The 68,968-nt window shown below is 34.6% G+C and overlaps 9 protein-coding genes across 17 annotated transcripts in view; 5 read left to right on the forward strand and 4 right to left on the reverse strand.

Annotated features, from left to right (window-relative positions):
• The first annotated feature begins 1,863 nt into the window (after window positions 1-1,863).
• LOC132163114 (receptor-like serine/threonine-protein kinase SD1-8) lies at window positions 1,864-5,079 on the forward strand. Its single transcript, XM_059573311.1, has 7 exons — window positions 1,864-3,175; window positions 3,285-3,386; window positions 3,482-3,693; window positions 3,800-4,010; window positions 4,094-4,331; window positions 4,430-4,577; window positions 4,685-5,079. Exons 1-7 carry the CDS (start codon window positions 1,870-1,872, stop codon window positions 4,991-4,993), a joined length of 2,526 nt encoding a protein of 841 aa, XP_059429294.1. The 5' UTR covers window positions 1,864-1,869; the 3' UTR covers window positions 4,994-5,079.
• Window positions 5,080-7,296: 2,217 nt separating this feature from the next.
• On the forward strand, window positions 7,297-11,392 carry LOC132184145 (bifunctional phosphatase IMPL2, chloroplastic). Its single transcript, XM_059597662.1, has 9 exons — window positions 7,297-7,752; window positions 8,637-8,715; window positions 8,865-8,959; window positions 9,053-9,102; window positions 9,513-9,637; window positions 9,843-9,909; window positions 10,341-10,430; window positions 10,814-10,925; window positions 11,061-11,392. The coding sequence occupies exons 1-9, from the start codon at window positions 7,422-7,424 to the stop codon at window positions 11,129-11,131; spliced, it is 1,020 nt and encodes a 339-aa protein (XP_059453645.1). The 5' UTR covers window positions 7,297-7,421; the 3' UTR covers window positions 11,132-11,392.
• Window positions 11,393-13,357: 1,965 nt separating this feature from the next.
• LOC132190183 (protein CASPARIAN STRIP INTEGRITY FACTOR 1-like) lies at window positions 13,358-15,156 on the reverse strand. 4 transcript variants are annotated; one of them, XM_059605104.1, is made up of 3 exons: window positions 14,901-15,156; window positions 14,505-14,560; window positions 13,358-13,748 (listed from the first exon to the last, which is right to left on the reverse strand). In XM_059605104.1, exons 1-3 carry the CDS (start codon window positions 14,980-14,982, stop codon window positions 13,620-13,622), a joined length of 267 nt encoding a protein of 88 aa, XP_059461087.1. In that variant the 5' UTR covers window positions 14,983-15,156; the 3' UTR covers window positions 13,358-13,619. The 4 variants fall into 4 exon arrangements, with proteins under 4 accessions (XP_059461087.1, XP_059461080.1, XP_059461101.1 ...); XM_059605097.1 differs by having other exon boundaries at window positions 13,358-13,772; XM_059605118.1 differs by lacking the exon at window positions 14,901-15,156 and adding an exon at window positions 14,670-14,731.
• Window positions 15,157-19,239: 4,083 nt separating this feature from the next.
• On the reverse strand, window positions 19,240-26,257 carry LOC132190175 (chaperone protein dnaJ 10). Its single transcript, XM_059605086.1, has 9 exons — window positions 25,942-26,257; window positions 25,082-25,141; window positions 23,570-23,652; window positions 22,849-23,014; window positions 22,639-22,768; window positions 20,857-21,015; window positions 20,398-20,570; window positions 19,684-19,764; window positions 19,240-19,577 (listed from the first exon to the last, which is right to left on the reverse strand). Exons 1-9 carry the CDS (start codon window positions 26,026-26,028, stop codon window positions 19,497-19,499), a joined length of 1,020 nt encoding a protein of 339 aa, XP_059461069.1. The 5' UTR covers window positions 26,029-26,257; the 3' UTR covers window positions 19,240-19,496.
• Window positions 26,258-37,943: 11,686 nt separating this feature from the next.
• On the reverse strand, window positions 37,944-39,381 carry LOC132183296 (bZIP transcription factor 11). The gene has a single exon (XM_059596701.1). It carries the CDS (start codon window positions 38,650-38,652, stop codon window positions 38,188-38,190), a length of 465 nt encoding a protein of 154 aa, XP_059452684.1. The 5' UTR covers window positions 38,653-39,381; the 3' UTR covers window positions 37,944-38,187.
• A 7,479-nt stretch (window positions 39,382-46,860) lies between these two features.
• LOC132166893 (uncharacterized) lies at window positions 46,861-54,636 on the forward strand. 5 transcript variants are annotated; one of them, XM_059577749.1, is made up of 16 exons: window positions 47,446-47,637; window positions 48,605-48,773; window positions 48,850-49,268; window positions 49,356-49,539; window positions 49,636-49,997; window positions 50,091-50,175; window positions 50,254-50,417; window positions 50,503-50,572; window positions 50,659-50,993; window positions 51,097-51,505; window positions 51,619-51,719; window positions 51,859-51,902; window positions 52,507-52,708; window positions 53,115-53,259; window positions 53,520-53,656; window positions 54,144-54,636. In XM_059577749.1, the coding sequence occupies exons 2-16, from the start codon at window positions 48,728-48,730 to the stop codon at window positions 54,294-54,296; spliced, it is 2,856 nt and encodes a 951-aa protein (XP_059433732.1). In that variant the 5' UTR covers window positions 47,446-47,637; window positions 48,605-48,727; the 3' UTR covers window positions 54,297-54,636. The 5 variants fall into 5 exon arrangements, with proteins under 5 accessions (XP_059433729.1, XP_059433732.1, XP_059433728.1 ...); XM_059577746.1 differs by lacking the exon at window positions 47,446-47,637 and adding an exon at window positions 46,861-47,144 and having other exon boundaries at window positions 50,091-50,417; XM_059577745.1 differs by having other exon boundaries at window positions 50,091-50,417.
• Window positions 54,637-56,589: 1,953 nt separating this feature from the next.
• Window positions 56,590-63,031, forward strand: LOC132166894 (phosphatidylinositol/phosphatidylcholine transfer protein SFH8-like). 2 transcript variants are annotated; one of them, XM_059577750.1, is made up of 14 exons: window positions 56,590-56,988; window positions 58,029-58,332; window positions 58,821-58,920; window positions 58,998-59,264; window positions 59,375-59,452; window positions 59,579-59,680; window positions 59,805-59,854; window positions 59,957-60,056; window positions 60,175-60,273; window positions 60,379-60,495; window positions 60,934-61,066; window positions 61,463-61,866; window positions 62,613-62,687; window positions 62,783-63,031. In XM_059577750.1, exons 1-14 carry the CDS (start codon window positions 56,955-56,957, stop codon window positions 62,801-62,803), a joined length of 1,884 nt encoding a protein of 627 aa, XP_059433733.1. In that variant the 5' UTR covers window positions 56,590-56,954; the 3' UTR covers window positions 62,804-63,031. The 2 variants fall into 2 exon arrangements, with proteins under 2 accessions (XP_059433733.1, XP_059433734.1); XM_059577751.1 differs by having other exon boundaries at window positions 60,382-60,495.
• Window positions 63,032-66,274: 3,243 nt separating this feature from the next.
• LOC132170691 (uncharacterized mitochondrial protein AtMg00860-like) lies at window positions 66,275-66,985 on the reverse strand. Its single transcript, XM_059581772.1, has one exon. It carries the CDS (start codon window positions 66,983-66,985, stop codon window positions 66,275-66,277), a length of 711 nt encoding a protein of 236 aa, XP_059437755.1.
• A 593-nt stretch (window positions 66,986-67,578) lies between these two features.
• The window catches only part of LOC132166895 (phosphatidylinositol/phosphatidylcholine transfer protein SFH8-like), a 1,557-nt gene continuing 167 nt past the window's right edge, over window positions 67,579-68,968 (forward strand). Inside the window, exons 1-3 of the mRNA XM_059577752.1 lie at window positions 67,579-67,928; window positions 68,669-68,743; window positions 68,843-68,968. The exon at window positions 68,843-68,968 is cut by the window's right edge and continues 167 nt beyond it. Of these exons, the coding sequence (XP_059433735.1) occupies window positions 67,584-67,928; window positions 68,669-68,743; window positions 68,843-68,863 (441 nt within the window). The 5' untranslated portion in view covers window positions 67,579-67,583 and the 3' untranslated portion in view covers window positions 68,864-68,968. The remainder of the gene's footprint in view (window positions 67,929-68,668; window positions 68,744-68,842) is intronic.

Genomic DNA, 68,968 nt, shown 5'->3' on the forward strand with positions numbered 1-68,968 from the left:
GATAATTGGTCTGTGCTTTGGGAAACCCCTTATACAGTACGTACTGAGGTGAGGGATTTTCCTACCCATCTTCCCCAATGACCCGCATTAGAAAGACTTGACTCCTTGACTCTGATGATGAATAAAACCAACACGAAAAAAGATCTCTGATCACCCATCTACGTACGTAATTGCCTCTGTAATTCTCGTGTGAACATTGAATAAAGGTGAAGAAGATTAGACCATATGATATAGTAGTGGTGATAATTGTATAACTCGTCTTTCTCATATATAATAAAACAAATCCTCTGGTTCACTAATGGATCTCAATAAATGGCCGGTCATAGAAATAGAACGTGAATTCACAAATAGCATGATATTTCTTCCGTAGTAAGGTCCACTCTCAACACGGCCGCGTGGTCCACTCATGCATGACTATCGCCGCCCCCACTTGATCCTCACCTCCAATGGCTATGGGTGGTTACCCTCTTACCAAGTAAGAGTAATAGTGACAAATTTTGACAATTTGGAGAGAGTAATTAATGCAACGTATATTCATCTCCTATCTCACTCTTATACGACTCGACTGACGTGACACCGTCGATTCACTCTTGAAATTTAAGAACCGAAGAACACGGACACATCAAAGTAGCAATATGAAAATGAAATAAGAAATAAATATTTAAAATTGAGAATAACTTCAATCATGTTATAGCCTAAACTGGGTGTTTTGCACCATCCAATAAGAAGCGAATATCTCAATTTGAAACACACCAAAAATAATATAATCATTCACACGAAATAATTTATCTTATTTTGACAAAACTACCGAAGCCAACGTCTTAGTTGGTTTTAGAGACACTAGTGTCAAGGGCTCGGAGGTGGGTGAGAGGCATTAGGTTAAAATGAATATTATAGAATTGATTTGGATTAAAAATACTGTGTTTTCATTTTTATTATATTTGATGTTTTTATCTAATGCGTCAATTTTTTATTGAATGAGGTAAAAAAGAATTTTACACTACACATCTTAATAGAAAGGACACTCTTTAAAATTATTGGTTCTAATAATATTGACTCAAATTAAAGAAGACATTAATTCAACCTTATATTTGAAAGTATTCTGGATTAGTCTCTCATCCTCTCTTCCATTCATTTGTAACCTTATCCTTAAAATAAAGACATTAATGTGTAGACAAACACATGCACTAACATGTTCTGTGGAATATAGTCGCCACCATTTTGGTCCCCCAATGGAAGAAAAAACAGATCTTATCAAACTACAATTTCAAAACTAGCCCAATATGTTATTTTTCATAATTAGTAAACTTGCCCAATATTTGTTGATAATAGCAGAATTTATCTTAACATCAATTTCAAAACTAGTGAGTCGACATTCCTAAGCAATTGGAAACTACGTCTCATGAAGCGGATGTCACGTCTTTATGTCATATGCTAAAAGACAGGTAATAAACTTTTGTCAGCGCCGCGCTCAGATAAAAGCATTCATATGGTGACCAAAGTTTAACAAGTAGATAAAATACAATTTTTTTTTTTTTTTTTTTTGAGATGTAGATACTTTAAATTAAAAATAAAAAATAAAAGAAAAGAAACATAGTGGTAGAACAAAAAGAGATAACTAAAAAGAAATGGAAGATCTAAACTATAAAGCGTTGGTTTATGTTCGCTATTTGAAAATGTCTAATTTTTTTAGAGTTTATTTAGATTGAGTTTTTTTAGGGGTTGGAGTAGAATATATATATTTTAAAGGTTTTTGAAAGTGAACTTTGTGGCAAGAAAAGTCTTGGTTTTCTTGGTCACGCCCTTTTATGTCTTCTTCTATAATTACCAACTGAGGTACTGAAAGTTAGATAGGATCGGATGGGTAGCATGACGAGTAAGAAACCATGGCTCTTACTTGCTCTGCTTCTAATCATGTCTTATTACAGAGCTTGCTTCTCCATAGCTGCTGATACCCTTTCACCAGGTCACTCTCTTTCTCATTCAAAGAGAGAGACCATAGTATCTAAAGGTGGCACTTTTGAGTTGGGTTTCTTCAAACCAGGCACTTCATCAAAAATCTACCTGGGCATATGGTATAAAAGGTTTCATGAGGAAATTGTTTGGGTAGCAAATAGAGAAAACCCTTTGTCTTACCCATCTTCCTCAACACTTTACCTCTCAGAAAATGGCAATCTACTCCTTTTTGAAGGTTCCTCCAAGATCCCAGTTTGGTCAACAAATTTGACATTTCCCGGCTCAAATATAACTGAAGCAGTCCTTGGTGATGATGGAAATTTTGTTTTGAGAGGTAGATCGAACACGTCTTGTATATTTTGGGAGAGTTTCGACCATCCAACCGATACATGGCTGCCAGGTGCAAAGCTTGGGATCGATAAGGTTACTGGAAAACCACAGCAGCTCATTTCATGGAAAAATTCACAAGATCCCTCACCTGGTGTGTTCTCGCATGGGTTAGACCCAAATGGAAGCAATCAATTTTTCTCACAGTGGAACAGATCCCAAGTCTATTGGGGTTCTGGACTTTTAAATGTAACATCTCTCAGCTCGGCTTCTAAAACGAGCCTTATCTTCAACTACACTTTTGTGTCAAGTGAGAGATATTTTATTTTCTATCTTCTTAAACCTTCTACCCTTGCTAGATTACGACTTGACCAAACAGGACAGATTAGGACGCTGGTGTGGCTGTCTGGCGTTTCCATTTGGAGTATATATTGGTCTGGACCAACGAACCTATCTGATGTCTACGCTTTGTGTGGTGCATTTGGCGTGCTACAATACCCTGACAATTTCTCAAACCCTTGTGAGTGTCTAAAAGGTTTCAAACCATTTTCGATGGAAGACACCAGACTAAATGATTGGTCAGGCGGCTGTGTGAGGAAATCTCCTTTGCAATGTCAGAATAATACGCATGCTAATAGCAAAAAAGATTGGTTCATGAAGATACCAAACATGCGATTGCCTGTTTATTCGAAAGCATATTTGGCCTTGAATGCTAGCAGATGTGAATTGGCTTGCACGGAAAATTGTTTTTGCACAGCTTACGCTTATAATATGAGTGGGTGTATGATATGGGAAGGAGATCTCTTGAACTTACGTCAACTCTCACATGGTGGCAAGATTGGACAAGATATTTATCTCAGACTTGCTGCTGCTGAGTATCAAAATACCATAGGTGAAATGAAATCTACACTAATTTATGCCATCTTTCTCTTTGAACTAATATTTCATTAATTCTCTGTTATGATGGTTGAGCTAATGGTGATTCTTGTCATCATAATCAGGCAAAAAATGCAGGGTATGGGTAGTTGTGTTGGTTCCAGCAACAGGGCTTCTCTTATGCCTCTTCATTTGTTTTTCATGCAAAGGAAAACTCAAACACATAGGTAACTACGATGTCAACTCAATTGTTTTTCTTAGACCAATCACTCGATTCCAAGGCATAGTAACCAACTCTTATCTTAATTTCTATATCAAATAGGAAAGAAGGCTTCAAGCAGTAATCTACTATTATTTGATTTCGATACTGAACTCCATGCAATCAATGATGGAATGAACACCAACAATAATCTGAATAAACGAGAGCAAGATACTGAGTTACCACTATTCAGTTATAAGAGTGTATCAGCTGCAACCAATAATTTCTTAGCTGTGAATAAGCTTGGAGAAGGAGGCTATGGACCTGTTTACAAGGTACGTTACATTTTCCTGATGAATTTGATTTGAACACTATTAAGAAAACCGATATTAATGGTACACCTTCATGAAAGTTTAAAGAGTTTATGGTTCTCCTTCACAGGGGAAATTACTCAAAGGAAAGGAAATTGCAGTGAAGATGCTATCAAAAATATCTGGACAGGGAATTGAAGAGTTCAGAAATGAGACAATACTAATTGCAAAACTCCAGCACAGAAATCTTGTCAGACTCTTAGGTTGTTGTATCGAGCGAGAAGAAAAGATATTAATATATGAGTACATGCCCAATAAAAGTTTGGACTTCTACCTTTTCGGTGAGTGCATGTTTATCTTTCCTCTCATATGTTTCTAGGTTCTTAAGTACTAACTAATTTCCTTGATTGTACTATTTAAATAGATCCAACCAAGAAACTGATGTTAGGTTGGGAGACACGCATACGCATTATTGAAGGGATTGCTCAAGGGCTTCTTTATCTTCATCAATATTCAAGGTTACGAATTATACATAGAGATCTAAAACCAAGTAACATTCTCTTAGATAGTGAAATGAATCCAAAAATATCAGATTTTGGCATAGCTCGAATAGTTGGAGGCAATGAAACACAGGCAAACACAAACCGAATTGTTGGAACTTAGTAAGTATGCAACTCATTTTACATCTAATATTTTCAATTGCCAGTTAAATTCTTCTAGCAGGCTACTAACGAGTAGGGTACTAAATTTTGGAATCCAGTGGATACATGTCTCCCGAATATGCTATACAAGGTTTATACTCGATAAAGTCCGATGTTTTTAGTTTTGGAGTATTACTACTGGAGATTATAAGTGGCAAAAAGAATATTGGTTTCTATAACCATAGTTCACTTAGTCTTCTTATATATGTGAGTAGCCTTTATATCCTCTCAATTTCTTTATGTTTTTCGTTAGTCTTTAAATTGAAATGCTCTTAGTTTTCAGTAAAACTTACATTTATATGAAATGATACTAGGCTTGGGAGTTGTGGAGAGATGATCGAAGTTTGGAGTTGATCGATCCAACAATAGAGTATCCTTCTTCTAGTTCTATTATGTTGAGATTCATTAACATCGGCCTTCTTTGTGTCCAAGAAAGCCCAACTGATCGACCTACCATGCTTGATGTAGTCTTAATGATTAGCAATGAGCATGCACTTCTACCTACCCCTAAGCAACCATCGTTTACCTCATTCCAAAATATGATGGACACAAATTCAACATTTGACAATGTAGAAAATTACTCAAAGAATAGCGTAACTATTTCAACAATGGAAGCCCGATGACTGATTCCTATACCAAATAAAATAAATGTTGTAGAACCAACCTTTTTGTATAATTTGTATGCATATTGATATACTACATACTTGTCTCTAAATGTTGTCTTAGTTCACTCATATTTTAGTTTTGTTAAATATCTATCACCATAACATTCTTTAAAAAAAAAAAAAAAAAAAAAAAAACCAATAGTATAACCAAATCATCGTGTGTTGTGTGCAACCAATCTTTTTAGGTGGGATTGGCTAGGGCTTGCTGTGGTTTTATTCTAAGGTGTGTGTTGCTAATTTTTGTTAAAATACTTGAGTGTGTTCCTATAGATTCCCATTAACGCATCCAAATGGTATCTTTTGGCCTTTTGACCAATTTTGTAAGAGGAATTTCTTGTGTCTCTATTGGTTTCTGGTTTTTCTTTTTTTCTTTTTGGATGAATATATATACTTGTGTGGGTGCATGTACATGTATCCACTGTCTGACATGGAGTGCAATGAAAACACTGCTTTCTTGAGAAAGCACTATCAAACCATGGGATATTTCTTCCTATCAAGAGGAATATCTAATAAAGGCAAAATATCAGAGCAAATGCTACCAAAAAACCTGGTTAAAACGTTTTATTTAGGTAAATTATGGGTGCAAAAATAAGCATTCTTATGAACTTTGGTGGCTGATTTCAATGATGCCTGAAATGGAGACCTTCCAATATGAAATTGGGTTGCAACTGTTCTCATTCTTGCATAGATTCCACCCTCTCCATGCTGTGGATGGCCAATTGGCCATGGCATTTCAAAAGGCATTAATGATACCATAAATCAGCCTAAGGCTCAGGCACAACAAGAAGCCTACATCTAATAAGAAATTTTTCTACCCTAAAAGTTATTTTTATTATATTTCTTCAATAAATATACTAACTTAAACATCATAGGCTCTCCCAATAGTCGTCAACCAACGCCACTCCGGTGATCTACTATTTGGTTCCACACTCCAAAAATTTGCTTTTACAGCTAGCTGTCACCACTCTAGAGGTGTTTTTCTTGTTTTGTGAGTGACCTATTGTCCAATCAAACCGTCCAAAAATCTAGTTTTACATGTTTATACTAAATGATCTTTATACAACAAAGGTGTAAAAGGAAATGGATCCAATCTGAGATTGTGATTGTGTGGTCCTAATGTGCAAGAACTAATTGACATTAATGTACTTGTCATGGTTCTCATGTTTGCATGCAGAAGGTTTCTCTATCTAATGCTACTTTTGCTTCACGGCCTTGGCTTTGGGAAAGTTAGAATAGCCTTTATGAAACAGTTGGAGACAATTGCGAAATGCACCCAAATCCTTCTACAATATCTTCCCCTTTGTTGTTAGCGTTTGAGACAATGTTTTGTGGCTCCAATATGGACAATTAATGTGACATTATCATCATTTGTGTTACATGCAATATGGACAATTAATGTGAAAGAGCAACTGTCTGAGCATTTATTTAGTCTGTCTGGACATATGCATGCCCTGTCCCGTTGTGCTCGGACCTCGTTGCACCACGAGGCGCTGTCAGCCTAAACAAAATATCAATGTCTAAGTTTAAGTAAAGCTAACATGATAACAATCTCTATAATCTCTGCCCGTCCGAATGGATCCTCCGGTGTCCCACATGGATTTGAGCCATACTGGGTCTAAGTCTTCAAAGATAACCCGTATCAAGTCCTTCGCCACCACCAGCTGGCTGTCCGAATTCATCATCGGCTAAGCTAACTAAACCGCGCAATTTATTTATAATAGAGGGGAAAAACTCAAAAACTCTTTTGATAAACTAGTAAACAAAAATTTGTATTTAACCTATTATATATTGAACACTATGTTCCTAAAGTATTTTTTTTAAGGGAAAAATGTAAATTCAGTCCTTGTGGTTTACCTGATTTGCAATTAACTCATTACGGTATTAAAATGAACTCAAATGTTCCTGAGGTATACAAAAAAAATAATTTAGTCCCTACAGTCAAATTTCGTTCACTGACTTAACAGATTCTAATAGCGTAAAACATTAGAACTAATATAATTGTGATACTTATCCTATTTAAATCAATGTCATACTTAGGGAATTTGTTAAATTAGTAAACGGAATTTGATTATAGAGACTAAATTATATTTTTGGCATACCCCATGGACCTTTGAGTTCATTTTGATACCATAGGAAGTTAATTGTAAATCAGATAAACCAAATGGACTAATTTTGCATTTTTTCTTTTTTTTAAAAAAAAAAAATAATAATAATAATAATAATTCCTTGTTTAAATAGCCTATGTTCCTAAAGTAAAGCAAAAGTTTGTGCGGAAAACAACAGAATTAAGAAGCTCACCTCCGTCACTCTTCGGCCTCCACTGTCTCCCACTACTCTCTCTCGTCGCGTATTTAAACCCTTTGGCTCCCTCTCAGTCTCTGCAGGGATGATCACACAAGCGCACATTCTCTCCCAAAACCCTTCCTTCCTCTTCTTCTCTCCCAACCCTTTGATTCGCGCTCACACCGCCTCTCCCGCCTCGTTCCTTACTTTCAACAAACTCCCGAACCGTCGCTTCCCACTCTCTCTCTCGCTCTCTCGCCGACACGCAATGGCCTCCAACTCCGAGCTCTCCAACGGCGTCATCGCCGACGCCGTTAAAGATTCCGAACTCGATCGCTTTGCCGAGGTCGCCAACACGGTCGCCGATGCCGCCGGAGAAGTCATTCGGAAGTACTTCCGGAAGAAGTTCGATATTGTCGACAAGGAGGATCTGAGTAAGCCCCTATGACTATGCCCTTCATATCTCAGAGTGGGAAATTGGTTTGATTTTCGATCGGACTCTAGGAACCATACCATGTGCTTCAATTGACAAAATCGAGGAAAAGAAGAAGTTTTTTTTTTTTTTTTTTTTCCTTTGAGGTTTTCTTATCAGATATCAAGAAATCGCATCAACTAATCCAAATGGTAGGTGGGTTGTGTTCAATGTTCTTGAAAAATCTAGAAAATTGTTAAGAATTTAGAAATAATTATAATAAAAAACTTAAATTTCTGTAGCTTATGCTGTTCTGATGGTAAAAAATTTAAATAACTCATAGGAGATGTAAACATGATTTATTATGCATTGATTAAGCTAAATTAATAGCTCACATCACGTGTAGTGGCAATATGTACCAGCAAGTGTTAGATAAGGATGATTTGATAAGAAATATGAGGTTTAATGTGGTTCAACTAATCCTCTTTGTGATCAGCAGTTCAATTATCCTGTAAACCCTTATTGGGTTTCCGAGAATACAGAGGAAAGTGAAATATGATAAAATCAAATTTTTAAATTTTCATGCTTTATGCCATTTATTTCCTGAAACTGTGGTACTCGCATTCTACTAGGCTTAGTTTTTTTTTTTATAAGTAATAAAAAGCTCAAGGCACTCCCAAGTACACAGGAAGGCCATAATTTTAGTAGGCTTAGTTGAAGAGAGACTATTGCTTAGTTTGGTCCCGGAAGGCCATAATTTTAAAGAATTGCAAATTGAAGTTCTCTTCGTTCTCTGCTTTTGTAAACACCCAGGCTAAGAATAATAGTGTGTGGCATATTTAGACTTAGTTGTCACATTAGGTCTTGTCTTATTGTTCCAGTCATATTTACTTGATTCGCTTGCAGGTCCTGTAACAATTGCAGACCAATCAGCAGAGGAATCTATGGTTTCAATTATACTAGAGAATTTTCCTTCTCATGCAATGTAAGTTATGACCCTGGGCCCTTTCATTTACAGCTCTTCCGATTTTTTTTTTTTTTTTTTTTTTTTTTTAATTTTTTTATGTGAGATGCTGATTTTTTTCCCTATATCTTACTGCCAAGTTATCAAAATATTTGAAATTGAAATTGCAGTTACGGAGAGGAGAATGGGTGGAGGTGCAAAGAGAAGTTTGCGGACTATGTTTGGGTTTTAGATCCAATAGATGGGACAAAGAGTTTCATTACTGGTATTTTTCTTTATATCTTTGAAATATTATCACCATTGAGGTTAAGCTTTTCCAAGTATACACAAATAATTCTAAACTTGTATTTTACTCCAGGAAAACCCTTGTTTGGTACCCTCATTGCACTGCTATACAGGGGTAAACCAGTAAGAATTCCTCAGCTGCTTTCTTAGTTCATTATTTTGGAGTTGCATTATTTGGGTTTAATAGAAAAGGTCGGATTGTTTTATTTTTTACATTTGATAGGTAAAATGCTATTTTTAGAAAATTTTAAAAAGTAAGGGAGGGAAAGGAAAGTAGTCCTTGTCACTTCAGTATATATTGCTTTTGGTTGACAAGGTTTTCTCTCTAATTAAGCATGCAACATAAACGTATAATCTCTGGGGCATGTGAGTTGTATTACCTGTCAAATATTCTTGTACTAGATTTTGTTCATTTAATTTGTCACGTTGTCTCATGAGTGGAAATGTGCAAATTGAGTTTAGATAACTGCATGGTTAGTTCATCTTGTGAAATTAGTCATAAACTTCTAAAAATTATAAGCATGTTTTTTCAGATTCTTGGCATAATCAATCAGCCTATTCTAAGAGAAAGATGGATTGGGATAAGTGGAAGGAGAACAACACTAAATGGACAAGAATTGTCTACGCGCTCTTGTGCAAAACTGTCACAAGCCTACTTGTATGATTACTATATTTCTTCTGAAGCAGAAAAAAAAAGTTAGCAGAAAAAAAAGTTTGCAGGAAATAGAGCATGTGATGTTTTTTCCTTGCATCTGCATTTTTTTTGGGAGGACATTGAAAATGTCCGTGCATAAGTTTTGTAAGTAGTGGATCCATAACCCGTTTTCTTTTCGCGTTTCTTCTCTTTCATTTTCTCTGCTTAGGTACACTACAAGCCCTCATCTATTCAGTGGAGATGCAGTAGAAGCATTTGCTCGTGTTAGAAACAAGGTCTGCATTTATCTGCTTAAAATTGATTTTGAAAAGGCGGTTGCTTGCGGTATTAAGAATATTTCCCAGTAATATGTGATACTGCTGTGATGTGCTTATGATGTCATAAATCTGTAAGAAAATCATGATAATATGGTTAGTTTGACTGTTTTTGGTAGTGTTTTTGTTTACTCATTTTTCCCCTCTTTACTTCATTTTATGTTTGCTCTACACCAGCCTTTCTGACAAAATTTTGGGCCAATTTTAAGTTCTGTTGCCGGATGCCTTGCAGTGTACAATTGTTGATATTTTGAGCAAAAATGAGACTTTTGGCCAAATTTAATGGTTTCCTACTAAACAATTAGATTTGACATCTCTTATACTGCAAAACAAAATAAAATATAGATTTATTGATAGCCAATTCTCTTTTCCAACTTTTCTATGATCTGCAGGTAAAAGTGCCATTATATGGCTGTGACTGCTATGCTTATGCTCTTTTGGCTTCTGGTTTTGTGGATCTTGTTGTTGAGTCTGGTCTAAAGGTAAGCTGCGGACATTTTCATTTCACATTGTTGATATATGACTAGGGCACCCTGGACGTGTGGCTATGTGTATATCTCTGTCCTAATTGTGGACAAGTGTTACTAGGTATTCAAAATGAGGCAAGGAGTGAACATGGTATGACTAGCACCTTTGAAGTAGATAGTTGTGTCCAGGTTTTTCCAAGAAAACAAATAGGCTGGAAAAGAAATTCTGATAATTTTTGGTGGTTACTAGGGAAACTACCAAATACTCATATTTTCTGTAATATTGACACCAGAGTTTCTCCTTTTCTGTTATCTTTTTGGTTTGTTAATGATCTTATGCAGAAAATATAGTTATTATGCTCTCATCTAAACAGCATTGTAACTTTTCTTTTTCTCAGCCATACGATTTCCTTTCACTAATACCTGTAATAGAAGGTGCTGGGGGTGTTATAACTGATTGGAAAGGAAACCAGCTTCACTGGGAGGCTTCTCCGGACTCGAGTGCAACAAGTACGCTTATCATCTGCAATGCTTTCTTTTTCTAAAAATTCATTTCATTCTGGTTTTGCAGTTGTTTTACATGGTCAAATCCAATTGATGAATTTAGTTGTAAAATGCCCCGATGCTTATCGCCTTATTTTCCAGGTTATAACGTAGTGGCGGCTGGGGACAAACAGGTTCACCAACAAGCTGTAGATTCATTACAATGGCCGTGAACATTTGCACTGAACTGTAAAATGTAAAAGACTATTCCCTAAAGGATGTAGATGGGCCATTAGAATTCAAAAAATTGACTGCAAAAAAATCAGTTAAGAGGATGTGAAGTTTGTGCATATTGGAATGCAATTGCAGGGCAATTTTCATCTGTAACATATATCTACCTTTCACTTTTTATCTTTTGTCACAAAAACTAGTGGACAAGATTGGAACCCCTTAGGAATGCTTTTTATGGAATTGAAATGCTTCATGTCAACTAAGTTGAAAGAATTCTTTCTAAGCTAGTTTAGAGCTGTCATCAAGCATAAGGCTGATCAAGCCGTCTACAAAGTCCATGGTGTTATTAATGGTATGAAATGAGCAAACATTAAGCAAAGGATAAAGATTTTCTCCGAATTAGATTAGAGAAAATTCGTTCAATCCTGTCTATAAAATAGTCATGTATTCTTACTTTCCATAAAACAGTCATGTATTCCTATTTTCTTCAACCCAATTAATAAAATGGTTATATATCTTTTGAACATGTAAGAAACACACGTTTTTTGATAACATGAATAATAGCGGGCGTCGCTCCTGCAACCAAATGGTGCTCATCTCAGCTCTTCCTATCACTATTATTTTAGGTGATTTTGTATCTTCTTGAGTTTAATCCATGTTAACTTGTCCCCACAAAAAAAATAAAATAAACATTGAAGGGTGCACAAAACCCGCCCACCATACTTCTAACTCGATAGTCGGTACCAATCAGCTTTCAACAAAAGCGGATCGAATGTCGGATATCATTGTTGATTTCAACTAAAGTTGGGTCTGAAGTCGAAAACCCAATTCTATATTTTTATATATTTTTTAAAAAATTTACTTTGGTATAGAACAAGCATAAATTTTTTGAAAGCACCCATATATAATTCCAACATTTCATACGTATGTTAAAATGAAAAATTTTAGTTATCCTCAAAGCTCGTGGTACGCGAGAAACAATCAACAAGCACTGTGAAACACCGAAGACATTCTAAAATCCACTTAGCAACCTCGTATTATAGAAATTGCTAGAGTTTTCTTAAGATAATTACAAATCAATATTGTTCTACTTTGGACAAACCCAAATAGGTTTTTTTAACTTGCTTCCTAAGGTTTCAATTTCAAAACTTAGGTCCTTAGTTTTTTTCTCTAGTTTCAAATAGGTCTCTTCATCGATCTACCATCTAATTAATTAATAGTATGCCACGTCAAACCAATCAATTAATATCACGTAGTTCTCGCCGTGTTCTAACTGTCGTGCGACATAACACATTTATGTCAAAATATTACAAAATATACGCTAAATAAAGATTTTTTTTTTTAACTAATGGATCATACTTAATTAACTGTAATTTTGTTTTCAGAGTCCATTTTTACCACTATGAAGGAAAAGCCTAACTCCACATCTGTCCATTTGTTGCATTTAATACTTTTCATTTTCTCCATTAATTTCACCCTTCTTCTCGTATTCTTTTGAGGTAACTTCACTTTAAATCCCTAAATAACCATGTGATTTGATAAGCCTCCCCCAAACTTCAAAATCTCTCAATTTAAACCTCTAAACTTTCAATTGCATTTAATTTGAACCCCTCCGTCAGATTTAGCCGTTAACTTTTAACGGAAATATTTAAAAAGACCAAAATATCACTCATTTTTGTTTTTATTTATTTATTTTTAATTTGGAATTAATGGTAAATTTGAAATTTTATAAAAAGTCGGGTATAAACATTATTGTCTCACTTTTAACGTTTAAAATCTGACGAAGGAGTTCAAATTAACTGCAATTGAAAGTTCAGGAGTTCAAATTAAGAGGTTTTAAAGTTTGAAGGGAGCTTGTCAAATCGCGTGGTAATTCAGGAGTCTAAAATGAAATTACCCCTATTCTTTTTCTTTTTCTAAAGATATTATTGCAAGTATTTCCTGAAACAAAGTTCAGCTTTTTATATTGATCCTGAATTGAGAAAATTATATATACAATACAAAAAAGTTTTTAGCGGAAGGAAATTCATCTAGCCTAATCTATTAAACTGACATATATCCTTAAAAGTATGTGATTTTCACATGCATTTTTAATAGAGCATGTGATTCTCACATACATATGCTTTGAAAACATATGTCAATTTAATAGATTGGATTGAAAAAAAATTCTTCAAACCCAAATCGAGAAAAAACTGTCATCTAAAGCAGAATCAACAGAAGTACATGGATAACTATAACCTCATTATATATTACAGATAGACTGATCAACACAATGCACTTTATGTAGTTCACTATTTAGTATACACATGCAGCATAACTAAATTTGACACACACATTCTTCTAAAGAAGCTACATATATATAACACATATGAGGGTTCAAAACTTAGGTATTTTTTTTTAGATATATGCCATATAATATAATATAGAAGTTTGCTTCATTTATTTAGGTACTTCCACTCAGACTGCCAATCTGGAAGGCTAAAGCATCGATCAGTTGGGTATGAGTTTGAAAGGAGGCTTAACAAAAGCTGGTGATGGATCATATCTTCCATAGTCTTTGGTGTTAACCTTGAGAAGCCTTTCATGGATGGTGTCCTCTTCATTGTTGCGAGATGGTTGCTGTGGCAACAACAAATCAAATCCCTAGCCAGTAAAAACTCAAAAAAATAAATCAGTAAATCTGACAAATAAGGAAGATTATTGAGCAAGTTTAGATTTTAAAATAATTAAATTATTAAATTTTATCATTTATTATCAAGTTTAAGCTTTTGAAATTAGTTATTTGACATGATATCGTAGCAAAAACCCTAAATTTGAAATCAAAAGGAAATGGTTTTCGGTCCGTTGTATTCCCTAGCCAATAAAAACTCATAAAAATAAGTCAGCAAATCTTTAAATAAGGAAGATTATTGTGCAAGTTAAACCTTGTTCATCAAACAAAATTTACATGATTAGTGTTAGATTATAAATTAAATAATTAAATTCATTATTTATGATCAATTTAAACTTTTGAAACAATTCGTTATTCAACCTCATATCACATCTGAGATCCTAAATTCGAACCATGCATGTTCCTAATAACTCACAGCTCAATTCTATTAAATATTTTACGTGTTAGACCCTACTTATTAGAAGAAAGTTTCAATCCACCCCGTAAAGTGTTAGAATTCATCATTTAAGTGCCTTAATGTTCTGTCAGCAATTTTTCAGGAAAAAGTGCAAACTTTTTGAGAAACGTTATAACGGTACAATTCAACCCTACCCTAGTGCTTTTTATCATGCATGCATCACATGAAACGGCTACAGAAAGAAAGAACACCTCCACCCCACCCCCACACTCAAAAAAAAATGATCAAAGGAAATAAGAGAACAAACCTCCTTAATTGCTTCAGCTTCTGTATCCAACTCATTGAAGAACTTGGACTGTCGGCCTGCAGCAAAAAAGCAATTCAAGCAAATAAGTGGTTTAATCTTCTCCAATATATATGCTGCATATGGAAGAAAGTTTCATCAAAAGAAAAGCCCATTTTGTTCACATGCCCTGAACTAATATAAGCAACAGGCAAAGAAGATAAAGATCAAGCCGCATGAAACTTTTAATGAACATGATGGTTGTCAGCAGTTGATGTGTGTGTGTGTGTATATATATATATATATATATATATATATATATATATATGTTGAACTCCATCTTCAATAAAAGATCTGACAGTAAGTACAAGTTGCATGCACGAAATTAAGGCTGCAGCAAAGTGAGTTAAAAAGACCCACCTGCCAGACAAGTTGATAAAATGAGAGATGCTGAAAAGAGGAAGAGAAGGCTGAATTTGCTGAGAAGAATGAGACGACCCATGTTGAGCAGGCAACTTTGTGCAGTTTTCTAATTATAACCTCTTTTTCTCATGCATGGAGAATAGACCAAATGATGCTTCCTTTCTCATTATAAGGAGCATAAAATTGACTTAAGAGTGGGAAACTACTAAGTCTTAGAGAGAAACTGAAAATTGACAGTCAATTATAAAAATCAAAGTTTCATTCTCTTTTACTTTAAAAATTCAAACAGAAAAGGGGATGGAGACCACTTTCCTGTTGTTGGGGCATGCACTAATAAGTCTACCAAGTTAGTGGATTCACTATATTGATATATATATGTTAAATAGTACTCCATGACTATGAGGGTGCACCCTTAGTGGAAATTATCAGATTACCCCTCACTTATAAAAACAAAACTCAGCTAGCTAATATTTTCAACTTCTTGGTTTTTCACAGAAATTAAGGGTGGCTCATATTCTCTGAACAAGGGAGTAACACTAGTCTCTAGTATAAAGGCCACATGAAAGAAGCATAGCGGAGCGAGTGGAATGTAAGCGAAACGAGAGGATGCAATGAGATAATTGGCTATAGAAGTCGTTTCACTTTAATCATCAAACTTGGGGTGCCCAAGTTGGCTTGAGCCAACAATATTGATCAGATTAACCCACCATATACACTTCCGTTTTGAGTCTATTGTTGAAGAGCCTGCCATTTTTTCGTTGTTTTGAATCCTATAAGCCTTTCCCAAATTTGCTTAGAAAAAAAAAAAAAAAAATTAAAAAAAAAAAAAACCATCATATACAATTGTGTTGAAGTCATTTTTTTTTTGTGAAAATGATAAATTTAATCATTTAATTAGTATTTGGACATTCATTCTCCAAGGTGGGCCTAAGGCTGTAAATGAACAAGTTTGTTCGACAACGTGGTCATATAAACTCCACTCAAATTCAGTTCCTTTAATAAATGAGACAATCTTGAACACAAAATTAGGCTTGATCGATCATTAAATGAGCTATATTCGTATAAATTCAGTTTGATTCATACAAACTCGTATAACTTCATTTTTATTATTTTTTATAGCATTATTTTAATTTCGAAATTAGAACATCTTGAGTAGAGATGAATTCTCTTCTTAATATAATTACTGTTATTGCGAGTCTTGCTATATGTGTGTATATGTGTAGGTATAAATATGTGTGTATATAAAATATGCAAATTTGTGTATGAGGGTGGAGCCTAGAATTGTATTTTTAGGTTTCAGTTGTATGGGGTGAAACGCATGCTTGGTGATTAGGGGATTATTTAGGGTTTAGGGTTGGCATAAAATAGCTTTTGTGGATGACTAGTGCTTTCAATTATCGTTAAAGACAAGGACCACACACCAAATGCCACTACAAGGACATTGCACTGGTGGAGAATAAAGAGATCACCGTGAGATTTAAAATAATCTTATCTCTTTTGCTTCCTTTTTCAAACAATTAAAGTGGTGTTAGGACAGGACCCCTTCTATATTATTAAATTCAATCTTCCCCTCCTACTAAGCACTCAATAATTGTTCAATGATCTACTTAATTCCTAGCTCTCTAGGTTACTTCTTCAAACACCAATCATGGTTGAATGCCAAACCATGATTAATTAGTGTAGGTTTTATGTGATCAAATGGTTTAGTTATGTTGGGTTTGCGGAACCTGAGGCAGTTCGGTCCATCAACCAACTGGTCTGAGAACATTAGCACGTCGTTAAGTTTTTCCCGTGATTCCCGGCACATATGAGTATGAGGAAATCATGTCATAGGAGTCGTGGGAAGTAGCTGGGGAACATTTGCAATAGGGAAGTCTTCAATGAAGGCGTGACATGTATCCGACAGCTACGGCTAATCTATTATAAAAAGTGGCAGACACCAGGTAAAAAGAAACTTTCAACCCCTTCCTTTAAACACTATACATTTGCTTTCTTTTAAATCGTTCTCTTTGATTTATACTGACTTAGGCATCAAAGCTCTCGTTTGCCGACACACTTCAACAAGCTCTTTCTTGCATTGAGATCACTGTGATGTTTTGTCATTACAAGCTAGCATGAAAACATAGCACTTGGCCATGTTGCCTTTTTTGAGTTCTCCTGAAAAGAAGAGGCCACATGTGAAACCTAGTTTTGTGATGACTTTAACAATCATCTCCAAGAATAAGCTTTGGTCTTTTTTAGGTTACTTTTGGACATCCAATAAAGTGAATTCTGTTTCTTTTCTTTTTTTTTTTTGTTATCTGAATGTGTTTTGGTCTTCAGTGGTTGATATATCTTTGTTTTTTGGATTCTTTGTCCCCTATAGGATCCTCATATTCACAATGCGTTTACTTTACTCTTCCTTTTTCTTTTCTTTTTTTTCCTTTTTTTTCTTTGTGTGTGTGTGTGTGTGTGTGTGTGTTGGAGGACCAGAAAACCAAATAATCAATAGTAATCCATAACAATAAATAATTAATTTATGAAAAAAGTTATATGAGTATTAGGGTTTAGGAGTTCTTCTCTTTTATTTAAGGAGAGTGAACCATTCACTAGATATAATCAGGATTCATGAGAGAGAATGAGAGAAAAAAAAAATGGAGCACAATTGGTTTGGCAAAAATATTTTAAATTTCAAAAAATTAATGAATGGAAAGTCGTGTTATATATTACTTAATGAGTAACAATCTTATCAAACTTTGGAATTCAGCATTTAGAGTTTAGGTTTAGGATTAAGGAAAAAGAATCGAACAATTTGTTTTCTTTTATTTTTTGCTTGAAATAGGGTTAAAGGCTGTTTAGGGCCTAGAGTTTTAGGGTTTAAGGTTTTTATTGCTTAGGGTTTAGGAATTAACAAACCCTAATATTCCTTACCTCTTTGGCTCTTCTTTCTTTCCTGCTGCTGGGGTTTTTTTCTTTTAATAAGGAGGAAAAGAAGAGTGGTGGGTATGCTTTGTGATATCAAAATTATGTAGAAGAGAGACCACCAAGGTGGTAGTTGAGTTGGTAAAGCAGCAGGGGATAAGATTCAATTCCCTTCTTCCTTTCTTCCTAATGGTCACGGGTTCAAACCTGCTTGCGGTAGTAGTTCGCGAACCAGATGCTACTAAAAATGAGCTTTACCAACTTGCACTTTGGTGGGGCTGTGGTGACGGATTCGCCTTCTCAGACAATAGCTATGGCTCAAAACCGAACATTCTACAGCAAGTGAGAACTCTGATGGTCACGCCCAAGAGGGAAAATTGCACTGGTCGCCCATTCCCGCCTTTTAATCTAGGAAAAAAGAAAATTTGAGGGGTAAAAATTTAATTTTGGGGGGACATTCTATAAAAAAATTTTTAAAAAAAAAAAAAAAATCATAAATTTTAAAGGCAATTTTAAAATTTTAATGTCCCCCATGCTAATACACAGTTCCGCCCATGGTTGTGACAATGCAACACCACACCATCCTTGTTGCTTGTCTATTAGGGCCAACCCACAATGTCATTCAAAGAGTACGAATGCAAGCCAATATAAATCCCACTATGATTCTCCAATGCTGTAGATGATAAGTATTACTCATTGATCTTAGAATAGATTAAATTCATACAAATTTTAATGATGCTCATCAAACAAAGGCTCTTTTTGTTAATGCTTTTAAGAGGGTGTTTTTGTTTTTGTTTTTGGTTTTTTTTTTATAAAAATAATAGTTGTAAGTTTTTTTTTTTTTTTTTTTTTTTTGAGTGCTTTAAGTTTTGAGTTGTTTGTCAACATTTTTGTTTTGAAAGATATAACAAAAAGGAGAATGAAAAAGGTCAACAAACAAACAACTAATGTAGAACACACTTAAGGTGGTATCAAATCAAGGTCAACTTATACAGCATGACAAGCTGATGGTGGTTCTAGGCCATGTCTTTACTGCTGTCTCATCATCATCATTAGAGATGGTATATGAAATTGGTAAATTCATGGTCCAAGATAATCATAAAAACATGGCAAGTCTCAAAAGAGATTTTTTTTTTTCCTGGAATTATTGATGGCATATCAGCTATGTAATCTTCTAATGGATTACATAGTAATTAGTAGAATTTGTTACTTTGTTAGCCTAGTTGATAATATTGATCCAGTTCTTACTACAGAAGAATTTTTTTAAAAAAAAAAAAAAAAAAAAAAAAAAAAATCCATAAATTTTGTTTAAGGAATTATTAAACTATCTATCTAAATGCATGTTTTGTGATTCTCACATGCATTTTAGACAAATGTTAGTTTAATAGGCTTCGGAAAAAAAACTTTGTCCATACAAAAAATGTTAAAACCCTAATTGGTAATGAAAATAGGAATTCTTGTTCATTGAATTGTCTGCTAAACACTTCACTCCTTATGAACTTATAGACTGCAAGTTACATGCTAAAGCATCCATGAACAAACTACAGATGGACAGGAATTAATCAACAAAGAAAACATTGCTCAAAATCCACTAAATGGGTAAGAATATGTAGAGCCAAACCCACAAATATCCAATATGCAACATATTAATATCCACAGATGAAGCAGATGCCCTCATAAGTGTCCAGATTACTATGATGATGAAGCAGTGTCTATTGGTTTGTCACTTTCATGCCGCAGGCTGTTTTCTCTACTGTAAGGAGCCTTGGCGCCCTGAAAATAATCGAGAATTGATTGATTAGAAAATGAACCAGACATAAATATAAAGGGGTGGAACATTGATTCAAGCTACTATAATATTAGCAGAGCTACTACTTACTTGGAAGATTGTCCCCAGCTTTTTCAATGCATTGGCCCGCATTCTCAGAACATCCTTGGGAACACTGGGGTCTTTGAGAACCTGAGACACCGCAGAATCAAAGAAGCATTTCTTAAAAATGCACCTAGAGTTTTTTTTTGTTTTCTTTGATTAATTCTGTAAGCACTCAAGTTTCAGTTTATTACATCCTGTTGATCTACTGGTTTTAATATAACTTTGAGCATGTAACATGTATGAATTAAATAGTCCTACAGGCATTGACAATAGAATACATCTCAATAGCCAATGAGCAGCACTATCAACAATCACGGGAGATAAAACCCTTCCGACCAAGTTGAAACGAGTTTAGTTTTCATGTGTCGAATTTGAATCTCTAACAGGTCAATGATATTTGGGGTAGTTGTAGTTCCTACATAGGCAGCAAGGGTTGCACAATTGATCTTGAGCCTGCTTTCACAAAGGGGTGTTTGGAAAACTTATCTAAATTGAATTGGGCCACCACAATCTTTCGTGGTAACTCAGCACATGGTCTAGCACAAAGAACAAACAAAGGGGAGGGAGGAGAGGATAAGGTCAACTATCCACTATCCAGTCTAAAAAGATCATTATGAACAAGGGATAACTAAAATTACCCGGCACCAAGCCAAAAGGTTTTAGCTTGCTCGAGAAATTTTTTACTTTTTTAAGCTAAAGAAAGGATATATTGAAACTCACTCCTTGGCAGACACGTGATAGCGTAGACTCGATATCAACCACATTAATCTGCCAAAGGGAATTAAGCATGACACTCTTCTTGTCTTCGATGGCTTTCAGCAAGTTCTCTTCTTTGTTTTCTCCTTGGTTAAGCTTGGTCAACTCATCCTGCATCTGAATTAAAGACACGGCACCTACACATTCAGAAAGGCATAAGCTAGTTGCACTCATTAGAAAATTTGACAATGTCAAAAGTAATAAGAGCAATGCTACACACACTCCCACTCTCACACACCCTTAGGTGGCTCCCACTCTCACCATTGGATCAAAATCAATAATAATCTATCCCAAATCAAATGGTGAGAGTGGGTGACACGTCACTGACACCTAAGGGTGTATAAAAATAGGAGTAGGAGAGTGGGAGTATATGTAGCATTACTCTTTAATAAATAGGAAACCTTGATGGCAGATTTACAGTACCTGAAGCTGCCATTACTTGGGATTTTATCTTGTGTCCTTTATCCCGAACCCATTCTGCTAAGAACGGTACCTTCATATATCGTATGTCTTTTCCAAGTTCTTTTGCAGCCTTTCTCGTGTAAATATAACCAATGGTATGTAGCATAGCCTCACCAAAAGCTGATGACAGTAGCAAAAATGAGCAAGAAAATTGCAGTAGGTGACAGATGTTTTAGCATTCATTAGTGCCTTTCTTGCTTCTACATGCATATATCGCGCAAAGTTTTGCTTTAAAAGGCAATAGAAGTAATTTAAAATGCTTATCAAACCAGGCCAGAGCAGATGATAATACCATCCACTCATGTAGTACATATCGTACACATTTCTGAAGTAAAAGTGCAAACCGCTTCCATTCACTGGTCCCTTTGTCACATGAAAAGCGACTAAAAAGTGTGAAAGGAAGATTTCTAAAAACCAGTTGGACCCAGCATAAACCTTCCACCAGATGGGTAATGCAGTCTGCTAATATGGCAACCAAGTGGCTGGCTGACCACTTTGGATTTTGTGCTTGGTGAGAGAGGGAAATAAATAACACTAAAAGAGTATATTAGATTATTTTGCCGATGATATTCTTGAAAACTTGAAGTGTTCTAGTTTCATCTGATTTAATATTTTCAGGAATCTCTCTTAAATTAGAATGTCAATAGGTCCCTCCTAAAATAAAGTAGCTGCTCCTCAAATCATGCAGCCAAAAATTTATTTGTATTATGTACTCATCAGTTGTCTTATTGACCAACCCATTGAACTTTTAATGTTGAGCGACATGCGATCTAGAATGGAACTGAATAATGTTCATATTCCTCGGGCTTCAATTTACAATGCCATGGGCATCTAGAAAAAATGATAAGAGTATCTCGAAATTTACCCAATAATAAAGCATTGTTGTTAATGTAGGCTGAAATTGCACAGATGATCACTTAAGAAAAATAGATATGCTTTGGAGAGGAAGAAAAGGAAATAAGAGAGAAAATTTAAAATGTTTAAATGCCAATAAATATCTTTTGCAGCTAAGTACAAACTGAAGCCCTGGGATACTCTAGTTATAATGATATGCTGAACAAGAAATTACAGGTCTATGGTAAGGAATTTGAGATTCAAATATCTTTAAATATGCATTGCAAATCTCAAGGATGAAATGAGGAAGAAAATCTCAAGCGACATGGTCTGCTATTATGTGTAAAATGTATGTCTATTGAGAGTAGAGGAACTGCTGGTGCCACTCTGAATTAACTCTAGGTAGAAGTTCTGTATTCTCTGGAGAATTTCCATAAGAAATTGCTCGTTAATGAAGAACCAAAAGATTAGGTGTATGACCTGAACATGGTTTGATAATTTTAAAAAAAGCCAAAAATACCATGCTTACTCTCTCATCAAGCCCTTTTTATGAATATCAAGCCCTTCTATGATACAATGGTTGCGCATGTCTTTCCGGTGTCGATTAATTACGATGATTTTCTTGTTCGCTTTTTCCTTTCTAGTTAGGTGATCATTTTGTATACTCTCAGTGTACTTTAGAGCGCCTTTACGCTTTTAACAAGACTGATTATTACTTATCAAAAAAAAAGTAATAGAAACAATTTCCAATTTGGTTACAATCTAATGTCTGTCTTTATTCTCTAGAATAGTTTGAGGTAGCTAGTAATAAAATACTTTTTGTTGAGATAGATTCTTCGAAGTCGACACTCTCCAGATTTCTAAGTTTTTCTAATAAAACAATGCACCATCTGTGTGATTAAAAATTACCAGCTTGTGACAGGCGCCGCGCTTCTGAACTTGCCCAGTTTATGAACTCTTCTGTTCTAGCATCAACAAATGGTTGAAGGCGATTTTTCAGTATTTCTATGAGCTTTTCTTCCCTTTCCTTCTGCAATGCCTGTACATGAAGAAACAGGCAGGAGTTTCAGTTACGTGAATCAGGTCAACCTTTTATGAGCACTAGGGAAAGAAGTATACACGCATCTTCTCCAGAATTCTTTGCTTTTGAGCCGCAGGATCTTGTGAATCTTCATCAATTTCAACAGATGCCAAAGAAGCCAATGCGAGCTGCCCAACATACTCTTCAAAGAACTCGCTACCAAAAAGCATCCCAAATACAGCTGAAGGATCCAACATGGGGTCCCTGGCAAAGAAAAACTAGTCAATAGATTCAGCATGTTTTCACTTGAACCAAATAAACACATGACGAGGAGAATGTAAAGCTTAATACAGAACCCCATCAGATCATATATGAGGACAGCTAGGTCTTTGATACAGAACATGTAAAACTAATAATTAATAGCCTGGTTCATCTATCATTTTTTATGTGCTAAATCTTGTAGTCAAAATGTCATTCACTTCAAATTAAAAGCTCTGTTACAACCCTATAAAACTATCCATAAAGTTTCTTTCGAACGATAGGTCATGCTGCTTTCTTGCAGAATCACTTCACTGCATAAATTTCTTCATATAACCAAACGGAAACATTTGTCAAGGAAGTTGGACAAGTTCTGATGTAATAGAATTATCAAAAGAGCTGAAGCTAAGGTAATTAATTTCAGAAGTTCATTTCTAAGCAACTAAACAAAGCACATGCCATTTTATAGAAGAGTGAATGGTCTAAACATATGCTCAAAGCACCTTTCACCTCCTCCACCCCCCACCTCCAAAAAGAAGAAACAAGTTGGCATAAACTTACGATAGTACTCCTGCCTTTCCATGCTCGTCATATGCTTCACGTTTCTCAGGATCACTTAAAACTTGATAAGCCTCACCAAGTGCCTTTACACAAACCAAAACCAGAAAATTAGTACACAACAAAAGAAAATAGAAAAACAAAATGAACAGAGAAGTATTTAAGACAACGCTAAGATGCTTCTAGAGCCATACAAGGAATCAGGGTAACTTAAGAAAAAGCCATGTGCTGTGTTGAAGCACATCATGTCTCATCCACGGTAATGCATATCAAACACAATTCTAATCCTTTACAAGAATCAAGTGATAAGAGATTAGAAGCAAATAAGTGATAAAGTATACATATATCTAGGAGTCTTTAGATATAAGAGTCTTTAGATGTATAGCTATCTTGAGTTGTGCTGTAATCAAACTACATTTGTAATCTCTATATGTATCAATATCTGCTCACAGAGATGAGCACGGTGCAAAGCTATTTCAATCAATTTGGTGTGTTCTAATATGCTGTCATGACAATAGAACATGGATTATGGTCTATGCATTTGTTTTGGAGTAAAACATTCTCCAAAAACATTTTCCTCGTTTTTCAATGTTTAGTGCAGGTAGAAAATACAAGTGAATGGAAAAAGATTTCTGAGTCAATAGCAAACTTGTTAAGGGAAGAAAATGAGGTGTAAGCAATTTTCTGGAGCTTTTCTCACCCTCTCTTCCCCACCCACTCTCCCTGAACACAGCACCACCCACCCTCGAAAAGAAACACCACTATCCCCCTCCGACACCACCTCCCTCTGCCTTTTGCCCGCCATACCCCTATCCCCATCATAACCCCTCTTCACCACTCAAGATTTCCCTCATCACTCTATGTCGCAGCCACCCAACAATTCCCTCTCCCCTGCGTTGCAGTGCTCCCACTCAATTGCAAACCCCCACCCTTCCTAGTTGCCCTCCTTTCCACTTTCCCCTCCCTAAAAAAAAAGGGAACTCCATTTCGCCATTGTAGTCCCCCACCCCCCCCTATCTGCAGGTTTTTATGGGATGCCTTTTTTTTTCCTTTCTGAATTGTTGGCAGTGCTATTTGGCGTTATCTAGCAATTTTGAGTGATTTCCAATTGGTTTCCAGTTGCCGTGGGAAAATATTTTTCATACCAACTAAACAACGGAAAAGATTTTTGATATTATTTTTTCGGGTCTCAACCAAACAATAGAAAATCAATTATGTTCCCAAAATATATTTTGAACAGAGAGCATTTTCCTTCAGAAACCATTTTACATCAAAAACAAATACAGACTATACAAGAACTTAGTTACTCAAAATAGATTTGGACAACTTGGGTTTTCCTTTCTGGCAATGCAAACTAGGGACAAATCAAAAGGATTTTCGCTTTTGGCATTTGGCTTTCAAAACATTCTGTATTTCTCAAGATGAACAAACTAATAATAAAGTGAACAATTATTAAGTTACATAACTCAAGAAAACCATATTCTTGTATAGAATACACAAAATTTATAAGTATACCTGGAAATTTTCAGCAGCTTTTGGATCTCCAGGATTTTTGTCTGGGTGAACTAGCCTTGCCTGCAAAGAACATGTAAAATATTTTACAAACTTATACATTATGATTAGTCTTTTTCTTCTCGATTCAAGCTAAAATATCTGGGTAAAAAAAGAGTTCAAAGATGGTATTAAATCATACTCATTGATGTAGGACAACACCAGGAAAAAGAAAAGTGTTGATTAAGCTTGTTTTATGGTGGACCATGGTAAGGCATCCCACGTCAATTAGATGCCTGCTCTCCAATGGGTATATTTATTTGTTGAGCTTCACCACCTAGTAACTTAAACTTTAAGGTTGGATACATTAACATGATTTAGAGCCTGATTTGATTGTTCTGAACTTGAGTTCCTGGTTATAAGCATATCTACTTATTCTCTTTACCTACAAAAAGCTTAGGAGAGCTTCAACATCATTGTGATTGATGGGTCAAGTCTTGTCTTTTTTCTATCGTTTCCCCGTCAAAACTTTCACACACAATGCAAGAGTTAAACTGCTAATGCAACACAGTAAAAGAAAAAGTATAGCCAGTGAGCCAATAGATCTGAATAATGTGCCTACACATTTTTTGATAAAAGGGTTAATTATACATCACACCCCCAGTGATCTAGCTGAATTCGAGTTCCCAATCTGTGGCCTAAAAAGTTATACTTTGCCCATTTGATGCAGTCTCAAATCGTTACAATTTGTATGCATAAACCGATTCGACCCCATATGGGTAAGATTGGCAACTCGAAGGCAACCCAATTTCCAAAATTGCTTCCAAAAACTAAATCATAGTAGAAGTAAATGATATGGGTTGAATTTGAAGTGAAAGATTTACCTTAACATAGTAAGCCTTCTTGATCTCGGCTGAAGAAGCGTCCACATTGACGCCCAGTATATCATAATAGGCGGATTCCTTCACCATCACTCTTAGATCAAAGCTTCTAGCAACACACCCAACAAATCACCGAGCTATTTGGGGCGACGATACGATGGATGTTTTGTTCGAGCTTGTTAGAGCGACCACACACACGGCTTTCGATCTCTGATCCCAGCCTAGTTTCTTTGTGGCAACACGTGTCGTTTACCCTCTTCGCCGGTTTACTCGGTGCTGGCAGTTCGACAAAGTGACATGTTATTCTGCTCGGACATAATTCTTTCCTAAAGCATGTGGCTCTGTTTATTAGTTTGAAAAGTACGAATTAAAAGTCCAAATAATTTTGTGTTTTTTTAGTTTTTTTAATAAAAATTCAATATTGATTGTGACCGACAAGTTAATTAGCATAGTGAGATAATTGACAAAAGATATATACCATATATTTTATCTCATAATATTAACTCATCAATCTTCAGATATTTTTTTAAAAAAATAATGACTAATTTAAATGATGATTAGGACTGTCAGGTCAATATTGTGGAATATTACATCTCTTTTGTTTAAGTAATGGTAGAAACTATATATTTATTTCATTATGCTTATGCGACCGTCTCAACCTACCTTATATTAATATTTGTTAAAAAAAAAAATTGGTAACTTCACTTTAAAGTCCTGAATTACCACGTAATTTGACAAGCCCCTCAAACATTAAAACCTCTCAATTTGAACCTCTGGACTTTCAATTGCAGTTAATTTGAACCCCCTTTCGTTAAATTTAGCTGTTAACTTTTAACGGCAATGCCTAAAAAGATCAAAATATTCTTGATTTTCATTTTTTTTTTCTAATAGGTTAAATTTGGAATTTTATAAAAAAATTCAAGGGTATAAATGTCATTATTTCACTTTTAAAGTTTAAAATCTTATGGAGGGGTTCAAATTGACTACAATTGAAAGTTAAGGAGTTCAAATTTAGAGGTTTTGAAGTTTGAGAGTGCTTGTCAAATCGCATGATAATTCAAGGGTTTAAAGTGAAGTTATCCCTAAAAAAAATTAAGAGTTGGTTGTGACCGGTACGACAGCATTGTTAAATAGTTGTGAGATAAAAAAATAATAATAATAAGTAATTTCTAGCATTTCTCTGTTTGTTTTGAAAATAGAAAACATAACAAAAAAACAACGGATTTAACAAATTGGGTAGTTTTCAAATATAAGTGTTTACTCCATGACGTGCTAATGAAAATCGCATTGAATAACATTTCTCTATTTTTAATGGAATTAATAATTCTTATATACATCAATAGAAAGAGCCTTTGGATCCAATTGGAGGGGGGGGAAAAAAATGTTGCTTTGGAAGGACGTAGAGAAATAGAATTTGTGGATTGCGTAGGAGACCAATGGGCAGAGGTAGCCAGCCCATTTGCATATTTGTGGGAAGGCCTGCTCCTTTTGTTCCCCCATTTCAGATTGGGTTTGGGCTTTTAAGCTTGTGTGGAGCTACTTCTAATCCCCTATTTCATTTCACTACAAATCTAACCATCTTGGCCATTTACACTGTTTTAGAGATTTTTTTCAAACTTCAAATATTAATTTTGCCAAAATTAGTATTTCCTTTGGTTATATAGTGAGGATTCTGTGTCTATTAGGCTGGCAGCAACTATGGTGGGCCAGGTTGGGCATTGAGGAGGAGAAGACGGATACGAGTGAGGAGCAAGTACAAGAATTACTCCGTCAATAACAAGTGAAGCTCAATACATAGAAGAATTATGGAATCGGAATTCAAACTTGAGAAATTTGATTATTTAATCAGTATTTTAACACGTATTTCATTTGGCTGATGTGAATTGTGAACCGCTCCCAAAAAAAGAGATACACTTTAAAGTATTTTATTCAAATTGCTTTAATTAGGTGCCTAACAATCAGAATATTGCACTGTTCTTTTATTCCATCCGTGTAGGGGTAAATCATGTAGATTTTAAAATTCATCAATCCTGTTACATGATGGAGATTAAAGTAATAGTTTAATTAGTATATAACTTCAATAATTTAGAAATTATCCTAAACAAAGCCAATTACATCACCCCAAGTTGTGACCAAAAAGTGTAGGGCCCTTTTTCTTTTCAAACTTCTTGTTCATTAGATGAAAGAAAACAATATAAGAAGCAGCAAAGAGACAATAATATGCATATAATTTTGTTCCTTCTAGGTTCTACCAATGCCATTTCGCCTAGAACTTGAAGCTTCTGTTTTTTTTCCCTCAAATTCTCTGTTGGTGATATATATTCGATCCAGATCTCTAGTAATCTGTCACTCGGATCATCAGTAAATGCAAGAAAGCCTTATAAGACTCATTCGCCAAAACAAGTTGATCGATTGTTCGAGACCTGTTTGGGTAGGTAAGTTTCGTGAAAAATTCTCTCATATTTATTGTTCGAATTGCTAGCAGTACTTTGTTTATTAAACTAATATGTAATATATGAGATTTTCATGTACATTTTCTAAGTCGGTTTAAAGAAAATTATTCTAACCTTATTTGGAAGAATACTTTGTTGAATAAAAAATTGATGAAATGAACAACTTCAACCAGGATTGCAATTTTATTGATAGTAGTGGGAAGGACACGCATAGCACATTTGAGGATTAAAAAGCAATGAATGACGTACACACTTTGATAATAATAATAAAAATAAATAAAAAGTCTCATAGGATATATTCACACTTTTTCACTTTAAATTAAAAAGTTTTCAAAGATAATTTATGTAATATTTAATTCAATGTTCCAATTTAAAACTTTTATTCTACTATCCTACTAAATTACTATTTGTCCCAAGCGCTTTGATCAACAAACAATTGTTATTCTAACCCCATTTAATTAATATTCTAATAGCTAAAATCATCAAAATAACTTACTTCAAATAAATTCTTAATATATTACTAATATCCCGCTAACCGAAATCATTATCTTTCTCACTTTTGTTTTGTAAACCTAAAATGCAAAAGACTAAAAAATCTTTTTACAATTATGTCACGTCAAACACTTTTCAAGCAAAAACTCAAAAAATACACTCTAAAAAATATTAACAAACGAAGCCGAACATCGTCTCATGCGAGCGGTTCAAGTGCAAGGTTGCCATATGCTCTTACTAACCTAATGTCCTTAAAACTTATTTTTCAACAAGCAATCAAATCAAAAAAGGAAAAGGAAAAGGCAAAATGATATGAGATTTCATCTTCATTGATCCTTCTTTTACATGATGGGTCCCTATAATGTTGGTACCATATTTGCTTTTGTCTTTAGATTGATGTTAGGTACTCTGCCTAACCTAAATCCACAGATTTTCTTCACTTTTATCCCACTGTTTAGTACATTTTCCCTAGATATTTTAACAAAATTGTAAAAGATTCCCTTTTTTTTGTTTTTTTTTTTTGTCTGAATTGTAGTTTTATTCAGATCGCACGCAAACAAAAAAAGAGAGAGGACAAGTGCAAAATCCACCTTATTAAAGTATTGATTAATTGATTAAATTTATCTCTTCTTATTAGTTCTAACTTTTAGGACAATTGGTAATTTAACATAGTATCAGAGCCTGAGATCTTAAATTTAAACTCCAACTCTGTCAATTCACTCCATATTTAAATCAAATATTCCACGTGTTGGGTCTCACCTATTAAAGGAAAGTTTTGAGCCCATACATAAGGAGTAAAGCTACAAGTCTCTTTTGTGTCCCTCTCGAGTCCCTCCAAAAATGATGTGGCTATTAAAATCACCATTGGGCTTATAATTTATCATTATTAGATTTTGATCAAATGATAATTTTAATAACCACATCATTCTTGGAGGGATTCAAGAGGAACACAAGAAGAACTTCTAGAATTACTCATACAATAAGAGCGAGTGTTAACATATTGATTAAATGATTAAATTTACTTCTTCTTACCTTTTTACCGCCGGGACATTTTTTTTTTTTCTTCAGATTTTACTAATAACAATAAGGGCTCGTTTGGTTCGCGGATTAAGTATTCTGTTAGGAAAATGAATAGCTATTACTAGGAATAGAGAATGACGGAATTGAATAGTTATTCCTATTCTTTAGTTTGGTAACAACATATATATTTTAATGGGAATTGAACTAAAATTACCAAAACCCCACCCTTCTTTTTTTTAAAAAAAAAAAAATTAAAAAATTAAAAAATTAAAAACCTAGAATTACAGGGGTGCCTGGCAGGCCACCCCCAGCATGACCTAGGGGTGGTCGCACCACCCCTGGAGCACCTTTCACCCCAAGGTGCTCCAAGGGTGGTGCGACCACCTCCGATGGATCTGGCCACCCCCGGAATCTCATCGGGGTTGGCCAAGGCCACCCCCGATGGCCCTGGGGTGGCGCGACCCATTGGGGTGGTCGGCCACCGACATAATTTTTGTTTTTAATTAATTAATTGATATTTTTTTAAGTTTGAGATTAAAAAAATTAAAAATTAAAAAAGTTTTTTTTTAGAAAATTTAGTCTTTTTCATAAGGAATAACTATTTCTCTCATTTTTTGAGAGGAATAGCTATTCCTGTGTAGATGAGATTAGTCATTCCCATAGGAGTAACTAATCTCAGGAATAGACTCCTACCAAACAATTAAATGACTATTTCATGGGAATAACTATTCCATTCCAATTGTCTATTCTGCGAACCAAACGGGCCCTAAGTATAACTCCATTAGTAGAAGTTCCAATACAAATTTATTTTTCTGTCTTCCTCTTGTCAAAAGTTTAACTAAACTTATAGAAATATTTAAGTAAATGAGATATTATTTATATTTTATATTTAATTTTCAACTTATTTTATTAATTAATCGAATCTTTCACAGGCATAGGGCTACTTCATGCCAGTATTATGCAAGTTGGAACCAGCCTATATTCGATTGGCTCAAAATTACTATAATTATTCAGGTTTTCTTTCGTTTTTTCTAAAAAAAAATTAAAATATCAAATCTCCATTTGTTGTTGAAGAAAGAGACAAAATGGGAAGGTTTGTATGTAATTGGATTAGCATTTTATCGTTTAGTGGTTAGCAAGTGACATTGTCTATTGTTATTATTATAATATAAATAAAATTATTAAAAATTAATCATTTTCTATCGCTTAAGTTTTTAAATAATCAAACATCAGTCTCTGCCATTCACTTTTTGTTAAATATTCCAAGTGTTAACTAGAACTAAATTTATTGAAATTGGGATATGAATTCTTTGTCCTCGTTATACAAGAAACGCCTTGCTACTTGATCTAGCCTTCAGGGAAGAATCAAGTTAGAGAAGCCGTCAAAGCATGCCGCTCTGACGTGCGTTCAAATGCATGTACCTACTCTTAAACGAATACACGTCACAATCTCAACAGATTTAATTTTAATTAGAGCGGATTGAAGCTTAATGGTGACTGTTATCTACAAAATCTCAGCCATACACGGCTGCAAGCCTGCAATTAGACATAATGGTGACCGTTCAATTTATTGAAATTGGGATACATATTCTTTGTCCTTGTTATACAAGTAACATCCCGCTACTTGAACTAGCCTTCATGAAAGAATCAAGTTAGAGAAGCCGTCAAAGCAAGCCACTTTGATGTGCGTTCAAATGCATGTATCTACCCTTAAACAAATAACTGTCACAATCTCAACAGATTCAATTTCAATTAGAGCGGACAGAAGCTTAATGGTGACTCTTATATACAAAATCTCAGCCATACACGGCTGCAAGCCTGCAATTAGACATAATGGTGACCGATTAGCTTTTCTAGAACCTATCACCTTTCAACACCTTTGCATTTGTCGCATAACATGATCTAAAGAATCAAAAAAAGACACTTGTTGCATTCCTGATCTTTTATGATGGGTCCAATTGTTTCTTCATTTTAATTCATAATATATATAAAATAAATGGAATAGTGGTAATAGTTTTTTTTATAGCCAAAAAGGGTAAATCAGAGATATCAATTGTGACTATCTTACCTGAGCATGATTATTATAGCACATACCCGTTAAAACCTGCACAAAAGAGACCTAAACAATGAGAACCACATGCACTCCCTAACCCACCTCCACCAGAGCATCACCACTTAAAAAATTTATTGAGTCATTGAACCACCCCTTTAATGGTACTGCTAATAATATTATACTTTTCATTATAAGTCTCTTCCAAATTTTTTGTCGCATTCCATAATTGGTGGTCGATGACGTCATGAATCTTATCATTAAGCATTTTCACTCTTAACGTGAATATAAGAGCTTAATTATTTTGTTAAAAAAATATATTGCTTAGCCGGAATATCGATTCACCCGTAAAATTTACTTTTTTTCATGCGAAATACTTCATATCGAAAATATTAATCAAATAATTAAAAAAAGTGATTATGATTCCTGCTCTTTTCCAAAATTTGATAATATTTATTTCTAGATGCTGGGAAAAAAAGATAATATTATGTAGATGATCTTATATGATCTCCTGTTAACTTCAAAGCATACATGCCAACCTACCAATTGCTCTCATGGGCCCATCTGAATAACTGTGCATGCCTTCAGGTTCTTTGGCCTTTTCCACCAAAATAAATAAATAAATAAAAATTCGTAATCTCAATCATGACAAAGATCTACTGCCACTTAAAATCCCTTGGTTCTAATCAAAATATAATGAGAATCACATTCTACTGTAATATCATTATATTATTAAAAAGTGTTGTTAAGTATAATACAGTTTTTACTATAAGTTTATTTCAAATTGTGTGACAGATGAAATGGCAATTATTACGTTAGTTACTAAATAATTAAATTTATTTGTTAAATTTTGTAATTTAATTTTTCTCATTACGTAGCACTCATGTGGATTGCCACGTGAATTTGTAAGAGAATTATAAGAAAAGTTATTTGTTTGTTAAAGTTCTTATTTTCTATCTTTGTTTTCGAGTTATGCTACTCTTTACACTTATGTCACACCGGTCAACATGACGTGTTTTAAATGACTTACAATGTCGCAAACTTAAATAAACAAAGGTGTCAGCCACTTAAAGCACATTATATCAGACAATATGATATGAGTGCGATAAATGAGTATGAAATATAACATTACATAAGGGAGTAATATTATTTAGTAGACTGTCATACAACTTAATGATGTAACAGTAAAAGTCAGATATTGTATCAAGAATTGTAAAAAAAAAAAAAAAATTAATAACTGATTTTCATTGTCACGTCGTTTCAACTATATAACAACGATAGCTGGAATTTTTATTGATCCCCTGAATCCATGTTCCTCGGCACACAAGGTGTTTTTTTTTTTTAATCTATGAATAATTCATCTAGGCAAACTGAGCATATGATTTTGATCTCTTCTTTAATTAAATAATTTCCGAAAAAGAAGAAATACAAGATGAGTCGATGACCATTGACTAAAAGTACTCAAAAAGAATTATTCATATGACCACATGGTTTTGACGCATTTTATTTTATAGTGCCCACCCCACATGTTTTCCAGCAAACCCAACCTGTTAGTTTTTGTAAACTTCAACCCACTAGTTTCTATACACTTTTTTTTGGGATTTCCTAAAATTAAGTTGTTCTAATTTCACAACAATTTAAGAGAGGAAGACAGTAAGATCTATCTCTTTCAGATAATTTAAGAGGTAGGGTTCGTTGTTTGAAAATGAATCTGAACCGAAGAGGAGCCTGTTCCTTAAAGAAATAAAGAACTTTATCCATCATTTTCAAAGAACCGACTCTTTTCGATCATTTGAACCGGAGAGAATCTAATTTCTTGTTGTTAAGGCATAACTCAGGTGGCATAATTTTAGAGAATCTTGACTAGGGCGGTTGGATTATTCAAATAATGTGTGCTACTTTAGTTTGTCTTTTTGTGATTATTGACTTAGCTTAAGTGTTGCTTTCGGGAAAATAGAATTAAGGAAAGATGCACAAATGGTTACGGAACCATGATTTAGGTTGTGACTAAAACATGACAGCCCTTGTCCCCTTCCAATGTTTTGTATTTTGTGGAAGAAAAATGTGGCTTAAAAAGGACAAATAGATAGAGAGGGTGACGAACCCTAGTTTCTTTCTAAAAGGTTTTCTTTTTCTTTTTCTTTTTCCTTTTACCTTTTTTTAATTTTAAAAAATATATATATATATTTTTTGTTTGATTTCGTGCAAGAGGGATTGGAATCCTAAGGAAACCAAAGTCTATTTCTCAACAACAACAAAAAAATATAAAGTTGGAGCCCACTTGCCATTTCATTTGGCTTTTTCACTTGATGGGTGCTTTACGGATGTCTACACCCCCAATAAATAAAATATAAATAATTTTTTTGTTTTAGGAAAAAAAAAAAAAAAAAAAAGGAAAAAAGAGTTTGGCTTGAATTGGAACTAGACCCGTTCAGACTGAAACCTTGTTATATAATCAACAAATTCAGTTTCAATTGTAACTTAAGCAAACCAAAACCAATTGCAATATGTGCAAATGGACGAAGTTTTCATTCAAATTAGGTTGAAAAAAAAAAAATCTTTCGTCCTTAAAGTAAATGATTCTCTCATCTATTTTTAAAAGTAATATAATATTTATATTACATAATTATCTCACAATAATGACTTGATAGTCTCAATCAACTTTTAAAAATAATAATAATAATATTATTAACATTAATAATAGTTCAAAAGCTGATTGTAACTTATGACTGTAATATTAGTATCGTAAGATAAAAATATAACTTTTAGTATCGACCAATACTTTTTTAATTGAACATGCAATGTTTTTTTTTTTATTAAAAAAATGTAAGATTAATTAGAAAATTTTCCTTCACTAAAGAAAAGTATTGTGCTCTGAAAATGGCATTGGGTGCATGTGTTTTTGTGTACTTGCACTGAAAACATTGTTCCCTGCACGTGGGACTGGTTCCTGCACAACAGGAGCACTCTCGTTCAACTCTTTAAGAAACCCATGTGCCCTTTTGGCTTTTTTCTAAACCCTAAAACTCTTCTCCTAAGCTTAATTAACTATGTGTTAATATCTTTGATTAACTTTTTTTATTGCTTCCACTTTATTCCTCACTTTCTTGATCATTTGTTTTTTCCTCCCATAAATGTTTGGCCAAAGGCCTTCTTTGATGCATTCAAATTACTATGGTAATTAAGGAAAATTTTAGGTGTTCTCTTAGTCTTACGTAGATATTATTTTATAAAATCCAAGTGAGAAATAATTGCCCCTTTCTTTTTTACTTTTTTAAAAAATAATATCCATATAGGATTATGAGAACACCAGGAGAGCGCCTAACATTCTTTGTAATTAATATGGCTTGGACCATGTTGTTTCTTCTAATAAGGTTATATAAGTGTTTGGTGGTTTTCGGCATCTCTCAACCCCGAAAACTAGTTCTAGAGTTGAGATTTTCTCTTACACTTATAAACTGACCACTAGCCTCTTCCACAACCAATGTGAGATAACACCAATAATCTCTCCCTCACGCATTGAGCTTTGAGTCAGAGCAGAGACAACATGTTTCTCCCATGGACTGTTGGGCCGAAACTTGTTGGTTGAATATGAGCTCTAATACCAGTGTTGGGTGGTCTTGAATCTCTCTCAACCCCAAAAGTTAGTTCAAAAGGTAAAACTTTCGTTCGAGTGCTCAAACATAAAGACCTTACACCCTAGTGGCTCCACGCCTGCACTCCCTCCCTTATTTCTGTCCGGATTTCATCAAATTTGAATAAAAAATTCCAAAAGATCTGGACCCATTGAAGGGTGTTTAGGTGTACTTGTGCCCACTCACCCCATTATTTGGGCTTTGTTCTTAATTCATTGAAAATGTGAGTGGTAACAATGCTGACTTCTAGGTTTTTACTTTTTACTTTACTCCTTGGCATCCAAGAGAGTCATTTTGGCTCTTGATCTCATCACATTATTGAGTTGAATTCCACGTTATGATCCAAAAGAAAACAATTAACAAGACAATAGAAATGGCCCTTCCTGCCCACGAAACACTGTAAAAGGTAAAGGTATAAATACCAATCCATACAATCTTCTTTATGGCTGTGAAAAAGATAAAATCCCACAACCCCTTTTGGAAGTAACCTGAAACTTAGATAATACGTAGACAAACACACACACATTGACCAATCACCATTACCATGCCTGAATTTTTTTTTAAATTTTTTTACTTAGTTTTTTTGGGGCAAATACAAAGTATAGAGGGTGGAGTCAAGGTGGCTCCTTGTCGGTTGTCACCGTCAATCCTCGATACAAAGTTAAGAGCGTTCACATTCAGCGAATTAAAGATTGTTTTGGCTAGTCAGATGTAAATTGAATAAAAATGTAGTTTCATTCCGCTACCAAAAAAACCTTTTGGATTTTTTTTGATAAAAATTGCACATTATTTTAGGATATAGGTGTTTTGGAACATAAAAAATATTTTAGATATAATTGTTAAAGTATATAGCTGAAATAGATAGTGAAATATAGATGTTTTAGAAAGTAGACAGTTAAAATAGAAATATGTGATTTTTTTAATTAAAATTGGGAAAAAATTTGTTGAGCCGAATAAGAGAGTGGATGATGTTTCAAGTTAAGCTGTTGGGGATGATCCATTTTAATGAATTATACACAAATGAGTGATCATTTTTGTAAACTTCTTTGGCTATTCATAACTTGACACAGTTGATGAGACTTAGAACATCCTTAATGACATTAAGATCAAACTTCCCTTGCCTAAGGTTGATAATGAATTGATGTTGATTAAGGAGCATATTTCCAAACATATTCCAAGTGTGATCAAATTATAGATAACATACGCTGTCCCAAAAAAAAAATGGTATGTTTGTTAATTTGTTTTAGAAGGTGAGTAAATAGAAGGATTGTCCCTTCAGCAATTAAGAAAAAAAGAAAAAGAAAAAAGCTTTCCATTCCAAGCCTTTCACCGAAGTCCTTTGTTATAGCGCGTGTATGCCACCCGCCGCTATAGCGCGCAGTGGTTACATATGCCACTTCCATCCTTTGTTTTACAGGTAAATTTGACAGATCTTTACCTCTGCTCCTCTAACCTTTTGCAACAAAAAAGACTCCAAATCCGATCTAAACCATATGATATATTGACTTTGTTGTCATTTATCTTACAGCCTAAGGTGAGGACTCACTCTCTACTTATAAGTATAACTCTTAGCCTTCACAACTTATTCTGCAAGTAGTCTAAAGTTAAAAACTTTTTGGATGTTGTCCATGGCATTCACAACTTTCCATCGTGGCCCGCCACAACTATCATTGCTGACACCATTCTTGCATCCTCCTTCCATCTTGAAGATCCTCTCCAAAGTTATGGAATTGATTGCTACATGAATAATGTTACTTTGTTGATTTTTGATTTGGTTTATGTAATTTTCTTCTCTTGTATTGTTATATTATTGTAGTTCTTTTACTCATATATATTTGAAAAAGTGTATTGATAGGTATTTTTAGTCTTAAAAAGTGTTTTTATGTGACATAACTGTTTAAAACAATTTATTTATTTAAAAGAATGTTTTTTTTTGTTTGGAGTTTTTTTGTTAATATCTTAAATTAAGATCAAAAAATTAAAAGATAGAGAACAAAGTTATTATCGAACAAAACAAAAGTATTAGTAGTTCAAGTCAGGTAAAATTTTTTTCCAATTTTAATAGAAAGAAATTACACGACTTAAAAGACACATATCAATTTAATAAACTATTATAATAACCAAAATTAGAGGGGAATCACATGCTCTATTTGACATGAATGGCTCTCCTCACTTTGTCAAACCTAATGATAAAACAAAGCAGAAGAATACGTCGCTGGCAAGGAGGCTCTATCACTCAAATATATATATATATAAAACAAAGCAGAAGGGCCATTATCAATCTGAATATTGTAGTAATTTAGTCAAACAGAAGCAAAAGATATATGATAATTGTTAGCATTCACACAAAGTACACAGATTTTAACAAAAACTAGTTCAATAATATATAATATTATTACAAAATAGCTGCAGTAACCCACCACAAACCCACTGCAATAACAGCCACCATTTACAGACCAAGAAGCCTATAAATATAATAAAATAACATCTAAATACCCAGCTGCATGATTCATTCATATTTCATATAATGTTTATTCCTTAAGACTTTAACATTAAAAAAAAAACCCCTCTCTTTTGTACTCTATCTAAACCTCCAAGACTAGCAAGGAAACATGTCTGCAGCAGCCATGATAGGCTGGTTCAAGTATGAGTAGTTCAATGGGTTCAAAAAGCCATAATTTGGCTCAGCAAAGGTGCTTGTTTCCCCAGCAGCTCCAAAAACCCCATTGCTGTTGTTCAAGAAGGTGATGATCTCGTTCAGAGACTGCAGCCTGTGGGTGAGCTCACCCACTTGAGCTCTTAGAATTGAGTTGTCAGCCTCAACGTTGAGAAAATGCTGTGTCGTTATGTTCAAGCTGGAGATGATCTGGTTGTTGTCCTTACTCAGCTCAGCCACTTGGGCCATCAGATCGTCCAAATGTTTCTGTTTCCTCATCCGCGATCGTCTTGCAGATTCTCGATTGGAGATCATTCTCTTCCTCTTCCTCTGATCCATCAAATCCTCCTCAGACCCAGAGTTCTGGATCAGAGATGTCCCTGAAGATGTGCCGCTAGAGGAAGCCATGAACCACAGATATTTTGCAGACAAAATTGACAGTAAAAAGAGTAAATTGAGAGAGATTTGCAGGACCCAGATACTAAAAAACACACTAATATTAATATAGCAGATATATTATAGCAATATGGTTACAATAATATTATTATTAGCCTAATATTCAAACTTTTGAGGGGGTGAAAATCATGAAACGTAGTACAACCAGTAAAGGAACACAACTGAGAAGGATTGAACTAAATGGGTCCTGCGCCTGAATAAGGAATTTATCATACACCCAGAAAGGAGGATTTCACAAAGAATTGGAGACATGTATCTCAAACATCAAGAACAAGATGTTGAGCATCAAGATAAATCTTGGGAAGAACAGCTACTCTGTCTCTGATAAAAATTGTGACTTCGGAGTTTACAAACCCCAACCCAGCATGTAAAAAGCTGGAGACTTTCCTGAGATTCAAGAAGCAAGGATTTCTGAAGGAAAAATAAAACAAAAAAAATCAGCAGGTTCCCAAGATGGGTCCTTGATTTTGGACTCAGAAAATCAGAATCACAAGAAGTGAAAGATAGCTTCAGCTTAAAGCCAGAGCTTCTTCAGAGCCGGGATAAAACACCAAAATAACTGTAAGAGTAATGTAAAGTACAAAGAAAAGGAAGAGAAAGCGAAGGAGAAGAGGGCTTAGAGGAGTTTTGGGAAATGAATTTATAGAACAAAATGGACCAGCAAGTTGATGAATTAAATGATTTTTAATTATTTTAAAAAAGGAAGCCCAAAATAAGAAATGAGGAAACAATGGAGAAAAAGAACTTTGGAATCTCCTCTGTGAGAAAAAGTAGTTGAAAAAGTTGATGGGACATGTGAGGTGGGGGGAGAGAGGAGAAGACTCCACAACCCTCCACTTCCAGCTGGGAACCAACAATCTTTAGATTACATCATGGGGTTAAATTTATTAATTAATTAGCACTTAAATATTTATTTTTTGTTTTAATAAAAATATTTTAATGCCTTATGAAGGTTATATATATATATATATATATATATGAAATACACACTTGAAAAGTGATTTTTTTTTTTAATTAATAATATAGAAGAGATATTTCTTAGCAGAAGAAAGTTTAGAAATTATAAATATTGTCACATCACAAATGTCTCATTTTGGTAACGATTTGAAAAATATTGTATTAAATCTTTTGATGATTTTATTTATAAAAAAAAAATTAAAAAATATGAAAAATGAATGGACAAAAATTTCCTCCAAACCAGGAGGAAGAAATATCTTCCAACCCATTTAAAATAGTGCAAAATGTTTATAAATATTTAAAAGACATATTAAATTCTTAACGTCATTAATATCAGTTTACTAATTTAGACTAAATTTAATGTGTATTTTAAATGTTTATAAACACTTGATACTATTTTAAATGGGTTGAAAGATATTTCTTCTAAATTGGTTTGAAAGAAATTTCTGTTCAAAATAAATATTAAGACAAAGTTTTTTTCCGAACTGAGTTAGGGAAATTTCTTTTAACCTAATCTATAAGAGTGACATGTGTCTCTTGAACATGTAAAGGACAAAGTTGGAATACATTTTATTAAAAACTTACGTGTATCTCACATGTTATTAAAAAAATGTACACATGTTACTTTTATAGACTAAATTAAAAAAAATTCCTTCAACCTAATTTAAAAGAAAACTTTAAGGTTTTATAGAAATAGTCTCAGTGGTTTTACAATGAAAACCCCAAATTTAAGTTCAAAAGTATTAATTTATGTTCTCATGAATTAAGACTACATATTTTTATAGTTTAATTTATTTTTCTTTTTCCTTTTTGTATAAATTCATAAAATAATTATAAATTTAGACACTAAATCTAGGAAAAATTTTATAAGTCTTATTAGTTTGAACAAATTTCGGACCACCAGCCAACCCTCTATTTGGCTCATAAGACAGTTTTTTCCCCCGATTTGAGTAGGAGGAATTTTTTTCAACTTAGTTTATAAATGTGACATGTCACATGTATCTCCTTTTTTAATAACATGTGAGATACACATAAGTTTTTAATAAAAATTTATTCAAACTGTATCTGTACTATTAAAAAAATAATGTGCATCTCATATGTTCAAGGGATACATATCACTTTTATAGACTATACTGAAGGAAATTTATCAAACTCAATTTGAAGAAAAACGTTGCCTTAAACTTTATAAATTTTTTTTTTATAATTTAAACTGAATTAATAGCTAATCAAACATTATATTATATATATAAAAAAATAAAAAAAATAATAAAAAAAAAACGTGAAAGTATGGTGTTAAAAAGTACACGTCCCCAGATGTTGCGATATATCTTTCTTGTACCAAAATTAGATATTTGTTTGCGGTTTCCTGACGTTCCTCTCTTGATTTCTGACGTCATCCTAACTTTGGAAAAAGTTAATTTAGGTGCGGGGCTAGTAATTTTTGTACCTTGGAGCTTGGTCCACCGTCGAGTATCAAGGATTTGCTCGTATTGTCCAAACTGACCTTGTATTTTATATATTCTTCATATGATTGCCAAGGGTATTTTGTAATTGAACTTGTAGACATTGGAGATTCCCTTTTCAGAGGGATATTATTATTTTCCTCTGCATTGGTCTGAACAGGCTGTGGGGGAACTCTCTAACAAGTCACACCCACCCCATAATCTCAAGATCTTCCTCCAAATCTTCACTCTTTTTATCAAAGTAGACCCACGTGTTATATATAATTTCTGGCCAATTATTTATTTATTTATTTGATGGAGAGGGGTTTACAGCTCCACATGAGAGAGAGGGCTTTTTGTTTAAGTAGCGAGCGAGACTTTTTGTTCTGGTCGGTCGGTTGGACAAAGAGTTTCTGTCCGAGTAAGGAAAGATCTTACTAATTTCTTCATATTTCTATTAAATTACAACTGACAATAAAAATTGGAGGAAATCCTCAGTTGTAGGAGATCCCTACCAAGATTGTTGGTGAAATTGTTGGGTCCATGAGGCAACAAGAATCAATGACATTTGTAAAACTTTTTTTCTGCTTGACTCTAAACCGCTTAAATATACTTGTTTGGATGTGTGATTTTTTTTTAAATTTTTTTTTGGTCAAAATTATGAATATCGATGAAAAAAAAAAAGAATTGAGATTATGTTTTGATAGTAATTAATCATGCCTTAAGAGTGGCTGAGCCACCCCTGAAACTAATGGGGGTGGCCAAATTAGACGAGGGTGGTTGAGCCACTCTCAAAAATTGCTTGGACGTGGATTAGCTTAGGGGTGTCAAGGCGGTTACGGTTAACGGTTATTGGTAATAACCGCTAACCGTAACCGCCTTAGCGGTTAGTAGATTTCACTAACTGCAACCGTTAACCGCTTAGCGGTTAGCGGTTAGTGAAATAGATAACCACCTGCTAACCGCTTTTTCAAAATTGGGCTTTTTTTTGGGCTTTTCGGGCTTTCTTTTTTTTGTGGACTTTTTGAGCCTTTTTTGGCTTTTTTTTTTTACTTTTTTTTTTTTTTTACTTTTTTTGTATTTTTAGTGTCTTCTTGGGCCCAATTGCTATAAAAATGGCCCATATTGAAAAATCAAAAATATTTGACCAAAAATTTACATTTACTTGTACTTTAAAAAAATTTCCTTAAATATTAAATCACAACCGGTTAATTTTTTTTTAAAAAAAAAACAACATATAAAAAAAAAAAAATCAACACAACATATAAAAAAAAAAGTTCAAAATTCAGACAACTGTCACAACATATAATGATAATATATTAATACTTAAATTGTATTTATAAGTAACACATTGGTCATTGTTTAATCCAATGTCAATTACTTAATTTGATATTATACGAATTATATCATCATTGTACATTAATAATATGATTCACTTGAAATCTTGAATAAAGTATTTGAATTGTCATTGAATCATATAATTAAGTATTGATATTTTACATTTATATTATTCATATGCATATGTAGACCTATATAGACTTATAACATATATAGACTTATAAGTTTATAACATACATTGGAAATAAGTTTCTAAATATTTAATTGTTGTATTAGTATGAATTGGTATACTTATGAGTTATATCATATTATATATGTATAATTTGCTATTATATAATCAAATGATTTAATTGATCATGTGATATAATCATATAAATTATAGTGATAATATATTAATACTCAAATTGTGATTTAATTATTTAAAAAAAAAATTGTGATTTAATGATCAAGTGATTATATGATATAATCATATAAATTATAGTGATAATATATTAATACTCAAATTGTGATTTAATTATTTTTTTAAAAAAATTGTGATTTAATGATCAAGTGATTATGTTATATGTATAAATATTTTTATAATTATAATTATAAAAATATATTATATAAAAAATGCGGTTAGCGGTTACGGTTAGTAAACCCAATAACTGCTAACCGCTAAGCGGTTATAGCGGTTAGGCGGTTAGCGGTTAATACGGTTAAACGGTTAAGCAGTTAGAGGTTATAACGGTTAGCGGACGGTTTTTAACCGCCCACATTGACACCCCTAGATTAGCTATCTCAAACTCTTAGGACTGGTTCAACCACCACCCTTATATATATATATATATATATATATAAAATTTTAGTAATGATATTTTCTAATTAGATTAAATAAAAAAAATGGTTGAGTTGAAAAAAGTAGGTGTTAAATCAAACATCAAATCAAAAAAAAAACAGAAAAAGAAAAAGAAAAAGTTGAGTTAAGTAGTGTTCAATTGTACTTTCTTTGAAGCAAGCATTAGATCATCAATTATTTTATAAATTAATTATATAATTAATATTTCAATAAGCATGCTAATCATGGAGAGCATCTTTTTCCAAATTTAAATGGTTTTTTTTTTCTTTTTTTTTTTTAATGCGGTTACAATAGATTTTAAATTAATTCCATGGATTTGAACATAATTAAGCTACAGAAGTCAAGATATGTTTATATATTCATTAGATAAAGATTTGACAAAAATGGGTGATTTAGGCTTTTTACACTACTTTTGAGTTTTGACTAATCTTACAACATGACGCCAGGAAACATTAATTAAACTCATAAAAGAAATGCCTCCTCGTCCTCCTCCTCCTCTTCTTCTTCTTCTTATTATTATCTCTCTATGACTATGAGAACGTTTGACCAATGAAAGCAAATTACCTAGCATCATTCCATTGGTTTCTCACATTTCTTTTTCTATTTTGGCAATTCACCTTGTTGGATAAAGCTTTTTATAAATTGATGTGACCGTTTCCATGATATTTATGCAAATTATTACATTTATTAGAATTTATTTCTTAATTTCTAGAGTCATGTTAGGTCAATTTGTAATACTTGTTGCTGGTACAATAAATATGTCAAGACCCACTTAAACATCCCACTATATAAACGGAAAAAATAACTCAACAATATCAAAGGACTATAACCGAGACCATACCTACAGAGTATCCCATAAAAGAGTCACACGTCTCTAGGTACGGCCCCTCTCTCTTCTTCTATGCTCGATTCAATTTTTATATTACTGATTTAAGTATTAGAGTGTCCTCAATCTTCTCTAAATAAAATTAGAGACTTCCCAATGACCAATTTTTTCCATTTTATAGGAGCTCCATTTGCCGACACGGCTCTCGTTTTCAAAGGATAGCAGCCATAGCAGTAACATTGCACGTGAAGAAACATATATAATGCATGATGATGAGAAAACACAATTAAAGTTATTTCTTTGTGCACGAGTTTATTAGTGCAGATCCAAAGCATGAGATATTAAGATGGTAAACAAAAGGAGGGTTTTTTTTCTTCAAGCAAATAGTCTTCTCCCACTACCATCGTTGTCAAACGTACAGATGATTGTGTTTTTGTGGTACAATGGATTTCATCGATCTTCCAATTGAAACTTTTCCTTCGTCGCGAAGAAAAGCATGATCGTGGGCACTGCAGATCTGGAAAGCTAAAGCAAATGGCCGTAGTGGGTTGTTTGTGACCCCCATCAACTATATCTATATCGTACCCGAAATATTGCATGCAAAGATACGGAGTTTGTCATCCGAATATGGCAGGCGACACGACTGTTCGGCCGCCTCATCATTGCGTTTATACGGATCCCTTTTTCAATTGGCCCCTTATTGGCCAATCGTAAAGTGGCCCGTCACCTCCATTTGGCCCCTTATTGGCCACCCTCCATCCGGGCAAAATGGGCAACTTGGTCATTTTCAATTTTTTTGTTGGTATTTTCAATAATTTTTATAAGAAAAAACGAAAATTATAAACAGACGGGTTACATTGCGAATTTTTGATACTTTGTTAATGTACATTACCAATTTTTAAACCTTGAAAGCCAAATTACAAATCATGTGAAACTTTAAAAGATAAAATATATTTTTCCCTCGAATTTATTTGTTCGGACAAATCGTTTGAGCATTTTTTCGAACAAGTGGGACTAAAATCATCTAGATCTGCACGCAATACGGATAATTCTTACACATTGTTGCATGAGTTTTTTGTTTGGGCCTTGGTCGAGCAGCATTAATGCCTTCTTTGAATTATTTTTTCAGTGGGTCCTCAGCCCAGTTTTCAGCTTCCCAGTTCCGCAGCTTGAAAAACCCCCCATTGTCGTTTACCAATAATTGATGCGAAGCTGCCCAGGCCTAACCAACATTGATGTAAATATACTTTTCTAGAATTGCATTATAGTGTAGTCTTAATTTGAGAAGATTTTTCTTAATATATAGAATATGCTTATTTTGACTCTAAGTAGTAGCTCAATCGGTTGGGATTACGTTTAAATGAAGCGGAGGTCATTAATTCGAATTTCCTTTCCCACTTTTGTGCGGATATGTCAGAATATGCTTATTTTGAGATTTTTTTTTTTTAAACAAAAAAAATGTATTATTTATAATAAAATTAAAGTGGAAAAAAGATGTGTGGGCCACCCTCAATGAAGGATAAGGGTGGCGGCAGGGTCACTTCTCTAGTTAGAATGACCCTACAGTCACTCTAAATGTTTTTATTTGGAAAATTTTACTTTACACCATTAAATTATCAAGCTACTTTGAAAGGGCTCTACTGGCTTATACCTTTGTGGAGTTGTGGTGACGGGCTCGCTTTTCCTGGCAGTAGCTATAGCTCAAATCGGACATTCCACAGCGGGTGGGAACCCCGATGGTAACGCCCAAGGGGGGAAACTACACTGGTCGCCCATTCCCACCTTTTAAATTAGAAAAAAATAAAAATAAATAAAAATTATCAAGCGATTTGATAAGTTTCTAAACTTCAAAACCTTTTAATTTGAACTCATGAACTTTCAATTGCAATCAATTTGAATCTTTATGTCATATTTAAAATGTTAAAAATGAGAGAATGACGTTTATACCCCTGACTTTGTTATAAAATTTCAAAAATTTACTCTTAATTCCAAATTAAAAAATAAAATAAAAATAAAGTAAAAACAAATGAGGGATATTTTGGTCTTTTTAGGGGTAAATCAGGAAAGTTAACTGATAAATCTGACGGGGGTTCAAATTAGCTGCAATTGAAAGTTCAATGGTCTAAATTGAAAGGTTTTGAAGTTTGGAAGACTTCTCAAATCGCGTGATAATTTAAGGGGTCTAAAGTAAAGTTACCCCTTTTTATTTTGTAGTTTGAGTCGTCTACTAATGTATATGTTTTAAGTGAAATATTTAAATTGAATGCAAAAAAATAAAAAATAAAAAAATCCATGGATTTTATAAAGGGAAAACCTTCTATCAGGTCGAGCTGCAAAACATGAGTTTTGCAGCATCCAATAGAATGGAAACACGTCAACTAGTAAAACCGAATAAAATAGGAACAAATACACTGGATAGAAATGTTAAAGCTACTTAGGGCTTGTTTGAAGTTGCGTTTGAAGAGCTTAAAAGTACTTTTAACACTCAAAAAGTCTGTTTGAAAAAAAAAAATACTCGTTTGGTAAAAAAATTAAAAGCAGAGGTCAAAAAACCTAAAAATTACCGAAATGCACTTTTGACAAAAAAAAAAAAAACTTAAAAATGAAGATTTTACGAAAGAAAAAAAAGAAAAAAACTCTTTTAAAAGCTCTATTTCTATACAATAAATAAATAAATAAACTGAAAAGCTGCATTGGTTTTATCTCTCCCTCCGAACTCTTCATCTTTTGATAAAAAAAAAAAAAAAACCAACCCATTCGGCTACCACCAAGAATCAAACAGAAAATCAACAACGGCCGTGAATGAACCCCTCAGAAACCCAAAATAGGGCAAATCCACCACAACCAAAACAGAACAATCGACCAACCTAAACCCCTCAAACAGCCATGACTCAACCGGCCAAAACACCACAAAAAAATTTGGACAAAACCCAGCCCAGATCGTAAAGACACGCCCTTGCTCAATGCCTATTCGCTGCCGCCCCTGCCCAACACCACCGTATTTTGGGTTGCAAATCTTCGTCGATTTGTTCCTTCCAGCAAGGTGAGCTTGTTGCAAATATATATAGTATTTTCTCTCTCTTTCGCTCTCTTTTCTGCCCGTTGAATGGTTTTCATCTGCATTCTGCAAGCTGATTTTGTCTTTGGAAGCAAAACTAATGAACATGCAAAAGAAATTTATCTGGTGTTTTAGTTTTAATTCGTTTTTGTGTTGTAAGCTGACGTGTCGATCTACTATTGAGTGCTGTAAAAGAGCTGGACCGGACTGAATAAATTAAATTTTTATCTCCCTCCTCTGAATTTCCCATGAATGAATAAATTAAATGGGGGATGGAGTCGTGGATCGAACGTGAGACCACATGCTATGTCACGTACAAGAGCACCACTAGGCCACGGGGCTTGTAACGTTCAACTTCCGCGCACTAATAGTATTTTATTAGAAACGCCACGTTCTCACCCCACTCTCCCTCTCAAACCCTTGAATCGCAGGGCTCAAGTTCAGAGCCCAAACCCTAGTCGTACACGACGATACGCAGGTAATCCTACGGTTTTCTTTAGTTTTCTTTTCTCTACTCGCTACTATATATATATATATAAGTTCATATGCTTCCTTTCTTCAAGCTTTTGGTGAATTGTGATTAGCTTTCAATTTTCTTAGCCGAGAGAGAAGAAAACGCTTAAGAAAGACAGAGAATTAGATTAAGCTTGACACAATGTAACATTTAGCTCTCAATTGAAATCAAGGGCACCAGTTGTTTGGTAAAATTCCCCAACGAATTCGGGTTCGCGCCAAAGTGAAGTGTAACATTTGGGATGGGTTTAAGCTGCAAATGTGTTCGTTGGGTGTAAAGTTTAAACTATGAAGTATTTCATTTAATATTCAAAATTTCAACTTTACAGTATAATTAATCTGCCTGGTAAGATAAATAAAATGTAGGAGTTAGCACTCATTTGAGGTTACTACTGGATTTTAAGCAAGCCAAATATTTTTTCCAGGCTCAGTTGAGTGAAGATTTTAGTTTCACTAATGTATCAAACTATGACACAAAGGAAGAGATTTAAATATTTGACTATTTTACTTTTGAGAATTGGGAATGTAATGTAGCTTTCTGGTCTATAAGAACATCTAAAAATTTGTGTTGAAACTTATGTCCACTACAGTTATGTTTAAACAAATATGTGATCTTGCTATTTTTACCAGAATTTTCCTTGGAAGAATAAAGTTCTTCTATAAAGATTATTTTTGATCATGTTAGTTGGAGATTTGCAATGACAGTTTCATTATGCTATGCTTCATGGTTAAATATCAGTCAGTCTGAATGTTAATATTTCAATCCTATCTCTTGGATATTCCGATTGAGAATTCGTAGGGTAGCCCTTTTCCCCCCTCAAAGTGGATGGGAAAAAACAATTCTCCATGTTGTTCAGTTTGAGATTTTTAGAAGGCTTTTGCGACTGTCTATTGAACTTAATTTTAGTGTTAATTGTTTGCAATCTACATAGGTTTATTGAGGGTACACCATAAGGACCACTGTTCCAGTGGTAGGCGTTCTGAACACCTGAAGGGTTCAGACTATTATGTGTAAACTTTGCTGCTGGTGTTAGACAAATTCAAAGGGTTCTCAGATGGACCTTTTTGATGATCTTCTTGATGAACCTGCTATCAACCCTAGTAAGTGATGCGTTGACTTGTCATATTTCTTCTCAGTTTGTGTGTGAATGAGTTGGTTTAATATTGGCTTTTTTAGCAGCTCGGGCTGGTGGTAAATTTCAACCCAAGGCTAAACCACGGCCTAGAAAAGGAACATCTGCCTCAGTTCCTTCAACAATCATTAGAGATTCAAAGGAAAAGGCTGTTGTACTGCCCATCACCAATGTGGATGCCACTCAAACCATTCAGCCTGCTGATACTGTAGACAATAAATTGAATAATACAGTTGGTTCATCTCTAGTTACCTCAGCAGAAGAATTTGTAAAAAGTAATGAGGATTTGTTCTCAAGAGTTCCAAACTTAGCTGATACCACACAATCCATATTAGTGAACCCTCCATCTCAAGCTGTTGCGACCAGGGAGGATGTGGGCTCCATAGATGCTCTACCTTCAGCGATTGCAGTGTCTGACATCAATGATGATTGGCACTTAAGCTTTAGGCAATCGGAGACTGAGGTAAAGATTTATGTTTCTCTACAATTATATTGTTCATTGCTGCTAGTTGAAATCTAAGCTCTATTACCATAAAACTATTGGTTTTAGGCAGACTTTACGGGGTTGGATGTGGACCCTTCTGCTGACATCTTTCCTGAGCCTACACTTAACTTCACTGGCTCAGATGCAGCACCATCTGTTCATGCTGGTGATGTTGCAGATGATAGACTGGATTCCTCGGGATTGGATTTGGATCTGTTATATGATGATATTCTTGATCCTCTTGCAAAATGTAAGTCATACTGGCACACCATGGTTAACTTGTTGCATATAAAAAGTTTCTTCCTGTATAAGCATTTTGAGAGGTTGGCCTTAAATTCTTCTGCAGCTAAGGCTGGTGGCAAGTTTAAACCCAGGGCTAAATCCCACTCTGGAAACAAAACTTCTACATCAGTCCCATCTGCTCCAATTGCTACAGAGGAAAAGGCTGTTAGACTAATCTCCACAGGCTTAGACACAGCACAATATGCTCAGCCAGTTGCAGAAAATAAATTGACAAATGGGGATGGTATGTCTGTAGCTACCTTGGAGATTGTGGTTACTAACCGGCCTTCAAAAGACCATGAAGGTTCAATTTCTGACAAGCTTGTGACTGGAGAGGATGCTGGCTCTAAAGATGCTCATGCAGAGGTTGCAACATCTGACAAAAACAGTGGTTGGCATTCTAGCATAGGAATATTCTCATCAGAGGTAGAGAATTGGCTTTCCCAAATCTGGTTTTTCCTTATTACTTATCAAAAAAAATTCTAAGTTCCACCAATTGGGAAACTCTTTTGGCTTTAGGTGGATTCCATGGCTTTTGAATTGGAGCCCTTTGGTGATATTCTTCCTGAGCCTACCACAAGAGACAGTAATGATGATGGGGCAGGTTCTCTTTCTCCTTTAGAAATGCCGACTCTTCTTGCTTCCAATAATAAGGATACTGAGGAAAATTTTTGTATTCCAGCTTGTAGTTCTTTTGACTCTTTAGCACTCAGGACATGTGATGCTGCAAAGCCTCATACTTGTCCTTCTCCTGGTACAACCCAAGATACAGTAAGCTGTAGGGAAGCTCCTGATTCTAACAAGGATGGTGATATTCAGATTGACAATGGAAGGTTGGAAGCAGAGGTGAATATTTGTAACTTTATGATAAGTACTGTGTGTGTGTTTAATTTTTTTTTTCTTTCTTTTTTTAAGTCAAAGTTGTGGTTAGTTTCAGGAAGCTGGGGCCTTTTCTGGCATCGAAACCCTAGATTTTATTTCTGAGGCCAATATTGCATCTGGTATGTGCAAAATCAGCTCCATGCTTTATTTGTTCTTGCTCTATGTTGCATTTTAAAATTGTTTATTTGTTCTCTTTTATTTTTAGGACGGCGTACTGGCAAGTTTCAACCCAAGCCCAATAAAAATACAAGAAAAGAGAAACCTAGTACAGGCATCTCTCTCCCAGAAGTTGAGTCTATTATGCATCTGCAGGCTCCTCAGCTGATTCCTTCTGAAACTGGATACATGGATGAGGGCTCAGTTCCTTCCTTTGCAGCTGACTATCCTTTTCAGGATAACTCCATCAGGTTTGATGATTTTATTGCCTCGGATCCAACATCTGAAATTCCAATGAATGAAGAATTGAGAAATCTTCCAGAAGATTCTCACTTTTTGGGGGATATTCTGCATCGGAAGGATGTTCCTGATATTCCTGCAGAGGTGGTAATTCAATTTTTAACAGTTTGCTATGCATTATTGATTGACAGATTATAAATATTTTGCTCACTCATTTTTATCTGGTCTTTGCATGTTTCTATTGTAGGCTGCTGAAAGTGGAATAGGAGAAACTTCTACAGCATCAAATCTTCTTCAGAAACGCAAAAAAACTGCTACAGCTGTTGAAGAGAATGATGGTGGCAAATCGTCAAGGCAGCTGAGGAAGCGAGTAGCTTTCCAACTTATTGATGAGGTGGATGATGAGGATAATGAAAATGGTGGCTTCTGCGCTGAAGCTCCCAGTACTTCTAATGTAGACGAAGACTATGATGATGGAAATAGAGCGGAGAGTACATCCCAGAAGAAAAGAGCTCCAAGAAAGTCAAAGAAACCTGAGGCTGAAAATGGAAAATCTGTAGGAAAGCGTAAGAGGGCCAATGAAGCAGCAGACCAGTCGACCAAGAAACCTGCCAAAAAAAAATTTTCTCATTCAACTCGTCGAAATAGAGGACATGGTAAATGAAATTTCTGGGTCCCTAAGATTACAAGACAAGCTTTTGTATGTATGTATTTGGATCATGAAAGTAGTGTTATTGACAGAAGTATTGAATTAGTTTCTCTTTTGTAGTGGACAAGGCTTTACTTGAAACCCCGTGGGATGAAATTGACCATCAAAGGTTGCCTATCAAGGATCTCATTTTGCATGCAGAGTATAGGGAGCGATCAGCAGTACATTTTCTGTGCTCTAATTCTTGTGATGATGCTTTTCTTTTTCACTTGTAGCATTTCCTTTGGTATTTTTACTGTTTATGATAGATCCAAAATTTCTAATTTTCTTTGATCTTTTCCCTCCTGTCCACTCATGCAGAGCAAAGAGACAGCAAGATCAAAAACGCCCTTGACCAATTTAAGGTACCTGAATTCTTAAATAGGAATTATTTATGGCTAAATCTGTAGGTTTAATGGCGACCTGTTTACTGTATCAGATAAAAAATGTCTGTATTCGTGGGCATCTCCAGAGCATTTGAGTTTCTAGTTCTTTTTTTGGTTGATTCTTTGTGTGCGTATGTGGGATTGTGACGTTCCTCCAATTAAAGGTCTATCTGATTTATATTCCATCTTAACTTTCTTGGGTTCTTGGAGATTGAAAACTGGATTACAAACCTTTTAGTTTAAGTTCACACAAGGCTCCAACTATCACACAGTAAAATTGCCTTTTAGGGATGGGAAGGTAGGGCCCTGGCGTGTTAGGCCAGCTTCTAATGTATTCATGTGACTGTATCAAACAATGTTGTTTGGCGTGAAAGATGATATGTAGTATTTGATGAAATCCAGAACTTCAAATAAACCTGTTATTTAAACAAATGCTGCTGTTGCTATTATGATAGTTCTTGTGGAAAAAGAACCTGAAAAGCAGGTCGACTTGCTTGTTAGTGAGCATTTAGGTTTTGTTACTCCTGGAGTTATATGCACTTGATTAGTTTATTTTTCCTGGGACCATTCTTTTTCTGTGCAGGTCTTACAATTCCACTAATGAGGAATCATCTTATAATGGAGAGGAGACCTTTGCTTCAGAACAGGGCAGAGGTTCTGATGATGATGATGATCAATTGAATAATGAGGCTCAACCAAGTGAAACTCACATTAATTACCAGTCTTTCATGGACAAAACTCCCAGTACAAGATGGTCAAAACAAGACACAGAACTGTTCTATGAGGTATAAAGCTGTAACATCTTATTCATTTCTTGATTCCATTAATAACCATCTATCATTTATGATCATAGGATGTGACTGAGTTCTAGTATGCGGTGTAAACACTTTCCATGCTATGATTTTTGTTGAAGACGAAACTTTTGTTCAAAAGAATGTTGGTTTAAAAGCTGAAAACTTGAGATCAAGTGAAAGAGAGTCAAAGGGGTGGGACAGTAAGGTGTACCTAATTTTATCAACTCCCCTTGAGTTGGTTAGTAGTATATCCTTTATCATCTGCTGTCATCTTTTAACTTGGAATTTGGAATTTAATTGCTCTTTTTTCATTTTTCCATACACAAGTGGAAAATTTCTGCCCATCTGTTGCTAGTTATATAACAATTCAACCAATCCCTTTTTTAATGTGATATAGGTTGTTCGGCAGTTTGGGACAGATTTTTCTATGATACAGCAACTTTTCCCCAGTCGAACGCGTCATCAAGTCAAGTTGAAATTTAAGAAGGAAGAGCGTCAATATCCATTAAGGCTTTCTGAAGCCCTGACAAGTCGCTCCCAAGGTGAATTCCTTTATTTAAATGTTTAATCTCTCTCTCTCTCTCTCTCTCAGTAAATTTCACTAAGATGATAATTTTAGTAGTCTTGGCATGATTGAAATTTATTGATTCATTATCTCTCATGGGGAAAACTCTGCTTAACCATTTCCATTTCAAACTCAATAGGAGACATTTTATGGTTTCTGTTTCAAGCTTCATTAAGATAATTATCATGGGTTGGCATGCTTGTTAACTTGCTGTGAGAATATAATTTTCTCTTGCAGATCATTCCCATTTTCAATTGGTGATTGAGCGCCTGCAACAAGCTTCTCAGGCAGAAGAACACTCTAATGTAGATGACACAGTTGGTGTAACAGGCGAGGAGGAGGAGGAGGTGGTGGAATTGAAAACTCAAGCTAAGGTAAGCTTTTTGGTGATTTCTATTATCTTCTGCTAAGTTACTGGTGTGCTTTGCGATAGATCAGGTGCTACGGCACACTGTATAGAAATTCTGAAGTTTAAATATGATTAATGAATACTGCTCTAGGAAACTTTTGGAAGCCTGGTCTCAAGGCCATGTAAGCGTGAAATGATCATGCTTATCATTTGAGTTAACTAGTTATGGCTAATGCTTTTATAGCAAAATGACATCATTCTTTGCCATGCTTCTCTTTATGCTTACCATTTTTTTTTTATTTTAAATGACGTGGAACGCATCCTATCGGGTAAACTCCGGATACACAATCTCGTTTCGCAAGAATCGTGTATCGGTTAAGGGATGACTCAAATAACTGATCTCATGGTATTAACCAAACGAGTCGACCATTCAAGCTGACCCCTCACGAGCATCTCTTGATGCTACTTGCTAATCTAATTTACTATAATGGCATTTATTGATGTGTGCTCAGGAAGAAATGGCAAAGCCTGAGCAGGATAAGGAAGCAGTACTCGTTAAAGATAAGGATGCAGATGTTGCCGCCGAAGGAGCTCAAAGTCCTGTGAAGTCTGATGAAAGTGATGATGAGGTCTTTAACTGGAGTCAATATAAAAGTGATTATTAGTTATATAAGACTATCTATTGGTTTTATTCAAAACAAAAGGTATATTTAGAGGCTTTTCAAGATGATTAGTGTACATTCCATTTAGTTAGATGGCTCTTCAACATCTTTTTGCAAGTTGTAGGTTAGGTTGTTAGTAGTTTATGCATTCTAGCATTAGGAAGAAAGATCAACTAGTTGGACTAACTAAACCTGTCGCTGCTGGGTGCATGTAGTGATGATGATTGTTCTTGAGTTGACCTTGTGGTAGTTTTTTGAAATGAAAGCATATAATTCTCTTAGAATAATTTGGACAAGTTGGAAGAATGTCCAATCAATATATTTTCTGATTCTTATTGAGCAAGTTGTCTTTTTCATTTCATGTTGATAGTTAACATGATAATAAATTATGAGTAATGCTATATACCACAACACTATCTCGGTATGCTGACATGGCTATCTCGGTATGCTGACATGACATTACCAAATTATTATTGGATCGACAGAAAAAAAAAATAATAAAGTAGAATAAGAGGCAAAAAATAAGAGAATTTTAACGAAGAAAACCAACTGTGACCCTTTTGTTGTTAACAACCTGTAAAAGTCAAACATATCTAAGAAGGATTCCAGTTGTTTGACAAGTGGCAAAAACTTTGGTCATCTTAACAGCATACAAACATTATATATATATATATATATATATATATATATATATATATATATATATATATATTCTTTTATTAAAGTAAATCATTTAGAAAGAATCAAACAAGTAGAAGTTGATTTAGATGCTTTGCAGAATGACATATCCTTTAGTGACAAAAACTCCTTGTACCCATTGTCAGTTCCTAGGATATTATATATTTGCAACACCCACCGACCTAGTCCTAAAGGTACTCATGGATACTAAGTTTTATAATAATTTTTTTATTAAATGAGATTGTACTTAATAAGCATAGACGTGGTTATCAAAAAATTTTAGATCGTTACAATGTTGGCACGCTATTTGGCTTGGATAAAGTTTTCTCTAAATTGGTTTCTCCAATTCAATTATCAAACTGATATTGTTCTTAGAGCATCCAATTCTAAAATGCACGTGAGAATCATATGTTCTAATAATAGATGATAGTTTAATAAACTAAATTGAAAGAAATTTATTAAAATACATGTAAATATCACATATTTTAAGAACATATGCCAGATTAATATACTGCTAGAAAACTTTTTGGGTTGTACGTTTTGCCTACAATTCTATGAAATAAATTAACCTTTTTGAAGGATAAAAAATCACCATTTAGTATCCAAATTTGTCTGGAGTAAAGAGAGTCAAAAATTAACAAAAGATAAACCAAGTAGGAAAAGAAAAGGTAAAAGAGAGATATAATACAAAGACAAAAAGAAAAAGAAAAGAAAAGAAAAAGGGGTCAAATTAGGGCTGTGGGTCACCAATTTTGCAGCTTTTGCCTTCTTTCTGCCAATAATCAAGCAAAGAAATATGTTGACATCCATATGATCATGTGAATGCTTTTTTTTTTTTAAAAAAAAAATTTCGTTTTTTTTTTATATATCCGCACAAAAGGGGAGGAAGATTCGAACTAGTGACCTCCATTTCATTAGGCATGGTCCTAGCCGATTGACCTATTAAGACACGTGAATGCTTTTTTACAAAAAGAGAAGGTTTTTTTTTTTTTTTTTTTCCAAAATAGTTTCTGCCCTTAAATTATAAGGAGAAGAGTCAACATTTACAACCTAATTATGAGGTTGCTTGATTTTTTAAAAACAATTATGAGGTTGGTTATCTCTCAATTCAAAAAAAAAAAAAAAAAATTATTATTAGAGAAAAATAAAAATATTGAGACGTTTCAGGTATTAAATAATAATATTTTGAAATTTTATTGAATTAACTAGTAACTAATATTGAATATTGAATACTGAAACATACCAAAATAAATGAGAAAAAGCAGTATAATTTTCACATAATTTTTAATAAAATAAATGAAAATTACATACATTTGGAAAATTTTGTCCTACTTATAATGATTTAATTTAAAAATAAATAAATAAAATTCAGACGATTTTAATGCAGCAACGCTGACAGCGCTCCTCACCGGCAGTGACCAAATCATTGTTCAATCACAGCGAGAACGCCAATCCATACGACACAAATACTTTACTTACACCCACCGCCGGCACATTCCTCGGTCAATGCACCTTCACCTCTCCCCTCTCGACACGCGTACATCCATCTGCTCTAAACCCACCGGGCCCCACACCACCCTTTTTTGCCCCTTAATACCATAGCTAGCCCCAAACAACTCTCTCCTCTCATCGCCGTCGTTACTCGGCGATTTATTTATTCTGTTTTATTTATTTGGTTTAATTTCCTAAAAAACATAAATTCCTCTCGAACTCGGCGACCCGTTACGGCCCTCAGATCGGTTAAGTATCACTGGCCACGCATTTATCACCGTCAGATCTGATCTGGTATTTTTCGTGATCCGTGAAGAGTTGCTTGCTTCTACTGAGAATACTGTGTAGTGCTACATTGTTGTCAGTGGTCTCCGGTTGGTGATCGGACTCGGCTTCGGGTCGTGGTTGCTCTTTCTCGGGGATTTCTGATCGGAATGCGGGTTTTTCTTTGATTGATCAATCGGAGCTTTATTTGCGTCGATTTGCGTGAGAATGTCGGGCCCGCTGGACCGGTTCGCCAGGCCTTGTGAGTGCCTTCCTTATTTATCAGTTTTGTTAATCTTTTGGTTTGCTAGGGTTTTTAGGGTTTCGCTTTGGCTTCTTTGTTTGGTTGCTGAGACAACTGAGGGAAAAGATGAGTTGAATTTTTTTTTTTTTTAAATGCGAGTTAGTGATAATGAGAAAAAAGAAGACTTTGGAGGTGAAAGAATTATTTTGTTTGTTTGGGGTCCCGAACCGTGAAATGTATGAAATTTTAGAAACTTTTATGAATCTTTTTTGAATCAAATGCAATTTTATCAAAGAAATTGTTTAAGCAGGGATTTATAGTAAGTGAATTTGGTTTAATGGTGATAGGGCCCTAAGGTTCTTTCAAAATTTGAATAAATTAGTGAAGAACAGAGAAAAGATTGATCACTTAGAAGGTACAAGCCCTCCATAAATTGATCATTTCGAGGAGATTAGACCTCTAAAAGCCTTTAGACAATATGTTATTTCATTGATTGATAAGTAGGCCATATGGCATCCATATATTTTTTTTTTATAGAAGAGAAACTGAACAAGCCATTTGGTATAATATCCTAGGAAGTGCAGTGGATCTTGACGCAGAAATTACTTGCATAGGAGTAAATTAAAATTCAGAGTGGAATAATATAATGAATGGATGATTATTTAGACTTCCTATAATAAAGATTCCTAAAAGCTAAAATCATGCTTATGACTATGGCCGTGCGTATGTGAATGGTTTAATTTCACTTTTGTTTGTTTTTGAGTTTGAGGTGATTAGATGGTCATGGTATGATGGGTGGTGTGCCTTTAATGGCTGTGAGATGATGCGTTGTTATATGAAGTTGATCCCTTTCGATTTTGAAAGCTTCAAACATTTCATATCAGTGTCGATATTGTTTATAGAAGTTTCAGCTATTTAGCTCTTAAGTATGGAAATTCAACACTTACATGAGCCAATTTTGCTGACAGAGAATGTAGCTTCCTTGCATATTCTTTAGATGTTCAAGTTTTATATTTGTCATTTGTAGATTAACATTTTCTGATGTTCCTTTGCGGCAGGCTTTGAAGGTTTCTCTGGTAGTGATGAGAGAAAAGAAAGGAAATCTGATTTTGAGAACTCTGAGGATGAAAGGAGGACTAGAATTGGGTCTCTGAAAAAGAAAGCAATCAGTGCATCTACCAAATTTAAACACTCTCTCAAGAAAAAGAGCAGTCGAAGAAAAAGTGATGGCCGGGTCAGCTCTGTTTCCATTGAGGATGTTAGGGATGTAGAGGAGCTTAAGGCCGTTGATGCATTTCGACAAGCGCTACTCTTGGATGAATTGCTCCCAGAAAAACATGATGATTACCATATGATGTTGAGGTGCTCTATCTGTCATCTTCTATAGTTTTTTTTTTTCTTTTTTTTTTTCATTTGCTTATGTATTCTTCTGGATTTTTTTAGTGCCTTTTTGAAATGATTCTCTCTTTTATTAGATGCATAGGATTGATCAGGGTCTTTTTTTCCACCTCAGTTCAAATATATGCATCATTTAGGATGGAAGAAGTATATATGTATACTCGCATATTTTTTGATGGATTTTTACTTACCTCCTGAATGTGCCTCTTCTTGGATTTTCTGCTCCTATAAATTTTGAGATGTTCAAATCAGCTGTCTTTGAAATATTTTTATGTTATTATTCTTTGACAATATTACATTCTAGCATGTCTCTTTCTGCATATCCCCATGCTTTTATTTTGATATTGGTTGATGGCATTGTCAATGTTTTTCTCAATGATGTTTATGATTTTCTTCTCTCTTGTTTTAAAATATGCAAATAGTAACATTCTGAAGGATTACATTAATCACAGGTTTTTGAAAGCAAGGAAGTTCGATATTGAAAAAGCAAAGCATATGTGGGCTGATATGCTTCAGTGGAGGAAGGAATTTGGTGCTGACACCATCATGGAGGTAATTAGAGTTGATTTTTGCTTGAATTCCTCGTATTTATATTTTAACCATATTTACTATACTGATGTTTTCATCAGGATTTTGAGTTCAAAGAGTTAAATGAAGTTTTGAAGCACTATCCTCATGGTCATCATGGTGTGGACAAGGAGGGAAGACCTATTTACATTGAAAGACTGGGAAAAGTTGATCCTAACAAACTTATGCAAGTTACAACAATGGATCGGTATGTAAAATACCATGTGCAAGAGTTTGAGAAAAGCTTTGCAGTAAAGTTTCCAGCTTGTACCATTGCTGCAAAGAGGCACATAGATTCAAGTACTACAATCTTAGATGTTCAAGGCGTGGTATGTAGCCTGTAGATAATTGGTGCTGATTGCAGAGTTCATGTTTTTGTTTTAAAATTGAAATATCTAAATTATTCTTTATATGTTCTTTCTAACATTTAATCATTCAGGGCTTCAAGAACTTTACAAAGTCTGCACGGGAACTCATCATGCGGCTGCAGAAGATTGATGGTGACAATTATCCGGAGGTATGCAGTCTCCTTTTTTTTGGATATGACATTTTTGTTATTTCATTATTGATTTAGTATTAATCATCTGAGCAAAAATTGAGTTCTAATATCAGTTTTGGATTATGGTATTTCTTAATTATGCAGACTCTTTGCCAGATGTTTATCATCAATGCTGGTCCTGGATTTAGGCTACTTTGGAACACTGTAAAGACTTTTCTAGATCCCAAGACAACTTCCAAGATTCATGTATGTTTTTTTTCCCTCTTCCCATAGGTTTCAAAGCATTATGTGGCAAAATTGTAAGGCTTTTTGAGTTGCCATATTGTGTTGATTATCAATATAATTTTGTTTTTATTTGGATTCATTCTAGGTTCTTGGAAACAAATACCAGAACAAATTGCTTGAGATAATCGATGCCAGGTATTCTAGGTTTGATACTTTGGTTGTGATGTTTTCTTATCTTCCTTTCATAAGTGCACTAATATGTTTCGAAACCTGTGGAAATCTTCGCATTTTATGCAGTGAGCTGCCAGAATTTCTGGGTGGTAGCTGTACCTGTGCAGATCAGGAAGGTTGCCTCCGGTCTGACAAAGGGCCCTGGAAAAACCCTGACATACTAAAGGTTATATTTTTAGCCTCTGGATTTCTATTTAGGTTTCACTGCTGCCAAATTGGCTTTTTACTTGTACTTCATGTTTTGTAATTGAGAAAAAATTGGTTGTTTGCACGCATTTCTGCAGATGGTTCTTAATGGTGATGCAAGGCGTGCTAGGCAGGTTGTGAAAGTTTTAAACAGCGAGGGGAAGGTTGTTGCTTATGCGAAGCCACAGTACCCAATGGTAATACTTTTTGAGTCACCAGTTCTTATAGATAGATCCATATTTCAATTTCTTTCTGATCTCACTAAGAATTGTCAAACTTTTGCCTTTTGTCACTTCTTGAAGCAGTTAAGAAGTAGCGATACGTCCACTGCTGAATCAGGATCTGAAGCTGAAGACATCACATCCCCAAAAGCAATTAAGAGTTATTCAAACCTTCGATTGACTCCTGTTCGTGAAGAAGTAGGTTTCTGAGTCTATGACAATGATAACAGAATCAATGTTTTTGGTTGATGATTTAGGGTAGCTCAATGATATTTATTTTGCTTGAAGTAAAATGACATTTGCACTTTGGGAGAGTTTCCCTATCAAATTCTGGTTTTGAATTCACGGATTAGACATGAAGCGGAGGTTACTAGTTCGAATCTCCTCTTCCCCTCGGTGTCAATTTCTTATCAAAAAATAAATAAATTCACAGATTGGTCAGTTTGGAAATGGTTATATAGCTTATTAGTTTCTGGCTTTATTTCTTTCAAACCTTGCTTCTTTACTCAGTGTTGCGAATTGATAACTTATGTTTGTAGTGTACTAGGCAATATCGAGGACTTTATTATGCTATCCAAAATAATGAAATTTGCTTGTTTCGTAGAATTTGCTTAATTCATTGTCATGGATATGCAGGCTAAGGTGGTTGGAAAGACAAGCTATGCTGGTAGTTTCTCCGGGTATGATGAATATGTTCCAATGGTTGACAAGGCAGTTGATGCTAGTTGGAAGAAGCAAGCATCCCTTCAGAGGCCTTGTACTTCCAAAGGTTAGAAAGTTTTGCCTAGGTTTATTGTTTGTCTATCATATTTACCTGTCTGCAGTCTCAATGAGATTGAAGCTAGCGTGTTACAAAACAATTACATAAACCATCTTCCTGGATTTAAGTTGCCTTTATAAGTATATCAAGTGCATCTCATACTTTTCATGCTGCTGTTCTAATAAACCATAGCGCCATTTTTGTATAACAAAATTCTAAAACATGCTCTGTAGTGTGGCATACATACATTGGGTACCAGCCCTCCCTTTGAATGTTTTGACTTGAATCCATTTTTTTCTGGGGTATGATATGTTTGGGTTATGATTTGATAGCACTGATTGATCTTTTCCTTTTCCTTTGTGGACTCAGTATTATATGCATAAGAAGCTTAATTTCCCTATGCAGGGACACTTCCCCTACCTCAAACACAAAAGACGCCTGAAGGGATTCGTGCTCGGGTTTTGGTGGCGCTTATGACCTTCTTTATGACCCTTTTCACTCTCTTCCGTTCAGTGGCTGGTCGTGTGATGAAGCAGCTTCCTCAAAACCAATCTAATCATGAGCAAAATATTCCTGCAATCACTATTGATGCAACAGACAAAGAGGAGTTTCGCCCCCCTTCACCAACTCCAGCTTACACACAGGCAGCTCTCATGTCCTCTATGCTGAAGAGGCTGGGTGAGCTTGAAGAGAAGGTGGATACACTCCAATCAAAGCCATCTGAGATGCCTTATGAGAAAGAGGAATTGCTTAATGCTGCTGTTTGTCGTGTTGATGCCCTGGAGGCAGAGCTAATTGCGACTAAAAAGGTAAAATTGCCAATCCCAAAGTTTATTGTTTTTATACAAAGCATTAGAAGTATTACTGTCGATTCCTTTCACCAGTCAATGATAATAACGTGTAGTCGTTAGGGGTTGAGATACTCTCCAGTCACTGGACTGCCCAGTGCACATTGCAGCTGTCCATTACAGGTAAACTCACATTTCAAAGGTGAGCACAACATGCAATAGATGGTTGCCATGTACAGTGGTAGCATCCAGTGACGGAGTGGATTTCAGCCTTGACTTCAAGTTTTTGTGGAAATACTGCACACCATTTCATTTCATTTCTTTTTGTGTCACGCGTGACGTATAACTTCTTTTTTTTTTTTCCTTTTTTGTTTTTTTTTTTTTTCTTCTAATGCTACAATATGGTTAACCAATAGTTCTATTTTATGTCAAAATTTATATCTAAAAAGAAAAAACAGATAAATTTGTATGCAGTGCTTATCTTTTGTGTAAGAAAAGACAACTGGCTGTATATAATTCTCATTGTATTCTCCTTATTGTCATATACTATTTGATGTATTTGCATAATATCTCGATTCTTGACTTGCAGTTGTGTTGTGTCTCACTATGCATGCATTGCCCCCCTCTTTGTTCTTTGTGAATCCCTGCAGTGTCAATGCAGTTGGATTTGATTTAAAGATAACAGCATACACATTCTTTACATATTTATTAGTCGACCGCATTTTTCAAAAGATGCATGTATTGATTGTGTTCTTTCTTCTGATCAGGCTCTGCATGAAGCTTTAATGAGGCAAGAAGAATTGCTTGCTTACATTGACGGTCAGGAGGAAGCCAAGTTGCGGGTAGGTTGATAAATACATATGTTTGTGTGTTGTATAATCTTTTGTTTGATCAATGGAATTTGTGGCTGATAAATTTTTTTTTTTTTTTTAATCAGAAAAAGAAGTTCTGCTGGTAAGATGTTTTGCTGATGAAGGTACTGCAGAAGATTTGTTTGATCTTGCAGCTGAGACTGTCTCTGCAGTTTGATGTAAAAAGATGAAGCTTTGGATGTTCTGAGACCGTCTCTGCAGTTTGATTTTTACAATCTAATGCCTCCCATGTAATGTTTGGAAACAGTGGGACTTTGTAACCAAAGAGTTTTCTTATCTGTTAATCTAGTTTGATACTACTGCGAGTTTGTATCTTTGGAGCCTTGAGAGAAATATTTTATTTTTTCATGATTTATTTACATGTTTAAGCTAAGAAGGGTAATTTCGAAAAACTAGTAATTAATCGGCTGGGGACCACGCCTTATGAGGCGGAGGTCACTAGTTTGAATCTTCCTGCCCCTCTTGCGTGGGCATGTCAAAAAAAAAAAAAAAACTTTTTAATTCAGAAAACAGTGGATTTACCAAGCGCATAGATAATATGGGAACCAGGAATGAGGGGGCCTTTATTTTTTCAGCAAAGGGTAATTTTTTTTTTCGTTTTCCTTTTTGGGTCACAATATTATACTATAAGATTTAATGATCAATAATCAATTTATCATGTGATATAATTATATCAATTATAGTGATAATATTACTAAAATTAGAATTATAGTACATTAATACTTCAATTGTGTTTATAAGGAACACATTGTTTAATTCAATGTTAATTACTTAATTTGATATTATACGAATCATATTATCATTGTACATTAATAATATGATTCACTTGAATAAAGTATTTGAATTGTCATTGAATCATATGATTAAGTATTGATATTATACATTTATATTATTAATATGCATATATGTATAATTATAATTTATAACATATATAGACTTATAAGTTTATAACATACATTGGAACTAAGTCTCTAGGTACTTAAGTGTTGTATTAGTATGAATTGGTATACTTATGACTTATGTCATATTATATATGTATAATTTGTTATTATATAATCATATAAATTAGAATGATAATACATTAATACTTCAATTGTGGTTATAAGTAACACATTATTGAATCTAATGCCAATTACTTAATTTGATATTATACGAATCACATTATCATTTTATATTAATAATATGATTAACTTGAATAAAATATTTGAATTGTCATTGAATCATATGATTAAGTATTGATATTATACATTTATATTATTCATATGCATATATGTATAATTATAATTTATAACATATATAGATTTATAAATTTATAACATACATTGGAACTAAGTCTTTAAATACTTAATTGTTGTATTAGTATGAATTGGTATACCTATGTGTTATGTCATATTATATATGTATAATTTGTTATTATGTAATCAAATGATTTAATAATCAATTAATCATGTGATATAATCATATAAATTATAGTTATAATATATTAATACTCAAATTGTAATTTAATTATCTAAAAAAAAATATTGTGATTTAATAATCAAGTGATTATGTTATATATATAAATATTATTATAATTATAATTATAAAAATATATTATATAAAAAGGCAGTTAGCGGCTACGGTTAGTAAACCCAATAACCTCTAACCGTTAACCACTAAGCGATTATAGCAGTTATGCTGTTAACGGTTAATGCGGTTAAGCAGCAAGTGGTTATTGAAACCATCTTTTCCTTTTCCCTTGTGGACTCAGTATTATATGCATATATAAGAAGCTTAATTTTCCCATGCAGGGACACTTCCCCTACCCCAAACACAAAAGACGCTTGAAGGTGACGTAGTGGAAGACTAAGGTAACTAATCAAAGAACAGCGTCTTTGATTCTACAAGGAGAAGTGTCTTCGTCTTCTACCCAAAAAGATAAAAACAAGCCCGCAGGCTAAAAGAAGGATAAAACTCCGCAGAGTATTTGAGAGAGAATTCTCTGATTTTATAATAATTCAATTGATTGAGTTTTACATAATAAGCTAACCTATTTATAGAAGATAAATCATTGGAGAAAAAGTAAACCTACTTCTAGTAGAGAAAGTAAATCTAATCTTAGTAGGAAAGTAAACATAATCCTAGTAGGGAAAGTAAACATAATTCTAATAGGAAAAGTAAATATACTCCTAGTAGGAAAATGATTAAAAGTAAACTATTTATTCTTGGGGGTGAGGACACACATGTCCTACATCAGTCTCCCCTTCTTGAAAAGAACTCGTCCTCGAGGTAAGTTTTGACTCATCTGGTGGAAAATATTCAAAAATGTCTGCCACGTTGAATGTTGAGGATATCGCCATTTCTTCTGGAAGATCGATGACATATGCATTGTCGTTAATCCTTTTTAGTATCTTGCATGGACCATACTTCTTATTCCTCAGCTTTCCAGAAGTACCAGTCGGCAGTCGCCCCTTGCGTAAATACACCATCACAAGATCTCCTTCTTGAAAAATCTTTGATCCCCGACCCTTGTCTGCTGCCGTCTTGTACTTAGCATAGGATTCTTCTAGATGCTGACGAACTCCCTCTTGGGTAGCTTTCACCCGTTCTGCTAAATGCTCCGCTGCTACACTTGCACCGGGTAGCTTAGGTAAAGCTGCAAGATCTACTGCAAGTCTCGGAGTTCTCCCATAGACGACTTCAAATGGTGCCTTCCCAGTAGATCGATTCACCATGTTATTGTAGGCAAACTCAGCCTGAGCTAAAGCCAGGTCCCACTGCTTTGGTTTGTCACCTGCAATACATCGAAGTAAATTACCTAGAGTTCGATTAACAACTTCTGTCTGCCCGTCCGTCTGCGGATGGCTCGTGCTACTAAAGTTCAATGCTGTGTCGAACCGCCTCCATAATGTTCGCCAAAAGTGAGACAAGAACTTGGTGTCTTGGTCAGAAGTGATAGACTTTGGGACTCCATGCAATCGAACCACCTCTCGGAAGAATAGATTGGCCACTTGAACTGCATCAGATGTTTTCTTGCAAGCAACAAAGTGAGCCATTTTGGAAAATCTATCCACAATTACCATTATAGAATCTGCTCCTCGTTGGGTTCTCAGGAGACCCAATACAAAATCCATGGATACATCTTCCCACGGTGCTTTTGGTATTGGTAGAGGCATGTATAATCCCGTATTTTGGGTTTGCCCCTTGGCGACCTGACAAGTTTGGCATCGTCGGACAAAATTACCTACTTTTTTCTTCAGTTGCGGCCAGTAATACCGCTCCTCTACCAGAGCAATAGTCTCGTCTCTTCCCAGATGACCACCCAAACCTCCAGCATGTAATTCTCGGATTATTTGTTCCCATAAGGAACTCCTTGGAATGCACAACCGATTCCCATGAAATAAATACCCCTCTTGAATATATCTCAGAAATTGGTTGCCCTGCCTTGCAATGCTTCCAGGTTTCACCAAAATCTTCATCTTCCTTATATAACTCCTTTAGGCACTCAAATCCAGTCACTTCAGCTTTCATGGTGATCAGTAGGGTAGCTCGGTGGCTTAAAGCGTCAGCTACACGATTCAATTTTCCTGACTTATGCTTAAGAGAAAAAGTGAACCGTTGGATGTAAGAAACCCACCGAGCATGCATCCGATCAGATTCTTTTGACTATTGATGAACTTTAATGCTTGATGGTCGGTATAGAGGACAAACTCTCGTTGGATCAGGTAGTGCTCCCACACCTTGAGGGCTCTCAAGACAGCATAAAGCTCCAACTCATATGTTGACCACTTCTGTCTTGCTTCTCCGAGCTTTTCACTAAAAAATTCTACGGGCTTCCCTTCTTGAGATAACACAGCTCCTATCCCGATGATTGATGCATCACATTCAACTTCAAACAGCTTGTCAAAGTCAGGTAAGGCAAGTACATGTGCTGTGCATAGCTTTTCTTTGATGATTGAAAAACTTCGCTCGGCTTCGTCACCCCAATTGAATTTTCCTTTCTTCATACACTCGGTGATCGGTGCTACAATACTGTTGAAATTCCGAACGAACCTTCTATAGAAAGTTGCTAACCCATGGAAACTTCTTACTTCTCCCACTGACTTGGGTGTGGGCCATTCTCGGATTGCTCTCACCTTCTCTTCATCCACTCGGATTCCATCGGCACCGACTACAAATCCGAGGAAGAGTAATTGATCCATCATGAAACTACACTTCTTTAAGTTGATAAACAACTTATTTTCACGGAGGACCTCCAACACTTTCCTCACGTGATCCATGTGATCCATCGGGTTGCGACTATAGATAAGAATATCATCGAAATAGACAACGACAAATTTTCCGATAAAAGGTAACTAATCAAAGAGCAGCGTCTTTGATTTTGCAAGGAGAAGCGTCTTCGTCTTCTACCCAACAAGATAAAAAAAACAAGTCCGCAGGCTAAAAGAAGGATAAAATTCTGCAGAGTATTTGAGAGAGAACTCTCTGATATGATAATAATTCAATGAGTTGAGTTATACATAATAAGCAAGCCTATTTATAGAAGAGAAATACTTGTAGAGAAAGTAAACCTACTTCTAGTAGAGAAAGTAAATCTAATCCTAGTAGAGAAAGTAAATCTAATCCTAGTAGGAAAGTAAACATAATCCCGTAACAATAGTAAATCTAACCCTATAAGGAAAGGAAATAAAATCCTAATATAAAATTGACAATCAGCGGGAATCGTGGCAATTTTTCCTTTTGTAGTTCCATTGTTTGAGAACGGATAAAATTTTGATCAAGCGGTGCTGCTTCAATATTATTTTTGATACTTTCTTTATTTTCGTTTTTACCGAAAATAAAGGTAAATATCGTCCTACATCAGAAGGGATTCGTGCTCGGGTTTTGATGGCGCTTATGACCTTCTTTAGGACCCTTTTCACTCTCTTCCGTTCAGTGGCTGGCCGTGTGATGAAGCAGCTTCCTCAAAACCAATCTAATCATGAGCAAAATATTCCTGAAATCACTATTGATGCAACAGACAAAGAGGAGTTTCGCCCCCCTTCACCAACTCCAGCTTACACAAAGGCAGCTCTGATGTCCTCTATGCTGAAGAGGCTGGGTGAGCTTGAAGAGAAGGTTGGTACACTCCAATCAAAGCCATCTGAGATGCCTTATGAGAAAGAGGAATTACTTAATGCTGCTGTTTGTCGTGTTGATGCCTTGGATGCAGAGCTAATTGCGACTAAAAAGGTAAAATTGCTAGTCCCAAACTTTATTGTTTTTATACAAAGCATTAGAAGTATTACTGTAGATTCCTTTCAACAGTCAATGATAATAACGTGTAGTCGTAGGGGTTGAGATACTCTCCAGTCACTGGACTGCCCAGTGCACATTGTAGCTGTCCATTACAGGTAAACTCACATTTCAAAGGTGAGCACAACATGCAATAGATGGTTGCCATGCACAGTGGTAGCATCCAGTGAGGGAGTGGATTTCAGCCTTGACTTGAAGCTTTTGTGGAAATACTGCACAGTATTTCATTTCATTTCTTTTTGTGTCACGTGTGACATATAACTTTTTCTTTTCTTTTTTCCCTTCTGATGCTATAATATGGTTCACCTATAGTTCTATTTTATGTCAAAATTTATATCTTAAAAAGAAAAAAAAAAAAAAAAAAAAAAAGATAAATTTGTATCCAATGCTTATCTTTTGTGTAAGAAAAGACAACTGGCTGTATATAATTCTCATTGTATTCTCCTTATTGTCATATACTATTTGATGTTTTTGCATAATATCTCGATTCTTGACTTGCAGTCGTGTTGTGTCTCACTAGGCATGCATTGCCCCTCATTGTTCTTTGTGAATCCCTGCAGTGTCAAAGCAGTAGGATTTGATTTAAAGATAACAGCATATGCATTCTTTACATATTTATTAGTCGACCGCATTTTTCAAAAGATGCATGAATTGATTGTGTTGTTTCTTCTGATCAGGCTCTGCATGAAGCTTTAATGAGGCAAGAAGAATTGCTTGCTTACATTGACGGTCTGGAGGAAGCCAAGTTGCGGGTAGGTTGATAAATACATATGTTTGTGTGTAGTATAATCTTTTGTTTGATCAATGGTATTTGTGGCTGATAAATTTTTTTTTTTTTTTTTTTTAATCAGAAAAAGAAGTGCTGCTGGTAAGATGTTTTGCTGATGAAGGTACTGCAGAAGATTTGTTTGATCTTGCAGCTGAGACTGTCTCTGCAGTTTGACGTACAATCTAATGCCTCCCATGCAATGTTTGGA

Source organism: Corylus avellana, chromosome ca1 (genome assembly GCF_901000735.1).
Source record: "Corylus avellana chromosome ca1, CavTom2PMs-1.0".
Classification (NCBI taxonomy): Eukaryota; Viridiplantae; Streptophyta; class Magnoliopsida; order Fagales; family Betulaceae; genus Corylus; species Corylus avellana.

Excerpts from the sequence above, each read along its gene's own strand:
- LOC132166894 (XM_059577750.1), top strand. The coding sequence starts at position 56,955 with ATGTCGGGCCCGCTGGACCGGTTCGCCAGGCCTT. Across the intron at positions 56,989-58,028 it reads GGACCGGTTCGCCAGGCCTT|GCTTTGAAGGTTTCTCTGGT; the intron begins GTGAGTGCCTTC and ends CCTTTGCGGCAG. Across the intron at positions 58,921-58,997 it reads GTGCTGACACCATCATGGAG|GATTTTGAGTTCAAAGAGTT; the intron begins GTAATTAGAGTT and ends TGTTTTCATCAG.
- LOC132184145 (XM_059597662.1), top strand. The coding sequence starts at position 7,422 with ATGATCACACAAGCGCACATTCTCTCCCAAAACCCTTCCTTCCTCTTC. Across the intron at positions 7,753-8,636 it reads TGTCGACAAGGAGGATCTGA|GTCCTGTAACAATTGCAGAC; the intron begins GTAAGCCCCTAT and ends ATTCGCTTGCAG. Across the intron at positions 9,910-10,340 it reads TTGCTCGTGTTAGAAACAAG|GTAAAAGTGCCATTATATGG; the intron begins GTCTGCATTTAT and ends TATGATCTGCAG.
- LOC132183296 (XM_059596701.1), bottom strand. The coding sequence starts at position 38,652 with ATGGCTTCCTCTAGCGGCACATCTTCAGGGACATCTCTGATCCAGAAC.
- LOC132190183 (XM_059605097.1), bottom strand. The coding sequence starts at position 14,982 with ATGGGTCGTCTCATTCTTCTCAGCAAATTCAGCCTTCTCTTCCTCTTT. Across the intron at positions 14,561-14,900 it reads TTTATCAACTTGTCTGGCAG|GCCGACAGTCCAAGTTCTTC; the intron begins GTGGGTCTTTTT and ends TTTTTGCTGCAG. Across the intron at positions 13,773-14,504 it reads AAGCTGAAGCAATTAAGGAG|GGATTTGATTTGTTGTTGCC; the intron begins GTTTGTTCTCTT and ends TTTACTGGCTAG.
- LOC132190175 (XM_059605086.1), bottom strand. The coding sequence starts at position 26,028 with ATGGTGAAGGAATCCGCCTATTATGATATACTGGGCGTCAATGTGGAC. Across the intron at positions 19,765-20,397 it reads TATCACGTGTCTGCCAAGGA|GTTCTCAAAGACCCCAGTGT; the intron begins GTGAGTTTCAAT and ends GCGGTGTCTCAG. Across the intron at positions 19,578-19,683 it reads AGCTGGGGACAATCTTCCAA|GGCGCCAAGGCTCCTTACAG; the intron begins GTAAGTAGTAGC and ends GATTATTTTCAG.
- LOC132166893 (XM_059577746.1), top strand. The coding sequence starts at position 48,728 with ATGGACCTTTTTGATGATCTTCTTGATGAACCTGCTATCAACCCTA. Across the intron at positions 50,418-50,502 it reads ATGGAAGGTTGGAAGCAGAG|TTTCAGGAAGCTGGGGCCTT; the intron begins GTGAATATTTGT and ends AGTTGTGGTTAG. Across the intron at positions 51,903-52,506 it reads ACGCCCTTGACCAATTTAAG|GTCTTACAATTCCACTAATG; the intron begins GTACCTGAATTC and ends TTTTCTGTGCAG.
- LOC132163114 (XM_059573311.1), top strand. The coding sequence starts at position 1,870 with ATGACGAGTAAGAAACCATGGCTCTTACTTGCTCTGCTTCTAATCATG. Across the intron at positions 4,011-4,093 it reads TTTGGACTTCTACCTTTTCG|ATCCAACCAAGAAACTGATG; the intron begins GTGAGTGCATGT and ends CTATTTAAATAG. Across the intron at positions 4,332-4,429 it reads AACCGAATTGTTGGAACTTA|TGGATACATGTCTCCCGAAT; the intron begins GTAAGTATGCAA and ends TTTGGAATCCAG.
- LOC132170691 (XM_059581772.1), bottom strand. The coding sequence starts at position 66,985 with ATGGATCACATGGATCACGTGAGGAAAGTGTTGGAGGTCCTCCGTGAA.